Below are 55,295 nucleotides of genomic sequence, written 5' to 3'. Positions count from 1 at the left end.
AAAGCAGAAATCGGACTTTTACAAGATAAAATAAACAACTATAAATATTATTTAGTATGTTATTTAAATATTTACCAAAATTAAACAGATAAGTTATTATTGCCGCTTAGATTCTATATTATAAAATTAACGTAGGTTGATCAATAAAAACAACAAAAAGAAACATAAAATGCCTAACCTGCTTTTAAAATTGAATAAAAATAATTTTGAAATCATAAAAATCTCAAAGAAAAAAATTGATAATTTAAAAAACGTAATCAAGGATAATGAAATAATCATTAGGCCACCAAGAAACACAATTGTAATTTATAAAATGTTGAAGAATGTTTATCACAAAAAGTTTTCGAGTAAAAAGTAAGTTTTGTGTTTTTTTTCAACAAAAGTTTATATATATATAAACAATCGTAAGAAATAACAATCAAGTTCTCTATCGATAAATATTAAAAATTTTTAAAAATATAAATGATTTTTATAAATATTTAATAGCTCTTTATAATAACTTATAGATTTACTAACAAAATAAATTGTAAAAACAGTTAAATTAAACCAGTTCTTCGTGATTTATTAATGCATTTTTAATTTTATTTTAGATTCTGAACAATGAAGTATTATTTTTACAGTGATGTTTCCATGTATTGAAACCTTAAAGGTTACTTCAATCATTATAAAATATGTATACAGTTATATACTTGTTTTATTTACTTCATAAATTATAAATATTTAAAATGTAATGTAATTTATAAATAAAACAATGTTATTCTATTTATGAAATGACGTAATATTTTATTAATATTATTAATTATCATTAATACATACTCGTATGTTAAATATGATATAAAAAATTATAATTGTTTCATTTTAATGGTGATTAATTATAAAATACCTACATACTTATGAATTCAATGTTTTTTTTTTTATTTCTATGATCATTATGGAAAGGACGTAGAATATAACACATCATGCATTCCGAATATTAGAGATAAATTTTTTATATGTACAGCATAACTTTTAATTATTATTGAATAAACAGTGAAACTTATTAATAAGTAATCAAAAAATAATTACAAAACTAAACTTTTCTCGGTCGAATAATTGTTATAATTGCGATAATTAAATAAGTTTCAAAGACTTCTAAAATCGGAGATAGTTAATTTTTTTTAAAAACATACATTGCAATATTTAAGACAATATAATATTATGTGAAAATCAGTACAATTGTTTTTACGAATAACAATAATTGCCGAAGTTCATGAAATTTAAACTTCTGATATAATACTCGTATTATACTTACATATTATTATTACGTTTTAATAATAACGTATTACGTATTTTATTTTATTTTATTCCTTTAAAATATAAACTAGTATTCTAAAAGTCATAAATATATTTCATATCCACCAAAATTTACCGAATAAGCAGTTTTTTTCTGTGCACTAAAAAAGTATGTGTTCTAAGTTTCGAATAAAAAATTTTGACTTTTTCACAAAGTCCCATAGAATTTACTCGGAAAACAGCGAAATTAAAATATACCAAAAAAGTATATGATGTATAATACCATTCAAATAATTAAATTTAAATAGGTTTTGAAGTATAGTTTTATGAGATATTTATTTTTAACGCATTATACATATTATTGATAATAATTAATATTAATATGCACTGCATATTATGCAGTGTATATTTATTATTTTTTGTTTATTGTAAGCATTTTCCAAATAACTTTAAAGTTATTATATAATAAATTACGTACCTGTTTAATGTATTGATGTATTGTAAAAAGTAGTTTATGTTTAAAACTTATTTAAAAAGTTAATGGAATTCTTTTATCCAAGTAATCTATAACTCTGCAATAAATTCAAACACAATCAGTTTGTTTCTATTCGATAACGATTTTGAATGCTAAGCCATAGACTTATTCTTCTTCTAATAATAATTTTATCTAAAACTATTACTAAAAAAATAGAAATAACTATGTTAAAATAAATTAATACAATAGATAAGTGAGAAACTACAGTCTACAGTAATTTTGAAATAATTAGGCACTTACCAGCAGTTTAGTTATAACAGTTATAATAATTGTATACCTTTTTTATATACATATTTTATTAGATAATTTTTATTTATATTCTAATTTATTTTTGATTTATGATGTTTAACTTTAGAAATTATTCAAAAAAATATTTTAATCCAAGTTTGTATTACTATATGTTAAAATGTAATTGGTATATTTACTATTGCAAAATTAAGACCCCAATTAAATAAATAAAATGTATTCTATAAACAATCAAAATTAAGATTAATATTAATATTAATTAATATTACCATAAAATTAATGTTTCACACGTTAAGTTATATGTGTGTTGTTTACTTATTATCTAAATTCCTAACCAATATAAAAATATTTAGGGTTAGAAATCACTTATCCCTCCCCCCCATAGCAACGCCAGTGCATAAAGTAATAACTAATAATACTCTATGGGCTGAATAGATATGTGGTTATTCACCATTTATGAAACATGTTTATAAAAATATCACGATGAATATGAATATAAATATCACTTCACTATTCACTATAAATGAAGAAAAATACCTCAAATTTTAGTAATGTATTAAAACAAACTATTTAGTGAAAAAAATACTAGTAATATTCTCTCAACAAACAAATTTAATAAATATCAATATAATGTAATATGCTTTTTGTTTAATACAACACAAAGTTACAAAATATAGATACTAATAATATAATATGTACGTTTTTATTAAAATTTTAAAATCTGTTCAAAATTATAAAATTGTTCATATTACTTAGTTACAAATAACATATCCTGTTATTATACAAAGCAACTTAAAATAAAGAATTATAATTTATCCTATAATGCAGGAAAATAGGATATCCGATGTGTTGTCAATATGTGTATTGACCTCAGAATGGTATTATACACACGATCAGGCCCGTATTTAAAAATGTGGTGGCCCCGGGCATAAAATTTATGCCCCTACCCCAAAAATAATAAATAATAATAATATAACACTTATTATTTCGTCTATAATCGAGATTCTTTAATATTAAAATACAACTTATAAATGAAAATCTTTTAATATTCCTTTTTTTTTTTTTTTAATTAACAAATTATATATAATAAAAATACAATTTTTTTTTTTAATTTACAAATTATTACATAATCAAACATACTATTTTACTGCCCTTGTGACTTGACGCCCCCGGGAATGTGTCTACCCATGCCCCTCTAAATACGGGCCTATACACAATGAAGTGAAACTGTAATAGCTAGCATATTTTGTTTTTCAAAATGTTCATCAATGATTAACTTTATTCTTCTGGATAGTGCATAATGATGACCGGCCCAATAAGACATAAGTATAAATCTACCCTTCGCTCCTTAACCAACCAGTAGCGCAACTCCGTATTATACCACAGGTAAAATATTTTCATGACTCGTCACAATAAATTTTTATTAATAAATATACAATATTGTTATTTGGTGAAATACATCTAATATAATTTATACTATGTACATTTTATAAGTATATATTATACAATAAATAAAAGAACTTTTTATTTGATGTTATGATAATGATATTATGATAATATAATTTATACATAGCTGATAAGAATTATTTATAAATATAATATTTATAACATTAACAATACTATAAAGATTAATATATTATAATACTTATAATTTATAACTAGGGAACGGATTTAAATTAAGTAAAAAATTAAAAATATTAAAATATATATTTGTTTATTACTTCATATTTATTTATTTATAATATTGAAATATTGAAATTGAAAATAAAATATAATTCACTATAATTTATAAATAATACATAATACAAAAATAAAAATGTTTATTTTGAATCATCTGAATATTCTTCATGGGAGAAACAATTAGAAACGTCATATAATTTGAGATTTTCAAATTTTAAATTACGGTGTTTCGATCTTAGTATTGCTTTATGACGGTTAAATTACTTCAACACATCAACGGAAGTGACAGGTGCATATTTCATACATGTTAATTCTTTTGGACTGTACTCTGTTTATAAATTGTTTTTTGGAGTTTTGTTTAATAGTATTTCTCTATCGACTTTACAGCCTTAAATCCTGGGGTTTTTCCAATATGTTTTGTAATTTAGAGTTTGTTAAAACTTCAATTTCTCCAGGAACGCGTTCTAATTACTTAATGGCATTATTTACTATTTCTAGGCTCTCAGTTAATGCTTTTTAGAAGTTTCTTCTTTGAAATAGTATCAACTAAAAATCCAAAATTAGTGGAAATAAGTGCTAAATTGTTTTGAGAGTTTTTTGAAATTTGTACCTACTTTCTAGATAAGATATTGTACAGATTGATTTTTATTATTTTTATTATTTAGATGAGACTTAATCATATATTTTCGTCCATTGTAAAATAGATTACGTATATTTATTAGTAAAATATTTAATTATTATTTATTTATTTGTAAAATATTTAAAAATATTTAAAATAAAATTAGCATCAGTTCATTCATTATTAAATTTTTTATTTAATACTGTGGTAATTAGTCTCATGAATATATTTTCCTGGAATCTTGTATATTTTTCACAGACAGTTGTAATTATTTATGGTTTGTACTTTTGTAGTTAATTTTAGCTGTTATATTATCATAATAAGTTTTTGCCCGAAAATTTAGTTTTAGTTTTTCTATTATAAAACATAATTTATTTTTTGCCGAATATTTTAGAATAAATTCCATTTAATTTAAGCAACATCAGTTAAAATACGAAACCATCACTCTTAGACTTAAATTTTAGGATATTTTTTAAAACCACCTGTGGGTACCCAGAGTACTGTGGGATTTTTTCCTCTTAAAAACCGGCAATAAGCCACCTAGATATGTCGATGAGGTAATGCTTTGGGTGGCAGGTCGCCATAATTTGTTCTTTAAATGTAACAATTTTTTTGATTCAAATACGAGACAGCACTTGCGGTTATCCCTTATAGAGGTATAGAAAAAAAAAATATTGCCTTTCCCAGTCTCGCATGTAGTTCAGACTGATTTGTTATTAGTTTTGTGCATTATAACTTTAAATATGTATTAGAATAGCATGTATAAACAGTCGATTTATTGTTCAAGTAGTCAAATTAACAAATTTGGAGTATGAAAATCATGGTGGAAATAAATTTCATATTGGTAAGCACTTGCATATAAAATGGTTTATGCGCATATTTTTATTCGAGTACATGTTATATAATGTTATATTACATTATATATAACGTAATATATAGTGTATATATATATATATTGTTACATACTATAACACGTGATAGGTTGTTATAATTTTTTTCCCTTTAATTTAAAAATCGTAATGTTTACAATAATTGGTGAACCATTGTAAATCTATAGCTATTTATAAGACAATAATTATAAGGTAACAAAAATTATATACTTTTTTAAATACAAAATAGAAACGACCAAAATGTTGTAGGTAAATTGTCATCCACAATTGATATTTCTAACGCAACTTAATTTTAATTTGGTAGTTTGAGCTCCGATTCTCTAACCGTACCTATTTACATGTTTTAAAATTCAATTATTTTTAAAAAATCTAATAAAAACATTGTTCGAAAATAGAAATAGTTACAAATTATTCTCTACGATACAAACATCAGATTAAACACATCGTTATCGAAACATCGCGAGAAATGAAAATCAAATATTGTTCAGCATAAATATCTAACATTTATTATCATCGTATTCACCCTGAAAAAAACAAATTCTACTTAACAAAACGCTGAAAATTTTGCCTGTTACAAACAATAGTCATCTACAGTAATATTTTAAATATCAAACATGCGTTATTTTTTTTTTTTTTTTATTAAATAAAAATGGCGGGTAATCCTATACAGGAATATTCACTGTTCTTTGTAACGATTCATCGCAGACGTCCAATGTTCCGTTGAAACTACGAATCTCAGAAATATTACATGAAACGATCGCACACATGCAAAAATCGGGTAATATTAATTTAATATCGTACAATAGATTATGGTTTGCAATCGGTTCATCGGTCGTTTGCGACGGTGCGGCGAGCGAAAGTGATTTGGATCGCAAGCGTAGCGAAGACGTAGTGCAGTAAAGGCGCGGCGGCGGTGACGGTTTTCACGGAACTGACTGCGTCGGGTGACCGGCCCGTGGACCCGGCGGCCGTGAGAAGGGCGAACGCGGTTGCACCACAATGGCTTTTGAATATCTTCATGTCGGCGGGCCCGTGGCCGTCGGAACCAATGTCGACGAAGTCGCGGAACGCGGACGACACGATCCACAGGTAACCGTCAGGGTCAAACGCGAAGCTGGATATCCACTGGAGTCGGTCATCCTGCGCGTACAGCTGCTTGACGTCGAACCCACCGCGCAACGTGTCCCATGACACGATGGCGCGCGGCATGCCCATGTACAGGCGGCCCACGCTGTCCAATATCATCGCGGTCACGGTGTCCGCCTTTGGGCCCAGGTCGTTGGCGTAATGGCTCACGTCGTAGGTGTCGGCCAGCAGTCGCGTGGCCGGCACGTCGAACACGCTCAGTGGTATGGCGAACACGTTGTCCAGCTCCACGGTGGTGAAGTACAGCATGTTATCGATGGGCGAGATGGCCAACAGCGCCTCGTTGTAACCGTTGGCCGCAGCGTCCGCGGGCCGCAGCCGCTTGCACCGGAACTTGCGGTACACGCCGGACCGTAGTCCGTACACCAGGAACCCGGGGTTGTCGGCGCTCACGTCGGCTACGACAGCTGTCAGCGTCTTTAGGTCCACCGAGAGGCCGCTGAGCACGGTCCGGCCGGCCGTGTGCATGGAGCTCGGCACCACAGCGGATCGCAGCACCGCGCCGCTGCTGATGTTCACCACCAATAGTTTAGGGTCGCACGTGTAGTCCGGCGCGTCCGCGGTCCGCTGCAGGTCGTACACCTCGCCCGCGTCCAGCGTCCATAACTGGCCCAGGTGGTCGATCTCGATGTCCTTGGCGTTCTGCACACCGAAACAGTCGCCCACATCCTGCATCCTGATCGTCGGGAACGGCTTCAACGTGGTGCCGCCGTCCGGCTCACGGTGGCTCTTGCACAGCGTGGCCGGTACGCCCCTCTTGAACCGGGGCACGGCCACGTACATCGCGCCGTCCCAGATCCTCATCCTGTGCACTAGGTTATTGCCGGGCACATAGTCCTCCATCGCCGCGGTCGCGTTTCTCTCGTCGTGTTCGCGGCGGCCCGTCCATAGGTTGATGTTGCTACCCCATTCGTACACCACGTTCAGCTCGCCGGCGCACGCTGCCACGCACACGCCGAACGCCACCAGTCGCAGTTGGCCGATCATGGTCTCCGTGACAAAATGACCGGCACACGCCGCCACTCGGAACACGAAAATGTACAACACAATAATATGTTACGCGTGTCGTGCGCTGACAAGGCGTTTGCGACGACCTGAAGCTGTAGTCGCAATTGGTTCGGTAGTATTAGTAGTGCGAGCGTAAATTATGCAAATCTATTCGATTCGATACGTGTTTTCTTAATGTGTGTGTGCGTGTTTGTTGCTTTTGCATCGGTTATTATTAATTGTGTGTTCGGTTTTGGGAAAGAAGTCTTAAGAATATCTTCAAAAACAAACGCTCTCCGAATAATAGTTGATTACCGTTCGAGGACGGGCGTAATATACGAATGACGTCATTGTAGCTACACTATGTGCGTTCATATATCGTTATTATAATATTAAATCGTCGTATTTGCATAATAATGTCCGGTAATTATACGATTTAGTGATCGTCAATGAGAGTATTGACACGTATCGTGCTCTTGTGTCTATATATTATGTCTGTATACTAAATAGGTATGCAATTTACCAAATTCCAAGGAAAATATTTTTTTTTTCTTGGCGAAAAAGTAAATTTACAATCCATACTTAATTATATGTACAATAAGAAAATTATTTGAATTTATTAGATCTAAACATTACATGGGTACTTTTTTGAGGAAACTACTCATTAGTAGCACCTTTGAATTTGTTAATATATTGGTATATAATAAACTTGTGTATGTATATTTTAATATGTGTTTTTTTTTCACTGGTTCAGGAAGTCTCTTGATCGATTTCTTTTTAGTTTTTTTGGTGGGATTTACAGGAATCGTCACGGAGGATATTTGAGAAATAATTGAATTTTTGTTATTTGTCAGTTTTTTGTAGTATTGATTAGCAAGTTTTTTGGAAGTTTGAATATTTAATTTTTTATGTATGTTTTGATTAATGACGTACCGTGAACGTCCTAGTAATTAATCGTGAAAAAATTGACTGAAAGGCTTTAAATGGTCTTATGTTTAATGGTTTCACTTACCCCATATTTGTATGCCATACGACCAAATGGGAGTTATATAAATGGCTTTATAGATAAATATTTTAGTTTTGAGACTGAATTTTGATTTTTAAAATTGGATGGAAGAGGAAGTAAATTTCCCTGGCCCCACAATTTAAAAAAACCAATATTTTTTTATGCCATTTATTTTACCATAATTTATACCAATTTGTACCAATTATTTCAGAATTTGTTCCAATGAATTTCCCAGGGAAAAATAAATTTCTCTCTACGGATGTCAGGGAAACGTTTCCATAGCACACATGGGAGAAATTGAAGATTTACCGTGACAAAAATATACTTAAAATTAAAATAATATTTTAATATATTATATTTATTTAATTCTAGTGATAAATATGTAATAATGTATAGGTATACTTGTATATTTACAAAAGAAAATTAATAAAACAAGTAAATTCTGTTCATTGTGCTAAACATAATAAAGTGATACAGTATTTATTTATATAAAAAGTTATTTCGAATTAGAATATGTGTTGAATTAATTAATTAGGCATTTATTAAATCAGTATTTTTGTTTATTCTTGATTTTATGCGAATATGATTTTCCCAAAAAAATGTTATAATTTTTATTACACGCTTTATGCTTTTCTTCAGAAAGTAGTCCTATTGGTAGAAGTGCAAGTATAAAGTAATATAGTAATATAGTTTTTTAATCAAATTCGAAAATGTAAAAAAATACTAAAAATGTTGTATATCATAAAGCATTAGAATAATAAACACTCTTTATGAAATATTTTTTTTATTAATTATACCAATTCGAATTTAATATTCATAATTAAGAAAGGACAACGTCTATCGGGTCAGTTAGTTTATTCATAATATATTATTTGTGGAATCTGTCTTGACAAAAGTCAAATGCAAAGGAACCAGAGAAAATAAAAACAAATTTGCATCAGCATAAAATGCAAAATTATGAGCAAGAAATAGAATAATATTCTATAATTATTATATATTATATCCATCCACAGACGGTTAGTCTTGTCAACTGTTAGATGATAATCCTGACTGCTGGTCCTGCCAAATTCAGGCCGTAGTGGTCTCATACATTTAAGTAGAGAAACGCTAAAACTAACAATGAAAATACATAAGATTATAATGCAATGAAACCGAAACCCTTGCTAGTTTATTAAAATTGCAACAATCTTTATGGGTGGGTAACGTCGTAGTATATGTGGCGAGTCCACGTTGTAAAGTTTGAGCGATTTAATGGATACATTAGGTATAGGTAAAATATATGAGTTGGAAATCATACCCTCAATACTTACACGAAAATCACAATGATCTTCCACTTTTACTAGCGGATAAAATTCCTCCTGGTTTAAAAGTTAAAAAGCTGATGGCTACACTTAAAAAAAATAATAACTATATCTGAATAAATATGACTATGTATAAAGGTTAGATCACGTAGAATGTATTTTTGTGAACGATGAGGAAGAAGTCAAATTTGATCCACATAGAGAAAATATCTCGATTAGATATTACAAATATACAAGATACAAACGATAAAATTCAACAAATTATGTTTCATCAGACAAGATGACAAGCGAGTAAAACAAATGATAGAATAAATACTTATGCCACGGACATTACCGTATAAAAATAATGGCTTCCAAAGTTGAAGTGTCATTAGTTATTCTTGTAAATAAATACATTTTATTTTATTATTGCGTATTTTAAATTTGTAAATATTTTTTATATCATATGATTTTATACTTAACTATTATAAAATTACGACTTATTTTAAAATATTCTATAAATTGTTTAAAATATAAATAACGTGTGTTGTTTTATATGCTGTGACTGTCTTTGTTATATATTTATTATATTTTAGTTATACTTAATATACTGTTATTCTACTAATTTTAAATATTAAAAGTGTTCAACATTTATAAATGGTCAGTAACTGTATGTTTATATTCATATTTTTACATTATTTATCATATAAAACACGAAGTGAAATAAAAAATAATGAATTAATGATAATAAAACTATATAATAAAAATATAATAGTAAATATAAAACATTAAGTTTACTAAATTTAAAAATAATATGTCACTTATCGATTTTAATTTTAAATTTAAAAATTATGATTAGTATTTGAATTCTGAAGATGATTACCTACTTTGAAATTGTGGATGATAAAATTGGGCGGTACTCCTTTCACCCAAAAATGACCTTCCTATTTTTGCCCACGTTCTCTTTTCGACCAAAAATGAAAAACAGTTTCCTCTTTTCACCCAAAAATAATTGTATTCTTTTCGCCCATGGTTTCACGTTTTACATTTTGGAAACCACTGTCTCAAAATTAATAATTAATAATTTACATTTCCAAATGTAAAACGTGAAACCATGGGCAAAAAGAATACAATTATTTTTGGGCGAAAAGAGGAAACTGTTTTTTCATTTTTGGTCTAAAAGAGGACGTGGGCAATAAGAGGAAGGTCATTTTTGAGCGAAAAGAGTTCCGCCCATAAAATTTTACTTACGGATTATGCAGAGTATTGGTATTTTATATTCGTATACAGTTTACATTGATACAAAGATTTTATATTTGTATCCCAAATAACTGCATAATATCTTTATCATATTTTGTATATATATTATACATTTTATAAATCTTGTACGTATATAATTTAATCAGTACTTTTATTTATTTTTTATTTTTATTGATGTGTAGCTTATGAGCTTGTAATATTTTTAATTACCTTCACGCTTCCAGTAAATGTAGGAAAACACTTAATCATAGTTATTGTTTTTGTTATCAAAGTTTTTGCGACAATTTAAATAATAGTTAGGCAAACTTTTTGCGTTGTTATTGACGTTTTTATTATACATTATTAAGTTACACAAGTAAATAATTTCGAATAGTATTGTAGTATGAAATTAAATCCACAACGAGTATCAAAATTTGTTACTAAGTTGAGTATTTAATTTGTTGTTTAATAATATTTACGTACACACACGCAGAACAATTAGACAATTAGACAAATCGTTGCCATTTATTCAAGCTTCACGAACGGATGGGTATTTTAATAGGTCTATATATCGAGTTCTTTAGGCATTCTTAAAGATCAACGTTCACTGTATGCATTCCTCACGTTTTTTATGTGAGGCAACCAACGATCGTAAAATTCTTAAACAAATTAACGTGAATAATTTATTTAGTATGCTCATTTTTCAAAAATAATGGACACCTTATGGTAAAACGGTTGTAAAATATATTTGTATACATTTCCAACGAAATATCAAAACAAAATCAGCGACTTGCAATCAGACCAATATTTATAGTTATTTTTCATAAGTTTCGAGAAAAGTACTCAGACAGTATTTAGTTATACTCATTTATTAATGTATTTTATTTACTTTAATTTCGGTTGTATTTGTTTTGTATTTAATTATTTATAATTATGTTTTGGAAATTAGAATTATTAAAATATTTTTTATACCAATAAAACTGTAAACCATATATATTTGATACTAAAATTAATAATAAATAAAAAACCAATTCATAGTCATTTTACACTTAATTTTAAAGATTTTAAAATTTATTTGAAAATTAAAAATAAATTCTTCAAAAGATTTCTTCAAACTGATATATTTTAATAAATTAACTAATTATATAAAAAACTACTGTATAATTTTATGTTTAGTAAATCAATTTATAGTTGTTTGGGAGAACTAAAGTGTTAATTTTATATAGGTTAGGTTAAATCACGAACATAATCCCATACATAAATATAAAAATACATAATATAATAATAAATATAACATACAATAATTTGTTTAAATATAATTTTTTAAAAATGGGTTTATTGAAGTTAAAATAAAGAGTCATAGTGTATAAATTAACGAGATAGTTACAATTGTATGAAATAATTATAATGTGTACGAATACCTTTATAATTTATTAAATATATTAATACATGGTCACATTCTGTCTATTATTTTCATAATTTATAGTAGACCAAATGGTACAATAATAATATTAATAATAAATATTTCCTTTTTTTTTCTTTACTTAAACTGTTATATTTTTAAAATAACTATCTTATTAGTTGAATATCGATTTTTTTTTTTTTTGGTTACAATGTATATTTTTTACTTGTCAAATAATAGTATATAAGTGATAGAATATGATTACTCAGAATATTTAATAGTTATTATTGTTGTTTAAATATGCTCTATACCCATGGTTCCTTTATTATTTAAACAATTTTATCATTGAAATTATTTGGTAATTTTTCAATACATTTTTGAGGATACTTTTATCGAATTTATTCTAAATAATCGTGTATTAGAAACAAAAAACATTGAATATAAATTATTTCTTCCAGTTTACCACATGATAAGGGTTGACGGCATGGAAACCAGCGCTCCACGGACCTCGCGAAAATCAATACCCAAGTCCTTACCCCGGTAAAATTCACTAATACAGAGTGGAACTCCCAACCAAACTGTACGTTATGGCTCGCGCAATTTAGTCCATCGTCATGTAGGCGAGGATTCATTTGTCGTGCTCGATTACCTTTGTCCGACGGCTAAATGATTCAACTCGTGATTAACATTTTTGTATTGCTGAACAATGTTCCGTTTTCATTTCAAGAAGACGACAATGTATTACATATCGGAGGTATATTTCCGATCGGTGGCAAAGGAGGTTGGCAAGGGGGTCAAGCCTGCGAGCCCGCTGTCAGGCTGGCATTGGAAGACGTGAACAAGAATAGTGTTCTGTCCGGGTATCAATTGAAGTTGCATTGGAACGACAGTGAGGTGAATATTGAGTAGTTTAACATTGCCGAATCTCAATAAAAGTAGTGGTAACTCACTTAACAGACGTTATTGAAATACGTATATAATAGCCTCGCTGAAAAAATAATAATAACTGTAAAATGATTTATTTTAAAAAATATTAAAAATAATTGTATGTATTTATTAAATGAAAATACTATTTTAATTTTTACCATAACAATGTTTAATGTTTTTACTATTACAGAAACAGTAAAATTAAATTAAATAATAATATTTAAAGATAAATTATTATATACATTAATAATTAATATATTAATATATAGAATACATTTTATTTCGTACTTCAGCACAACTCTTTTTTAAATAAAATCATCTCACTATCATATTTTAAAGAGTACCTTTCAATATTATTATGATTCATATATTTTAAGATTTATTCTTTGATCAGAAAATGAATGAAATTTATTTGTGCATTAATGTTTTTTTTTAGATACACGTTGGTTAATAAAATAAAATTGTTATATTTGCTTATTTTGTGTAGTGTGATCCAGGATTGGGCGCATCGGTCATGTATGATTTATTGTATAACAAACCTCAAAAGCTCATGTTATTAGCTGGATGTAGTACTGTATGTACAACTGTTGCTGAAGCGGCAAAAATGTGGAATTTAGTTGTTGTAAGTATACATATTTAATAAATATTATATTTTTGAAGGCGTAGGAGAAGAAGCTTACTATATTATACATAGTGAAATAATTATATATTCATATAAGATTCATTTAAATATGTCAAATATTTTTATATATAATTCGTGATATAGTTCTTATATAATAATATAATAAGTATAGTTAATAATTTGTTTAATTTAAAATAATCAATGAAAATATATTAAATTTATAATAGTTATTTTAAATGTACGTATGGTTTAAATCTGGAACTGGAACTGTATCGAAAATAATCGATTTTGTAACCGAAACTCTGAAACGGTGTGCCGGGATTACCGACACCCGGATCTTTATATAAATGTACACGAATTGGATATATGGTCGACAGCAGACTTGAAAAAAAAAAAACGCCGAAATATGCAAAAAAAATGCAAAATAAAATCTGAAATTTTGAAACCCTCGTTACATGAAACGAATTATGTTTTTAGAAAGCATTGTGTATGATCAACCAAAAAAATATGCACTTAAATATGCACTGCATTGAAATCCGGGCCCTACTAATCAGATATCGACGCTCTATTCTCATTCGTCGAATTTTTATCTGTCCACCCAATGATGTAAAACGACACTATTCCTCAGCTGTATTGGTTGCCTTCGTGCCATTTTACATCGTCACTATGTTGTTCTTGGTGGCCCTGAAAAGGGCCGTTTTCGTCTGAGCGCGTGCTCCGTTACAACTCTTTGAATATTGGGAACCGGAACCTCACTGAAACTCTTTTTTAAATTAATTTTCAGAACTGAAATGTCGCTGAAACCCTTATCAGAATATTTTTAAAAACCAGAACCAATACTTTATTGTAATGGTTTTTTACGGTTAATTCAGTTTTTTTTAATAATTTCATCATTATTTTATGTTATTAGTAGGTAATAAAAAATAACTTTATGTACATATATTAGTATTATTAAAATTAATAACATTCAAAAATAATAATTCAATACTCTTAGAATTCAGACGTCTGAGTATAAAATATTTCTACGTAACTACTGATAATAATGTCATAGGATATTCTAGTTACTACGAAAACTAAAATGTCCTATATATTATTTCGAGTCATTCGAAAACATCAAAAATACATTTGTATTACAAATAATTTTAAAAATGTCTTAAAAATTATTATTTATTTATTATTATTCAATTATAATTTATTTTCATTTTTTATATTGATTTTATTAATAAGTCATCAATTAAAATCATTTTAACTGTTTGCATTATTATTAAGTATTATCATTTTTATTATAATTTTAATTGTTCTTACATAAGTATAATACCAAATTTCAAACTAATTTTTCATTTTTTAAGAATCGAAAAGAAACCAAAATCTTAATTTTTATTAATTTAAAAACCGAAACCTAAATTTTAGTTTTTTTATGCACTGGCATTGAAACCTGAACCAATATTTCTTTTCTTTTGTAGGATCCGAATTGGAACTGTAAAATTCATCTAGGTTCCAGTATTTGGTTTAAATATTTATATTCACTGTACTGAAATGGATAGAAATATTAAATATTTATTTTATTTAAATTTGAATAACTCCAAATGTACATTTATTCGTTTATTCAATTCTGCCGTCGTAAAAAAAAATTCTTTTAATTAAAAAGTTGGGGTTTATAATGTTAAGAAAATTGCCCATGTTTGTAATTTAAGAATTACTTTATTAGAGAATTTAAGCTTCACTAAACATATTAATCTAATACATAGTAAAGGTATTCAAAGACAAATTATACCTACCTACTAATCACAAATATTTTCTTTAAATAATAATTTATTTTACGAAGTTTGTTTCTATTTTTTTCTCCTTAAATATATAAATCCATTGCTAATAATTGCTAATAATAATAATTATTATCTATATTTTTTATATTTTATACATATCTTTTTAACTTACTCTTAAATATATTTTACTTAATTTTATGCACGCTGTATTTTTTATTGTTCTAAATTTATGTATTTATATATTTCATGACTATAGCACGGATGTTTTAGTAGTAAAAAAATAACAATGATTAGAGTATAGCACTAAAAAGTATTGAATATTGTACTTAAAAAATTAAAAATTGTATTAAAAAAAAAACTTTTCTTTATAATTTATAAACTTTATTTTTTTTGTAAAATGTTTTAACTTAAAAAATAAGAAAATAAAAATCGATAGGGTTTTAAAAATAATGAAATTTTCGTAACGCCTTAAAATATATTAATGTCTATATATAATAAATAATTTAAACAATACACACCAATATATCTTAATATTATACTTAAAGTCATTTAAAAATGTTATAGATATTGCATGTAAAATAGTTAAAATCGTAATAAAAATGATTAAACTCAACAAAATTGCAATTAAAATGAAAAAATTGCGAAAAAATGTGCTTAAAATTTTTAGATTTTAATTCGTACCGACACTCAACGCATTTAGAATTTAAAATAAATTGGAGCTGTAGAAGAAAAGTTGCAAATACAACAACATCCGTGGAATATTTATTACCCTTCGAGGATGTTACTTAATAAATTAATCAATAAATAAAGTGATCAATGCATACATCACTGAATGTATACGAAAAATATTACTGTTTTTAGTTGTGCTACGGTGCTAGTTCACCAGCACTGTCGGATCGGAATCGTTTTCCCACATTATTCAGAACTCATCCTTCGGCCACCGTGCACAGTCCTACCAGAATCACTCTGATGAAAAAATTTGGATGGTACAGAATTGCAATTCTTCAGCAAACGGAGGAAGTGTTTATTTCTGTATGATTATATTTTACTTTTTGATAATACTACTATGATAGTAGGCTTGGAGTTTTATACTAATGTTTTAATTGTAGACAGTGGAGGACATTGAGTTGCGTTGCAAACAAAACGGCATCGAAATAATTACTAGGCAAAGTTTTGTAAGCGATCCAGCCGATGCGGTTAAAAATTTACGAAGACAAGACGCCAGGATTATTGTTGGTTTGTTTTACGTTGTCGCTGCTAGAAAAGTTTTGTGTGAGATGTATAAACAACAATTATATGGAAAATCCTACGTGTGGTTTTTTATTGGTAAGTTCTTCGGTTATCAGTTTGAATATTAAAATTTTTATGATTTATAACAATATCTGAAAGTAATATCTTAATTTATAAATTTGCTATTTCTAAATCATGTGTAAATATTTGCACATAAATATTTAGGTTGGTACGAAGACAATTGGTTTGAGTTGAACTTGGATAAGGAAGGGATCGAATGTACAAGAGAACAAATGAGAATTGCAGCTGAAGGTCATATTACTACCGAAGCTCTGATGTGGAATCAAAATATTAATCAAAAAACTGTTTCTGGAATGGTAATATTATTTATATTAAACACTAATTGAGTTTATACGTTTACAAACTCATCGAATAATCATTCGACATAAATTTAGCAGGAAAAATAGATTTAAGTTTTAAAATTATATAAAATTTCGATTATTTATACAATTTTTATTGTTATTTGATTTAATCTATTTCACACCATCAAATAAATCATTTTCTAATATAAAATTTTTTAGTTAATTGGTAAATATTAAATTAAATTAAATGGTAAATATATCTAACAAATTTAATACATTCAATGCTGTAGTATAACTAATGATAATCATTAAATTATGATTAATAATTAATAACTATCTATATATATATATTTATATATATACTCGTATATGAACCCATGAAAGTCTCAGTTGTATATTTACGCAAATTCATTATTTGTAAAAAAAACTTTAAATTAAAAATACGATGTATTTTTGCATTTAATAAAAATTTCTAAGTCAGTTTAGATATATAGATAGGTAAATTATATTGTTGTATTAGTCTTCTAAACTGCAGTTTCCATGGAAACCAAAGTACTAATGCTCTCAAATAAATAATTTTTAGAAAAAGAGAACGGGCAGATAAGTTTATATTTATAAAAATAGTTGGTATAGTAATAGAACCAAATTCCTTAATAAAGTAAGTTGGATTTTTAATTTTTTAAATTTTTTAAAAATAATAATGGATTTAAAATGAAGGACAAAAATAAGTGCCTAAGAGTAACAACTAAATAACTAATAATAAATACCGTTTAATGGAAATTCGTTGAAATATCCGATTTTTTCATAATTAATTTATTAATTAATTTTAAATATTAATAATTATTCTAACGCTTATAAGACATATTTGCTACGATACCGTAAAAAAATGTTTTTCTACAAAGAAAATTGTTTGAAAAATCTTGTATCCATTTATAAAGCTTAATTATAAAAATTAAATTTTATATGTATTTTTAACTATAAATTGTCGTTTATTCGAAATTTAAATTTTAATTTCTTATTAATTTTTTTTTTCAAAATTGCATAGTTATTTTTTCATTAATCTATTTAATAGATATGTATTAAAATAGTTATCCCTAAACAGATATGTATGAGAAAATTTGTATTTTATTATATCAAACCAAAATTATTTTATCGACATTTATGAAAATTAATTTTTAAACTATTCAATTATCTATAGTTAATCAAAGAAAATATGTTGAAAATTAAAATCAGCTATAGAAAAGAATAATATATTTATATGTATTTAATGCACATGTGAAGTCTCTACTATTATTATTTTTTGAGCTACAATGAAGATTATAATTCGATTTATTCAAAAATCGGTATGCCATAAACTTAATCGTTTTTTTTTATAAATTTTAATTAGTTTTTCCTTATTGAGAATACTGTTAGATAACTCATTAAATATAACCCTAAAAATTACCAACTAGAAAAAATTTCTTATACGAAACCTTAGGATTGAAAAAATTCTTCTGGTTAAAATTCTGTACACAGAAAAACTTACATCATAGTAAAATCAATACATTCCTTGCTTCACACAGAAATTAAAAATTTTAATAAACATTGTGTTAAAATATAAGCATTTTTATTGTAAATTTTATATTTTATCGTGTTGTTTACTTAAATTAAAAGTAATTTAGTACGTAAGTCAAATATACTATAGTATTATTTTTTTATAATTAGCAAAATTACAATTTGTAATTTCTCATTGCAAATTAGCTTAAGATTTAGAACACAATTACATTAAACTTTGTCTGTAAAATATAAGTTTTAATAATATTTTATTAATTTATTTTATTTAAGACCTCCGAAGATTTCCGTCAAAGACTTGAAAATGTTTTGAGATCTGAAGGTTATGCAATTGATCGGCATCGTTATCCTGAAGGTTATCAAGAAGCACCGCTAGCTTATGACGCCGTCTGGGCTGTAGCTTTAGGTATGAAATCATAAAAATAAAATTACGTTGTTATTGAACTATATGTGAGTGTGTTTTGATATAATAGCTTTTAATAAAACGATGAGTATTTTGGAAAAACAAGGAAAATCAATTACTAGTTTTAATTACAACAATAAAGAAATTGCAGATCACATTTATTCAGCCATTAATTCCACTCAATTTCTCGGGATATCTGTAAGTTTTTTTACGAAAAAAAAAACGAAAAGAAAAATAATAAAATGTATATATATTTTAGGGGTGGGTGGCTTTTAGTTCACAAGGTGATCGAATAGCACTGACGCAAATCGAACAAGTCATCGATGGAAAATACGTTAAACTTGGTTACTATGACACACAGTCGGATAACTTAACGTGGTTTGATAAAGAGAGATGGATAGGTTTGTGTTATTATTAAGTAAAGTGATTTTTTTTACAATCAATTAATTTAAAAATTAAAAATTTGACCTTTATAATATATTATATTAATTATATAGGATTAATTTTAATATGAAATTTACAATTATTAGGAGGAAAAATTCCTCAAGATCGAACCGTGATTCGACGTGTGTTGCGTACATTGTCCATACCGTTACTAATATGTATGTGGGTTATCACGACTATTGGAATACTCGTAGCTGTTAGCCTCATAATATTCAATGTTCTTAACCATCACAGAAGGTATGTATCTAAATACGTCATTATCGTACACACTATAACTGACTGTACGCTGATCGATGAACGACTTATAATTTCCCAGGGTCATCGCACAATCATATCCAGCTTGTAACACCATCATGTTGTCTGGCTGTGTGCTGAGTTTGAGCAGCATTTACTTATTTGGCTTGGACGGTCAAATCATATCATCAGCCGTTTTCCCGAACATATGCCAAATAAAAACGTGGGTGTTGTCGATTGGATTCACACTGGGTTATGGAGCTATGTACAGCAAGGTGTGGAGAGTGCACAGGTTGCACACGAGTCAAAAGAAAAATGCAATCAGGGTGAGTTAATTTTTAGTACCTATGTAATGCGTACATGCATTGTATACCCTATGTGTGAAGTATAACATTCATTTGACTGTGGTTGCAGAAAGCACTGCAGCCGTGGAAAATGTACTCGATCGTAATATTTTTACTCGGCGTCGATGTAGCGATTTTATTTCTTTGGCAGTGTATGGATCCATTGAAGCGGGACATACAAGTTTTTCCTATGGAAAACCCATTAAATAGCAACGATGACATTAAAATACGACCAGAACTCGAGCACTGCAAGAGTGTAAATCATAACTTCTGGCTTAGTAAGTTATTATGCATCTCTTAGTATTTTTGTGTATGCAATAATTTTCAATATTAATGTTAAATAAATATTTAAAACATTTTTAACGTTGTATAGTATATAGGTTATTATTATTTTTTTTTAATTGATCCGCTATATATTGTGTTTAAGAAAACTATAATTTTTTTATACATTTTAAATAAATATTTAATCCACCGAAAGAGTTTTTTGATTAAATTTATACTAGCATTGCTCAAACCTAAAAATAAATATGCTCTCATTGTGCATTTAAGGATATAATTTTTTACGACTTAAAAAAACAACTATATAATTATTATTTATACATTGTATAAATTGATACCACTATTCATGTAAATCGAAAATTTGTAATATGAGGTGAGATTGTTCGCCTTCAGATAATCATTAATGGAAATTTACTCATACTTAACTCAATCACAGAACTACATGAGGGAAGGGGGAAGGTACTAGATCACATCAACTATTTATACTACTATGATTTTGTCTTTTTATAAATGATTGCTGTTTCTGTATTAAGTAATGATTGTATATTATCTACTATGGAATAAGTAGTAAATTATTTTTTCTGTAAATTATTAAAAAATGTATTTTAGATGATTTGAAACTTATAATCCATATATATACGAGTATATATATATATATATATATATATACGGTATCATAAATTTAATTTTTGATGAGATGTACTACTGAAGTTTTGATAGTTAGAAGTTATATGAAAATATATGTTATAAGAAATAGTGCATGTAATTTTTAATAATGATATGTTATAACATTAATTTAATTTCTTTAACAAAATGTTCAAATTTGTACAGGGTAATATTTTATGTTTTAGGTTTAACATTAAGTTATAAAGGATTGCTCTTACTTTTCGGACTTTTTGTCTCATACGAAACTAGAAGCGTGAAACTAAGACAGATAAACGATTCGCGGTATGTCGGAATGTCAATTTATAATGTGGTCGTTACATGCTTAATAACTGCACCTGTGATTATGGTGACGGCATCACAGCAAGATGCTAGTTTCGCTTTCGTAGCGTTATCAGTTATTTTTTGTTGTTTCCTTTCAATGGCCCTCATATTTGTACCAAAAGTAAGGAACAATGATGATTTCATCTTGACAGATAATCATGAGTAAATTTTAGGTAATCGAAGTGATTAGGGATCCACATGACAAACCGGAATCTAAGTACAATCCTGACGCGGGGATGTCAAAAGAAGATGAAGATAAGTATAAGAGACTTATAGATGAAAATAAACAGCTTGCTGCTAAAATAAAAGAGGTATACCAAATTATAGATAATTTTGATTAAACGACAACTAGAAAAATTTAAAAACACAAATTAATAAATATTTTGAAAAATAAAACTGTGCAAAATTTTTTTTTCTCGAATAGAGCCTAAATTATTTTTGATAATAGTTTGAAATTATTACATTGTGTAATTTCATAAAGACGTAATTAATTTACATATTTATAATCAAATATTCGTTTTTATTTTTTTTAGAAAGAAGATCGGTTAAAACAACTAAAGTCTGACTTAGCCAGCTTAAGGGGCGATACAGATAAGACTGAATTAAAATGGAACGACGAGTCACAGCTTACCGAGCATTCGTTCTTATCGCAGTCGGTAAATAAAGATACTTTAATTGTAGCTGATTTCATAACTGGCGAAGGTACATCAGACTCAGCGTTCATTGCTGGTACGGCCACTTCTTATTCTAGAGCTAGTGCTTCAGACATGGAATTTTCTGAGTCTTACTTATAAATTCAAAGATAATTTATGATAAATATGCTTCAAAACAATCGACCAACAAACAATTTAATCATTTTACTCCATACAGGGTGACTCAAGAAACTGTTTCTTTGTGAAATAATCTTAGAAAAGATGAACTATACAATCATAACATTTTAATAAAATGGTACTTTTACAATACAATATATATAAAATAAATTATATTAAAGTGTTTCTTAATTTTATTTATGTTTTTCATCATATTCGAGTATTTCAATTCATATTAAAAAAAAAAACTTAAAAAAATGTAATATTTATCATATTTACGATTTATAACTAATTAATGTTAGGATGCATTATATTAATAATTATTGAGATTGATTTTCTGTACAATAAGACTATTAAAATTAATTGAAAATAATTTTTCAAACCCGTCTTGATAATTAATTTTAAAAGCTAATCAAAAGATATTTTAAGTAAATTACTTTTCAATGAGTAGATTAGTAGGTTATTCGATTATGTTTTTAATTTAAATAATAACTTCTTCAGGAATCATTACTGATTACGATTTCGGTATTTTTATTTTTACAGAATTTAAAATATCTTATAATAATTGATCAATAACTATAGTAAACTTTCAATTTATTAATCTAAAAATCCCAATATTTTAATATTAATTGTACTTAAAATCCATATAATACAGATTTAATGAACTAATACTATATAAAATATATTTATTCCTTAAACATATAATTCATTTTTTTTTAAATGTTTAATTTCTATTATTTTTTAATCTTAAAATAATTTTAACCTTATCTAACCTGTACTTTTATCGGCACAGGTGGTTACAGGTATATTGTTTTTTTTTTTTAATGCGAACGAGGACATTTTTTTTTATCAAATCTCATTTGATATCGGTTATACATGGATATAATAATCATGGGCTTTACATTGGTCAAACGTTTGAAGTGGTTGTACTAGGTTCATTTATAGATTGCCAGTGAACAGCAATTATTTTTGTTGTCTTTTATTGATATGTTTTTCTTTTGCATATATTACTATTAATACTGACATCTATATAATAGTCGTCTTCAATGATTTACATTATTATTGTAAAATAAAATACAAGTCGGTTAAGCTTATAAATACATTATATATAATATATATATATGTTATTCATTATTATGAGATGTATTTTAAAGTGAATGATAAGTATATGTTTTCACGCATTGGTGCATCAATTTATATAATTATTTAATCGAAATTCATCGAAAATCAATATTCGTGGAAGTTTAACTTCAATACATTTTAAATAATATTTTCACATATTGTGTGTTTATTATACAAAACATATCGGTTTAATTTCATTAAATGTTACCATATTTAAAAATTAAATGGTTTGTTGTCCACTAGATATAATATATATAAAAAAAAACTTTGTTACAAATATTAGTCAACTGTAGTATTGGAATGTGAATATTAAAAAAAAAAAAATCAAATCTTAAAATTATAATGGGTTTATTATTTTTTGTTTTTAAAAATGCTGTTTTGCGTAGCTATCAAGAATTGACGAGAACAGTCAAATGTAACCTATGGAATGAGGAACAGGACACCATCGTTAACGCATTATTTGACTCTACGCTTAGATGAAAACGAATTTTACGAAATTAAAACACACATACACCATCTGTTGTAAAAGTTATTACATTTTGGCTCATATAATGTTTTTGTTTTCACATTAATATTTTTACTTAATTATTAATCGAGAACATTTAATCTGTATTTAGTGGGATAATGTATCGTGTTAAGTGTTAATAATTTATTAAATATTTTGTTTTTTGATAAATGAGAATTTTCTTATATCGGAAGGTATGATTTTTTTTAGTAAACGGATGTAATTTTTTTGACTAATGTATGCATGTTCAGGTGGGCTCAAAGATGTAGAAATGGTAGAATAAGGTGGGATTCTTATTGATGAGTATCTTCACTTATTAATTGTTTTTTTTTACTATATCGTAGTAGGTATAATCAGATTCTATATTTAAACATTCCTATTCATTATTTTAGTATCATATTATGGTATTACGGTATGTTATTAAGTTTTCACAATAAAATAATACATTTATATTTAATTTTTCTAAAAATCGTATTTTATGGTATTTAAAACTTTATAAGAAATACATTTGGTCTATGGTTTATGGGTCCAATACTCCACACGATATTTGAAAACTATATATATAAAATTTGATTATTTATCGTTATATACTTTTATATATTTACTGTATTAATCCTATAATTTCCTACTTCGTACGAACTTAATAATTTCATTATTTTTACTATTATTATTATTATTAATTTTTTTTTTTTTTTAACAAAGATTTATTTTTTAGGAACTACTACGTTAAACGTTATATTCTATCAACGTTGTGCCAGTAAAATATCAATAGTTGGCAAGTAAGTACTCTACTGGCATACATCATAATATAATAGGTATATTCGTATATTATCGTAATATAAAAAAACAATCTATCTTCTCATCGATAAATTTTGCAATACGGTTACTTAATATTTACTATAATATTATAACTATGTACTATTCTAGAAAAAAAATCTCCATGTTGTTATACTGTTATTTCTTCGTCGGAATGTCGTTGGAGTTTTTTAATTTTAAAATAACTATAGTGTACATAGTTAATTGTTAGTAACTATTTATATAATATATTATATATATTTATTATACATAGTATGCTCACGTGGTGTCGTATGTAATGTATATGTCTTCCATTCATTTACGTTACATTAAACTCAATTAAAACTTTAAACTTTAGCCGCTGGTCTAAAGCTTATGGAGCAGATACTCGAATAATCTTGTATTTTAAGCAACTCATATAATGCTTTACGTTTTAATTGAAATTATGCATCATATTAGTGAAATTATTGATAATATACCGTTTAATGTGCTCAAGCCAGACAGTAAAATAAAATATTATGCTAACCGTATGCTTTCATATGTAGGAGCTGAAAAGGCACATTTTCTTTGTTAGAATTAAACATAATATATTTTAGGCTTCATCACAGCCCGCATTTATATCTGCAATTTAATATATAAACTACAAAAGGAAATCAACATTTTTTAAATAAATCTACTCATAACAGTGATTCAAGCAATACCTAGAAGTTTACATACAATTTTAGTGTTAATTTTCAATTTTTTTAATGTATGAAATTTGAAGTTTAGTAATTTTAATATTGGATTTAATATTTAGTATTAGATGAAAAATACATTTGGGTAGTTATTTATTGTCAGTAGTTGAAATAAATATGTCATTTTATCATAAAGGATATAAATTTAATATTAAAATATTCGTGTAAATATCGTAGTATAAATAGTTTACAATATTATCAAATAATTATCGGAAATCTATAAAATTTACTTTTATATTAAAGCACTTAATTAATATAGCACGATAGTTAATATATTTTAAATTGGAAATAGAAACATATATTTTTTAAATAAAGTCTTATCGATAACAGACATTAGTAATTAATCAGAGCAATATAAATAGTAGCAGCTACTAAGTAGAAAGTTCAGGTGAAAATGTTTATTTTAATTAGTCAAATGTACATTTTTTTGATTAAATATCCGTTTTCAGTGGTAAACTGGTATTTACACATACTACAGTGTTTGGCACTTGTGTTATAAGGAAAATATGATAGTTTTGATGTTTAAAATATAAAATAATTTTTTGCAATCGCAAAATTCAGAATTGATTGCGCTGTTTAAAATCATCTATTTTATCATTATAGTTTGAATGAAAAATTTCTTAGGTCATATACACATTGTTATTAGTAACATATTACATTGAGAAGAGTGTTCTGTAATTTGAAAGCAATGATGAATCATCGCTTTCGATAAACAAAATGTCTAATGAAGTTTGATTTAAGCTATACGTCATATTATAATATGCATTTAAGTATTCGTATAAAAAAAATGTTAATTCTTAATTTTAAGACATTTCTATAAAATTAGGATATTATTAAACTTCATTGATAACACTCAAAAATATCAATTGAGGTATTCGTACATAATACTGTAATTCGTGGTTGTTATAGTAATTTTTTAAAAAAAATTAATTATTAAAAGAAATCCATAAGGCAGTTTACTTAATCACAACAACAAATACACGAATGATCATAAAAGTAATATCATCTGTATTTATATATATATATATATATATATATATATCATTGTATTTAATTCATTTTTCCTTATAAATAAGGAAATATTATTTTATAAGTTTTTATTAGATAGTAAAAAATGAAAAATGTTTAAAAATAAATCAGAATGAACCAAACCTTTATATTTATTTTTTGATAATATTAAGAATTGTTTATGGTTATTTTTGCTATAGAGTTTTAAAACATTAAAAATAAAATTTCTAAATTTTTTAATTGGTAGTTAAAATTAAAACATCATTATTCATGAAAACAACAAATTTAGCTAAAATTAAAATTTTAAATTTAGACGTATTTAATATGAAATTTAACTTACATTTTTTATTAAATATAAATGGAATACTATAAGAGCAACTTGTATTTCAAATTTCCAATTTAATTTAAAAATAAAAACTGTAACTTGTAAAAAAATAATTATCTAGTAAATTTAAATGTTTAGAACTCATAATATTACATGAGACTTTAATTTTCTAAATAAAAATTATACTAAGAGTTAAATTATTTGTAAAATTGTATACACCGTAACACATTTTAAAAGTATTTTTTTCAAAATTTCAACCCGTCTTTTAAAAATAATCTATAGGTATATTATCAACTGAATGATATTTTTATTTGATCTAGAGGCAACTATATCTACAATTTTTAGATATTTTTTTCAGCTTCTATGTTCTTTACCAAACATTTTAATATAATATTATACATAAATATATATTTAATACATTTTTCAATCTCACTCGGGATCTACAACTGAGCCAATAAAAAATATAAAAATAGTTTTAGATAATTTATATTTACATTCATAATAAAATAATTACTAAAAATACATATCAACTTATTATGACATTATAATATACGAGTATGAAAGTATGTGATTACTGTCAATTATTGTAATATATTATAATTGTGTACATAAATAAAACATAATACAAATTAATTAGTTAGTATTTTCTTTGATCGTTCGTGATTTTTCTCTTCTTTAATGTTATCGTTTAAATTTTACGGAAAAATTAATGTTCACAAAAATTTAGGGCTGTGATAATAATTTAGATTACAAAAATATATTCGTATAATCTATGATACCTAATTTATGTTAGGCTGATGTATGAATATCGGTATAACCTAGGTAGGACTTTTAATTAGCAAGTGTTACCGACTAAGATCGATAAATTCTTAGACGTAAAAACTGAAATCCTAAATGATGATTTTAAACCTTTTTAAAACTATTGTTAGGGTCGTATATTAGGAAAAACATACAAAAACGATAGAATTTCAAATTTTATAATTTTTTTTTTTTTATAGATGATTATATTATAATTAATTATTGTTATTAATACATAATATAGAATATAATAAATATATAATGTAAAAATATTTTGTATCTAAAACTAGTGATAAGAATTAATATTTTATTATATTATACTAATTGATTGAACCTTATGGATATAATTTATAATAATACCTAATAAATATATGCATATAATATATTTTGGTTTCCAGGGGAGAAAAGTAAAAAGGGTATGCGTATTTTATGAGAATGAATTACAAAATATAATTTTTTTTTGTTATGAGATTAGCACGTGGAGAATATCATGCATAATACTGATGATATATTCAAGTACAAAATAAGAAAGTTTTACTGGAGCAACATGTTTGCATATTATTATATTATTTTAAAATATTCGACCGTTATGACTAGCAGATGTTACTACCAAATAGAATATCATTATAATTATTATAAGATCTAAGTTGGTGTTATAAACTCCGCCGGAATAATATCGTATTCGAATTTCGTTAAATTCTGAATAAATCACTGTAGACATAACTACTCTTCTCGTAACTGCTACAACATAATTTTTTGTTTGTGTTATAAATATAAAATAATATTCAAATTTAATAAATTGTATTCATCCGTAGTTCACGTACAAGAAAGAAAAAAAAAAAGAAATTTTTATGACGACAAATCGAACACCACACCAGACGACTCGTACACATCTCAATTGATGGTCTTAAGGTCCGCACATATTTGGGTACTCGACCAATGTTAAGTACACGGTTTGTGCACTTCAAAGGCAAACGTATTAGGTCTCACGAAATGAATGCCGCACAGAAGCGAATGTGTGTAGATTATACGAATATTACGATATGTACATATGTATACGCATAGAATTCCAGTAGTACTAATGCCATCAATATTAGCGGTGGTTTGATGATAAATTTGCCGCGGTTAAATTGTATTTATGAACCGATCAGCGTTAAACAATAATCTAAATCTAAATTTACGAAACGTTGTTTGCAAATGTATTAATAATAATACTAATAACAGTAATAGTATATTGAATAATCATAAATCAATAATGTTTACTCGTTCGATTCGATTGCATTACTGGACGGAAACATTTCTTTGTCATTTGTATTGATTAGAATAATAATAAATGTTATGTATCGTTTCAGATGAGAGTTTTGTCGGCGAATTGGAATTCGCTAAAGCGTACGTATAGATAGGATATTAATATTAAATGTTTAATTTTATCAGACGTTACTTATCGCATTTTCGGAGATGAATTATACAGGATTAACAACAAAATTAAATGTGTAATGATTAATAAAAAAGTTAAAGAAGGTATAATACGGAATTAAATTAAAATTTTTGGTACTACTTGATGTATACATAATCATTTATCACTGAACGTAATGAGTATACAGTGTAAAGCTGCAACGCGTTTATATCACATGAAATTGTATCAGTGCGTGTGAGTAATTTGTAAACGAACAATAATGGAATACGTATAATATACAGTGAATATAATTTTTCGAGTATATTTTTAGACGATAAGGTGTCAGCGAAAATGTGTAATGCATTACGTATGTATCAAATTAATATCAATAAGTATCGGTTTATATTATACAGCTATAATATTAATTAATAACAACTATACAATATATATCGGTAAACATATAATCAGTTCCGGATTTAAAGGAGGTGCGATGCACCGGGGTCTTAGGCTGATATTTTATTTAGGCTTCTCAGTTGCAGGTCTTGGATTTTGTTAGCTATATACATTTACTATATTATAATTATATAATTTATTATTAAATATTGGTTAAGTATTCAACTAATTTTTATAAAAGTGTGAACCAAAACATACAATTGTTTCTTGGATATTGTTTTATTTTTTAACTCATTCGCGATCATGTTGTTTTAATTATTTCATCGCATATTGAAAAAATACATCAGACTTAGGTCAGTTTTTTTATTTTCAGACTAAAATTTGATACACCCAAGACTAAAATCCAGCACATCGTATAATATTCGTACGCCGAGCGATCTGCTTCATCCATCGCTGTAGTGTAGCGTTCGCGCGATTAAATAATAATATTGTATTGTTCATCCCGTCTCTGCAGATGTGCATCTCATCTGAGAGCGTAACGATTTTGCGCCGCTGCGGAAACGAATACGACATTACATACGTTGGCACGCGTAAAAAATAACACTGCAGTAGCGATTAAAAAAAAACCAAAGTATGCATAACGTATTGTTGTTAATAGAGGGTTAAAGAACAATTGAAATCGCACAAGTGTGTAAACTCTAAACACCGGCGCGCATTATTGCTCTCGCGTTAAAAACGAGCACAAATCATCTGCATCGGCAGCTACATGGACAATAAAATTTATAGTGTAATGTAGTACAGGTCCGTTACGTATTTGTAAATTTATATTTTCTATTCCTAGTCGATGTGTGTCTATTCCTAGTGTTTTGTTATTATTTGAAAATAACATATTATAATACCCAGATAAAATTTTTTAGTCGGGTAAGATACATAAACATACATACATACACCCATATATATATTATATATACATTTTATTTTTTGCATGTCGTCATCATATTTTTGAAATTATATTACAAGCCTTTTAGTCCAGATATACTACTATCCAAACGTTTTAAAAATAACTGGAACAATTTAGATTATTTTAAAATATACTCTACATTTGAAAATTTTCACAAAAATTTAAAAAACCTAGCAGACGATTATTTTATAAAAAAAAACGTGGGGTTAGACTTATGGAAGAATACCACAAGAAATTAACTAAAAATGAAGATCAAGAACAATTTTTACTACAAGTATAAAATAATTATATGATACCTACTCGTATAAGATTAATGATAATTAAAACATATTAAACTTTTTCAGGTTGTTCAAGATTATCACAAACAATTTCCAGGGTTTAGCCGTGAAATTTTAAATAAAAAATATGAATAAACTTTTCTTAGACTTCTTCGAGAAAACGATAAATATTCTGATCAATATGTTTTTATGCTTAAAATTTGATAAAATAAACACAAAAAACCAAAAATCAATCCCCCTTATTGTCAAACTTCAACCATTTTAAGGCACGTGATAAGGTGAATTTATCACACTCAAAATTTATCATAATTATTTTAGAACGTACCGTATAAAATTCCAACTCCGTTAATTTAAATATTTGGTATATTTTTTTGACCTCTTTAAGGACCTACCTGATATATATTTCCTTATTGTGTATATGTACATGAATAAGGGTGTGTGTAGTATTTAACGAATTGTCGTACATGATTTATACTGTATTATTATTATTATTATAGTTATAAAGTCGTCTGTTGCAGAAACTCGCGTGTACATACTATACGTGTATATTGTATATAAAATATTATATATAAATATATCGCGAGGAATCCGCCTTACGTCCAAAACGCGCGCGCAGTTGTTTATTATGCAAATTGTGGCCAGTGAACAATGGCCGCTCACAATATCGGTTTGGGAGAATTAATACTACTGCCGCTGCTGTTGGTTGAAGATGCTGCTGGTGGTGGAGTAGAAGGAGTACAACCACGACCATTGTTGTTGTCCGTCCTGCCGAACGACGAGAGTATAATTATAATAATAATGTAGTCTTCACGTATTATACGTTATATGTATATACATTTCAGCATGTAAATTTTCGTCGTTTGGAGCTTCGGAAACGGGTCCAAACACAACGTCCGACCGGGGTTTATCACCTTAAAATTTAATACCCTTTCTTCTCACTATCTATTTCTCTCTCTTTATTTTTCTCTCTCTCTCTCTTTCTCTCTTTATCTTTCTCACTCTCTCACTCTCTCTTTTTCTTGTTCCTTTTAGCGTCGTTGTCGTCGCCGTCGTCGTCGTCGTCGTCGTCATATGATTTATTTGCGCCGTCGACCGCGTGAGCTGCTCCGCGTGATATATACAGTGTGTGCTTGTATACAAATACTCCGGCCGTCGGGACACAAAGCCGGAAGGACGGAAATCACGAACTCGGACTTTGCACAACACCGTCGCATATCCGAGTGTGCGTTCTATAAATCATCTCGCGTGTGTTGTGCCCGGAACGGCTTTTGAGAAAATTAATAATAATCAGTGTAAAGCACTAGTGGTGGTGGTGGTGGTGGTGGTGATGGTGAGAGAAAAAAAGTGAATTCCGTCGCTTTGTCCGGAAAATGTATAACGCAAAATCTGCAAACTCGTCGCTAACACATCTGTGTTTGTACGTAAACAATTAACCGAAAGGTAAACATAGGTTAACGTGTATAGTTTTTTATATTATTTTATTTTAAAACAATTCCAGTAAAACGCGCGTATGTACTTATAGCGTTCATAAATAATTAAAATTAAAACGCGTACGCAAAACAATGTTGTTAACAGAGTGCCGCGCAAAGGAGTGTAGAACATCACAGTTCATGTACTGCGAATGGCAGATTTCTTTCATTGAAACGCGCGCGATTTATTAATCGGCACGGTAATTGTTTCCTGAACAGTAGAAAAACAACACATAATGTGTTTGTTATTTATGTGTATCGTGTAAATACATGCATATTTTGATTGTATATTTATTACAATATATTATATTATATGTATATATTTATTTATACGTATTTATAATAAATTATAATGAGAAACGTAAATTTCCGTGTTAATCAGACTGACGGTAATTTAATTAAATATATTATAGCTTTAGGCATTTCAGATAATCCATCCATCGGAAACACGCACGCTTTAAAATGCATCGTTTAGTAAGGATTTATTAAAGGGTTCAAAAACTTTTCTGCGACCAAACCCTAAACACGAAATTGTATTTATTCGTCGTAACCAATCGCAACCTTAATATTTTCATTCGTAATTTGCATTAAACATACAAACGTGATATCGTAGTACTTAAGTAAGTAGTTTTTTCAAACCTAATGACAAAACTAAATTATCTCTACATCGCTGTTTCGAATGTTTTGAATTCGATAAATAAATACGAATTGTTATGATTTTCAATTGTTTTTATCTAACAACTGCGAGACATAATATATCGGTCGAAATATTTCCATTTAGTCTAAGCCATCTCGCATGACGAGATACAACAAGGCTTAGAGGCGCCGTTAATTCAAAAGTATGTAGAATAAGTTCAACAAATGATCAGAAAATTGTAAAAAAATATAATAATCAGATAAATTAATTAATTTTTTCAAATTTCGAACCATCGTGGTACTTGATCAAATTTATTCTTGAAGCATTATACTCATGATACATTATTTTTTCCCAAATAATATTAAATGAGTTTTATTTAAACATTATAATATTCATTAATGGCAAATGAATTATGTCGAGAATTAAGACCGTTATGATTTTGTAAGCAAAACGATAGAACTAAATAGATCATTGATTTATTTGTCAGAACGAAAGGAAACGTTAACAGGTTTTGAAAAGATCACACCACGTATCCGAGAAACCATGCACGTAATAAAGTATTAATCGAATAAGAAAATTATTTTCTGTATATTTATTGTCTATGTCCATCACATCTGATTGATAAATATTGGAAGAGTTTTTAGAGAAATTATATGCGTTTGTGTTTTATATTCTACAATATTAACAGGTTTTTTTTCTTTCTCTAGCTGAAACATCAAGTCTGTTTATCGTCCATAAAAAGCATGGAAAGCATTGTTTGTCGTTGTGTATACGCTAGCAGCATAACTTTAACATTTTTCTCATAACGTATACATAACTTTTATTCGCGAGCGAAAAAAATAAAATATAAATACAAGCAATTCGAGTTCTATTACGTTCCATGCATTATTCGAACACATAACATGCGCATAGAAACACATTTAGATACGTGCGTGTATACAGGTACACAAGTACGCGTATGGTATGCAATATCGTTATTATGGGAAAAAATTTAGGTAGTAATAATTTATCGTCAACACCACGTGTTTGGAACGTTGAAAAGTATAGTATCGTTAGGAAGTTCGTTAATATCGGACAAGGTTTGTATTATATATATATATATATGTGTATATAAAATAATAATAAATCAGCGTGTTGAATAGTTGTAGTAGATATTATATTGTGTCCTAGAAATGTAATAAAACGCTCTAGTCGAAATGCATATTATTCGACCCGACTGCAGCCAGTGGTTAACTATAGTGGGACCGGAAGGCGTTTGGTGGATCGCTTATCTCCCAATGGTTATTATTTTATTTTATCGTTGCGTACGAGTGCAATCAGAGGCGGATTTTCCATCAGGCAACTGCCTAGGGTGGCAAATTCTGTAGTGTTCTATTAAAAAACATCAAACGTATGAAAAGAAAAAAAATTGGAATTTGAATTTCTTTATACTTACGAAAAATAATTGTATAATAATGTGTACATTTTGTTAATATGTTGTCGTCGGAATTTCGGGGAAAAATAAACACCCACACTGCTACACTGTATTACTAATTCGATTGAATGTTATTAATACTATGCTTTTATTATGAAAATCTGTTTTTATAAAAAAAATTAGTGGACATCAATTGACATTTTTTCAAAGTAGACTGATTAATAATCTAAAAATTCAAATGAATGTACCTAACATACGTCAATATATTTAATATTTTGATTAGGTATTTTGGAAGGGATAATATAACTTCTTCGTCTATTATAGGGGCGGAAAATTGTTGGTGTCTACAGCCGTAAAAAAGATAAATCCGTCTCCGAATATAATATACTTCTTTACCGTCTATATGGTTAAATTAATAAAAATAACTTATACTTTCGCTGTTGCGTTTTGGTACTCCAGCGTCATAAAAACCGTTACCATTTAAAAATAATAAATTCGATCAAATCTTTATTTCTGTTCACTTTTGTACTCTACATCTATAAGGGATTATATTCATATTGTATAATCTTTGAGTGCAGTAATGAGTTCTTATTCCAATTCAAATCCGATTCACTTGCCCAAGCTCCCCACCCAAAGGTGACTGATGTTACTATCATCGATTTCCGCATCGTCCTCTCGACGGATCGATACGCGGTTGAAAGTAATAATCGACCAATTGAGGATTCCTGTAAGTCGTACATCTGAAATAACGATAACGTACAATAAAAGGAATTTTCGGCAAAGAATCACATGTTGTCCACGACCTATATAGGTTTATGTATACCAATTATAGCAATGATTGCCTGCACTTTATTATCACTCGAGATAGATGCTTGAGGTTGATCTTGTCACTACCTAGATCTGTAATACCTTTGTAAAACTTAATGCGTGATAATAAATACGATTTTACGCAGCTTTTGTTGTTTCAGTCGATCCTAGGGAACCGTATATTGGCCGAGAGGTAGTACTATTGTACTACCATCCAATTTGCAGAGAGGCGATGTCCTCACGAAATACCCACATCAAGACGACTCGGTAAAATGTAATACACGCATATGGGCGCATATATTTTCGTTTAATTTCGTTTCGTTTTAATGGATTTTTCAGCGGCGGACTCTTTCGTAATGGTAATATACACAGTAACGCGATTAAAAATGCCTCTGGTGCTCGCGCGTTATTACGGATCGTCGAATGTGCACGCATCATCGATCCGTACCACTAAGGATTGGAATTCGATCGGGACGAATCGATTATCGATTATCTATGCCGCTCTACTATCACCGTACTTTCTCAGATAATATCCGTACCATACCACTGGCGTCCAACCCTTTCGCGGGCTATCGGGTGCACAGGGACACGCAGCGCGTCACGTTTTTCGACTACAACCGTGAACCGCACCGCTGTTTACACCGCAACGCGCACACCGTATAGGCCGTATAACGTTATGATAAATATTCGCGCGCACAGGGCAGGGTAATATATTATTCGCTCTTGTTCAAACAAACTGCGGACGCTTAGCTGGTATTTTAATTGGCCGCGTTAATTAATACGACAGGATTTCTTATACACGGCGATGTTCCATCCCGCGTAATCGCCACCAGCAACCAGGATGCTGAGGATTGCGAAGGAAATACGCTCGTTTGTACGTGTGTGTGTATGTGTGGTATTCACCCTAGTTAATGATCACCTACATCGGCTTTTTCGGTACTTACGTCGTCGGTCGCGCGTCTCTTTTTGCTCAGCCGCCACCGCCAGCACCTGCGTATAGTTTTTGACGTTATATTTTGAATAATGCGGTAATTATATTATTATACCACCGCCGGAGTCTGCAAAAGTGCTCTGAAGAAAATTTACTTTTACGATCTTCTCGTGTACGGGTTTACGTGCGCAGAGTACCGCTTAGGAAAGTACCTATATATTATAGTACGCGTTATGTACAGCGCGCTCACGTGTATATGTCGTGAACATTATTTGTGTTATTATATGCGAACGTGCACGGCACATACACAAATAATACATCCGAATCGCACACTCCGCATTATAATATTGTATTATTATTTACGCGGACGACTATAATATGGTAGCGTGCACTCGCCCATATGTCTGCATTACACGCGCTCATGTATGAGCTAGGGGTAGAAATTCAATTTGGTCACACCGCAATGGTTTAATACTCAAGGATCATCGGATCATCTGTTTTAAGAACCGCGATTGTCGATATTGAATAATGCTCATCGGTCGGTACCTTTCACTTCGTCATCTCTAGAGTTAAGATTTTTTCGGTGTATAAAACTTTGAAAATAGAATTGAAAGTGAAACAAAAAAAAGAACTGAAATCCTAAAAAAAGCAGCTTATTTATTTTTAAAACCTTCTAAAAAAAAAAAAAAACGGGGGAGACGTTTTAGTCGTGTGTGATACCAGGACGAATGAAAATAATATTGCTGTACATCCTTATTGATCTTCTAAACTTGAAACTGATGTACCATGGCTAACAGAAAAGCAATTCTCAGTAATAAAAATAGGGTCGATCAGCTTATATTTCTATAGACGTTTCATAATGTTTATATACTAGTAGAATAAAATTTAATAAAAGAGTAGGTACGTTTATGTTTTAATCGAAAATTTCAAATGCCCTTAATCGCACGAATATTATTAAAACATTTCAAAAATGATAAAATTTCTATAAAACACTAATATAAGTTAGTAAATAGAAAATAAATAATTAGTAAATGTTTTTAGTTGATACGATTTATATTTATAGAATAACAACTCAATCTCTAACATAAAATGTATATCAAAAATTTGTTAAAATACTTAATTTTGTCAAAATTAAAAACAGAACGTGAATACATTAAACTTATATTCTCTAAACATTTTTTTTAATGAAAATGCTCAGTTATTATATAAAAATAATACGAGTTTTAAAGAAGTGAATTTTCTATATTTAAAAGAAATAACACATTTAATCAGGTTGATGTAATTGTAGACCTCGAACAGCATTCTATGTATTTGAGAGCCAAAAAAGTTCTCCTTTACCATTTACAAGCACAATAAACAAGCATATTCTCCAAACCAAATCTAAATTGGGAAAAAAATCATAGTAATTATTTAAATGTTTTCATAAAAGATAAAATGTTAGACCCTTCAGTTAAAAGCATATACTAAAAATGGTAACATTCATTACTGGACATTTCGTTTCTTCCGATGTCAAAAGCATGGACGGTGATAATAATAATAATAATATTCATTAAGATTTTAACGATAACTCGGTGGTAGTCATTTGTCCGAACGGAAGTAATACATTTTATCTGAGGCGTCATTGTCAGCGCCGTCATCCCTAACAAGACTTAGAACTCAACCGAACAGAGGCTTCGGCGTTAATCCGCCCTTGAGTATTTGCTTTTTATTGTCGTTTTATTTCAACGCGAACTGGACGAGTTTGTTTTTTCTTCGCGGATACTTTTACGGGCGTACGTTGTTAACGGTGCGAAACACATGGTACGTTTAGCGTGTCGCGAAACGGACATCCGACGACACGGGTCCATCGCCATGATTCTCGTGAAGACGGTTGTGCGCGGTGTTTACGGAAAACGGAAAAACTAATAACGGTCTACCCATAGATTGAAATCGGGGGGAGGGGATAGCTTCCCGAATATTTTAATAGCCCCCTCAAAATTAAAACTTTGTTAGAAATGTTATTCGTTGTTTTTATAATTATCTGTTCGTTTTTTTGAAAATCGTAAAATAAGAAATAATAAAAATCTATTTACAATAGCATTAACAATACCAATTAGTTCGGCTACTCGCGAAAGAAGTTTCATTCCAATGAAAAAAAATAAAACTTTTCTAAGGACATCGTTGGTTCATGATAGGTTCAGCGATCTTTCAATACTATATATTAAAAAAAATACATCGAAAAATATAAAAAGCGATGATATTTTGAATATCTTTGCTGATACAAATAGATATTTGTCATTAAAATAAAATATTAATTATTTTTAAATATACGTTGTTTAGTATCTTTTTTTTAATACAATTTAAACATATCTATATTTTTAATAGTAATCAGTTTTACTTGTGCATGGTAAAGGGGTTATTAATGTGGGTTATTTTACATTGAATTATTGTAGCCCCCCCAAAAATTCAACCAAATGTCCGCCTACGGATTGGTGGATAAGAGGTTATTACTCGTTGGTGTACGTTCGGTTTACTATCGTGGCCGCATCAACGGGCGAGGCGACGGCGCGTAGTTAATCACGTGTCTTGTTCGTTTCGTAGCATCGGTCGACACAGATCTTACGGTTTTCATCTTATCACGACGTAACGGGGAGCGTTCAAGTACTATGTCGGCAGACCGGTGTGAGGACGGGGGTTCGAGGAATCTGACGATACGCATACCTTACGCGGGGGAAGGGGGAGGGTTAGATCTTGATGTCAGTATCATATCTATGGAAATTCAAAATAACGCTCGAAAAATTCCCCATTTTATTATTTGTATTATATTTGTTTTGATAGTCGAAGAAATTAATTTTATCAATGAGATCAAATAGTTCAGAGGGATGTCTACAAGAAACGTTGACGTAATATAGGAAAGGGGGAGTAGTCACTGCGTAGCGTACGTTGACAAGGGGGGCGATGGAGCTCAAAATGGTAAAAAATGTGCTGACGTATAACTTGAATGCTCCCACAGTTCTACGTGTCGCGATACAAAACCGGTACGAATCTGGTTCGGTCCGGCCAAATCCGTGCAAATCGTTTTCGTAATCCCGTCGTTCGCGTTTAATGCATGGAAAAAAAGCGCTACGAACTCGGACCAAGTGGAACTATTCGTCGTCGTTGCTTTTACGTTTCGATTTTCTTTTCACCCGATTGTCTAGCGCCATTCGGTACGTTCCATTTCCAGGCCAACGCGGAGATTTTGTTTGGTCGTAGTGATGCAGCGAATAAATCGCTCGTCGGTGTCGTCACGACCGATACACAATTGATATGCGACAGCGTTAACGTAATTTCTCATCGTTCGACCACGCCGTGATTTGAAATGCAGCTGTTTGTTGTTTTTAGGTTGGACTAATAAATCATTTAGAATTAGTAAATTATTAAATTAATCCTTTAAAAGAGGTTTAATGTTTCTTTTTTTATTTTTGAGTTGATTTTTTCTTTATTATTAATAAAAAAAATTTAAAAATGTAATTTAGATGAAATATATAGGTATATATGTGTTTAAAAATTTGAAAATATTTGAAAATTCTATATCTATTTTATATGTTTCATAAGTTCATTTCAAATTGAGTTCATCACGCGATATTTGATTTAAAAGAACATAGCAATATAAACAAAAAAAGCAATATAAAATTTCGTTCATTTTATTCTATGTAGTAGAAATTAAATTTATAGACGACATTGTTTCATTTTTGATCAATAGAAAATAAAGAAAATATTTTTACTAAAGTTACTGCATGATAATGTGTAGATTCAATCGAACGACTTCAGTTCCTTTTTCGCCTCTTATATTGTAAAACCTATATTTAGTTTAACTTACGTACCCAAGACGACAAAAAATCGACCATCCGTCTGACACGATTGAACTTCAACTTCGACTTGACATCACACCTTCAATCGACTCATATGTAACAGATCACGGTAAGTGTTCACAACTATATTTTTAATTCTTTCTCAAAGTGTATTCGTAATATTATACAGGTACAATTTTAATAAGTATTCGTTCAAGTGTAATTTTTCCGTTATCTTTGTGTAAACAAACGAACTATTAAGCTTCATAAAAATAGAAATGATTGTTTAATCGTATAATCACACCGTATTGTTGTGCAACATTTGCCGATTATATTTACTTAACATTTTATTCCTATATGGAATGTTAATCATAAATGTCAGAAAAAATTGCATGGGATTTTCATGTGTATTCGAACTCTGGAAACGGACTAGATCGCATTGATTAGCCTTCACCTATGCATGAGATAATCTACTGATGACGTATATTCCTGCAGCGAACTGTACCCCGTGGTGTGATTGTGCCCGAGTCTTTCCAAGCAAGTACATTCATTTATACAATATTTTTCGAAAATGTAAGCGAGCCTCATCAGATCGGGGTTCTTTGTACCGTCATAATCAAATTTTTCATCTATAAATAGGTTTTATGAAAGTTATATTGTTGACTGTGTTCTTTAATTTTTTTTTTAAATTTTTTTTTGTATCAATCGAGCGCGTTGAGATAACATAAAATACGAGCGAGTTTGCAATTAAGATGTATTGATTACACGTTTAGTATTCTTAATAGGTTCTACTCGTACACCTACTCTTAGTTCGTAAAATTATAATAAATTAGATATACGTAGGTTGTTTTAATAATATGTAAAGTTTATACATACATATTATATAGACGCGAAGCAATTTTTCAAATGTTATAACCTTGTCTCCAGAGTCCACATGTGCATTTTGAAAATTTTATTTTTTCAATATAAATTTGAAATCTATACAATAAAACACTCTATACTCGAAATGTTTTAAAATAAAGACACGTTTGATCAGTGATGTGTTTATAAAACTATATTTTTATAAATTATTCAATTTTTTCAGATAACCTTATTGCATAGTAGATCAATTCCAAAGTTTCACACCAACAACTTTTTTTTCTGCTTCATATTCTGAAGCAATATGTAATTGTGAAATGTTGATAGAAAAATATAGGATACCGAAGTGGTTAATAATAATTCATAAGTATTTTAAGTCGAGAGGAGTAATATTTTACAGAAGCCCCATTACCACTTAAATTTGTTCGTCATAATAATACTTAAAGTAATTATAAATAATAAATTAACTTATTGATTCGATATTCGATTTTTATACTTTTTTTTATATTTTTTAGAAGAATACATTCTATTTCGGGGCTGAAACAAATATACACATTTTAAAAAACGAACACGATATAAAATTAAAATTTTACTTGTTTCCGTAAACACTGGGGGTAAATGAAAAATGAAAATATGTTTTGTTAAAAAAATGCATAAATTATCACTACTAGTTCGTGTAACGATAAAAAAAAATCACACCGTAAACAGATTAAAGCCATGGAAGGAAATAACCGTCTGATTTTGTGTAGTGAATACATACGTTATGCGTAGATTCTTCGTCATAAGTTTTTCATTCAAAGTCTTCAAGTCTAGAAATAAGGTTATGTGTCTTGATAAGCACGCTTTTTCTGAAGTTTTTTTTTGTGTTTCCAGTTTATCAGTTTATCGCTTGTATTGTAGTATTACATACCATATTATATAGAAGGCGTTAATATCAGATTTTTGGTTTCCGTGCTTTTGCCGCCACTGCATCTATGAACTGCGAACAACTTTCAAATACACCGTTTACTATCTGACTACCGCCATACTTTTCGCAGTATAAAATGAAAAAAACCATGTGCGGGTTATTGAATACACGCTAAAACGTGTATTGTTTGGAATAATATACGGTTGGTTATGTGTTAATGTACCTGGATATCTTGTTTAATCGTTGTATAGGTAGTAAGTGGACATTTGGTGTTTTTTTCTCTTCTCACCCTCGTACATTTTTGAGAACGTAGGAATTTACGAATTTAACAATACCCGACAAACTTGAGACCAAAAATATCGAGATAAATCAAAAATAAAAAAACTATGATAATCCACTTAATTTGTGTGAAATTTGATCGGACGAACGTGACTAGTCGAAGGGTCAACTAGTCATAATTGTAAAACGTATACGATCCAATGCTTCGCTGGGCCAACAAAGGTTTAACAATACGTTCTGTTATCGTATTACCTTTTTTATCTTGTAAATTACACATTTTGGCAAATGGGTTTTTTTTAAAAAAAGAAAAATATTTTTAAATAATACAAATATAGATATGCTTGGAACTTGAGAGGTTTGCTTTTTTTTTTTTTTTTTGTTATAAATGAAAATACATATTCATACAGAACTATTCAACTACATTTCAAACATTTTTATTGGGATTTCAAAATTATCTAGGATGCTGACAAATGTAATGTTGTAATCTAATAATATGAATTAATTAAACAAAAACATTTTATTCTCGTCCATAAAACTCTAACAACACATCGTTATGGTACACATAGTGATTTGGTGAACATCAATATAAACTGATGACAAAAATAATATAATTGTGTGTGGTGACGGCCATGATCATAATCCAACTGTATGCATTATTGGTGTGTCTACACGTCGTTTACTCTGGTTAATTATTTTGATAAAATCCGGCGTTTGACTTATTATTAATTAAACGCTACGAAAAAAAACTACTGCGGTACACTATACGCATGGACAGTTAGTATAACTCGATGTACAGTAATAATAAAAATAATATTATAATAACTTCTTACGCTTTCAAAACTATTCAAATTGAAACTATATCGTTACGATGATAATATCAATCCAATGGAACAAAGTCGTCCGTGGTTTTTAATTAAAAATACTAACGGTGATAAATATTATAATGTACATTATATTGAACCGATTGTAATACAGTAGACGTTCGCGTCGCTCAAGTCGCGGCGGAACAAACAGCGCGCGTCAAAACACCGTACGTTACGTAACAGTATGATTGGCCAACGTGCCTTGTGCGGTGTTATTTTTGGAGGATCAGAAAACGGAAAACAAAAGGTTCTTGAGTCCACTGCGAATATTATTGTCGTATATTATATGTCCCGCGCAAATGTTTCCGTGGTTTTTTTATTGCAATCGCGATACCGTCTCGGCTAATGTATAGTTTTCACCCGGAAACACGTCGCGTTCGTCCGGCCAGCGGTGAACGGGAAATCAGTGGAATAATTGCGTTACACGCGGGGTGACTACGGTGTACGAGAAAAAAAAAATCAGAAGCGCGAGGTCCGCAAAAAGTACGCTTCTCGGCGATACCACTGCGCTCAATACAATACCCCTTTTCGGAAACAACCCCTCCGGTCGGCGACGCGTCTCCATTTTTCACCAGGTCGCGGTCGGAACGGAATATTTCCGCTTTCCCGAAACTATCTCCGACCGTTGGTGCGTACCAGTTTGCGCATCCGTCCGCGCGCCTAGAAAACAACAGTCGCTTCCGCCGACCAAGCATTAGCTTCGGACGAACGTATACTACTTGCACGAGAAACGATGTACGACCGGTTTCGTTGCATTCGTTGTTTTTCGATTAATACAGTCGCGCACGGGAAACAGCCGAAAAGCTAATCCTACCTTTTTTTTTTTTGGTTAAACCGAGACCCGGACGGTTGCTATGTTTACATTTTTTCCGTCAGATGACCCATCTGAATTAAACTGTCCGAACTGCATCCAGGTCGAGTAAACGTGATATTTCTGCCCTTAAAACAGATTTTATTTTATTGTATTTTTGACGAATAATTATTTGAACCTGGGTATATTTTTAAGGTATTAGAAAATCTTTTTTGCATACTTCGACGAAATTGTTCCAACAACAAGAACGTATGTTTTTTTTCTGCGTATTTATATTTTATATGTATAAAAAAAATTATTCCTCATTAAAAATTAGTTTATTTTTTGAAGATTTCTATGGAACCAAATGCATTTCGACCATTGCCTGTTTAGACGGTTCGTGCAATTTGACTATTACATTTTTTTTTTAACCCAAGTTACGGTAAAAAGTAATATGACCACTCTACCAATAAACGATTACTTTACACGCTTGCATGCTAACGTCATTGAATGATTTCATATTCTTACTTGCATGCTTGCACGTCTGGATTGGGGGAAATGTTTTACAATGAGTTACGAGTATAATGGAAAGCATTTTAATGTAGAAAAACTTTTTACTCGTCGTAACTTTACTATTGTTTGTTTAACCATATTATGCTCATACAAATAATGAATATTGTTGTACGGCGTATACATACGAGCGGACATAATACCCGGAACGTTTGTGCTTTTGTAAAACAACTTTTTCCCGTCTTCGAACAGTTTTCTTAGATATGAATACGATTCGGTGGTTCTTTGATTCAATACGATTGAAAATCATCCGTACATGAAACAACCGTTAAAGTGCATACGCGGTCTTAAAAATTATTTTATGAATTATTTGTTACTTACACCTTGTCGAATGTCGTATTATATTGATTTTGTCACATATTATTTATTTGAATACATAATTAATCTGTTTGCATTCGGAATACTCAGATCTAACGAAAATGGGGTCAGTAACGTTTACAGGACATCTAAAAATTGTATAATCCGATGTAATTAGTCATCTATTGCTTTTATCTATTGTTTCAATAAAATCTTCTATATTTCTCCAGAACCGTGTTTGAGTTCCGGTTTTTAATATATCCATGTAACTAACTGTATAGCTATACAGACAAAAACCGAGACTCAAAATTTGGATCAAACTGTACCAATGCTCATTCTAGTTCAATTGCAATCCGTTAAAAGTATTAATTATATTCGTAAACATTCATTTGTACAAGTATTCGAAACTAAATACATTTCGTAGAACGATCGAGGATCATTTAGGAATTCTGAAAACATTAGAAATATAATTTTGTTTATTGGTTTTATTTAAAGTTGTATTAACGTGGACTTATTTACGTTAGTCAATTTTGTTAAATGTCCTCATTTGTGAAAAAAAGCAATCAAACTATAAACACTGACGATAATTTAACTTATTGTAACATGTCATTATACAATAGGTATTTTTTATTTCAAATAATTTTTTATTAGGATAAAAAAAAGCAAAATATCTAGGTCGAGTGAAATACAGGGATAAGTGAATAGCATTGCTGTATTGTTATTTTAAATTTTAGACTAGTTTTGATGGTTGATATAGTAATAGAATCAAATTTCTTAATAAAGTAGGTTGAACTTTTAAAGTTATAACTTTTTCAAAGAATAAAAGGCATTTAAAGTTAGGGAAAATCAAAAATTTAATGGCCTAAAAATGTCATTATAATATATCAAAAAGGCTTTAAAATGATTAAAATTTTCTTTAAATTAAATTAAAATGTCTGTGTTTAATTAATAATAAATATGTATAATAAACTTTGTATTACATTTTTAAGATTTTAGTCACCAATATTATTTTTTCGAAATTATTTTTCTTACCTACCTATTTGGTACCTTAATTCTTTCCAATTTTCAAGTACAGTAGGATCATAAGACGGATCTGTCTATAAAGTATTTTTTTCTACTGATACATTTTTTGATGGTACCTACTGTTTTATTTTCATTTGCTTTTGATGTGTTTTTATTTAGATCTTTAATCTCTAATGTTAGTTGAATTTTGTTTTATCATTTTTAATTATAACTATTGATGTTCTGGTACTGTTTGTTTCTTTATCACTTGATGACTTTTCATATTAAACTGTTTGTTTATCTGCTAAAATATTTATTGAGCCAAGTTTGGAATTAATATGTTTTTTTTTAAGAATTTGTCAAGTCTAAGTGGTAATGGCTGATGTTTAAATATAATTTTCGAATTATTGAATAAACTTTTTGAAGTACAACTAGTTTTCGTTAAATTTCCATACTTGAGCATTAGAATCATTTGGGTAAGCTGACTAAAATGGTATCAATTTATAAAAATCTAAGAATCGTTTTTTCAATTGTTGAACATAACTGTATGTTATCGCGATCCCCTGTACTGTTAGATTCTTCATTTGAACTTTATGAAGATTATTATTATCTATGTAATTTATTGTTACAGGTTCTTCTGGTTAATTTGCACTGTCTTTGTGGTTGTCGCTGTCCATAATTTTCTGATCATATTCAGTTGTATAAATAGCAATCAATGGTTTCAAGTACATTTTTGTTATTTTACATTTTTCATATGAGTTATTAAAATTATTTACTTCAGTTTCATTTAAAAAAACAGTAAAAATCATTATTAATAAGTATTTGATATCAATAAAGTTAATAAAAAATAATAATGTGGACAGTTATTATCAAATACATAAGAAGACAACAATTATTTCTACAAATGGAAGTAGCTGGGGCACATTTCATTCCCTAACTTTCAAAGTTCTATTCCTCAGAAAGAAGTTGAGTACAACAATGGGATTGAAAACACAAGCCAGTAAAACGAAGCACAATTAAATTATGAAAATTTGGTTTTGAATTTCCACAATGGGCGGACTAAGCATACCCCTAGCCCCCCCCTTTAAAATTTGGATAGATTAGAAAGGGATCGAGCAAGAACGACGGGATTGAAAGCACAGACCAGCACAAACGAAGCACCCACGAATGGCATATTTTCGGTTTTGAATTTTTAAAGTGGAGAACCAAAAATATTGAGTTAAATTTGTACTATCTTTAAAGTTGAGGAAGATATTTGAAAATTTTAAACCTCAAAACTTTTTTTTTTACTGATTTTTAATAAATTTGCATATAATATAATTTTTTATTTTTTTTTATTTTTTTAGAGTTTAGAGGCGGCTAAAATATGTAGCTCTGATGCGTATATTTTCCAAATACACCCCTGAATAGAACTCAAATCATAGTTAAACCAATTAATTCTTCATTTCACTCAGAATCTAATAGAGAAAAAGGTATAAAAGGAGGGAAAGTTTAAATATAAATTCTCACAACACGTTATCTTAATAATAGACGAAGATTAATGACGTACAATTGTACTAAAAATATTCCATTTTGAGCAGGGAGTATAGATTACTGATCAACCCGTAACGGCGGTGATCTTAAAAATATCATATCGATATCGACAACAAAGCGTTTTCTGTGGACTGAACAATTTTTCAGCAGAATAGATAAGGTATTTTATAAGTGGATCTCTCGATTGACACTTATGAATGAGGAATAAAAAGTGTCTGGTGACAATCAGACAGAGGTTTGTAAAATATACACAATCGAAATATCCATACCAGAAACAATATGTAAATACCCGTGTTTTTCTAAAAATGTCAAGGTTTTTTATTATAAAACATACTCATACTGTAGCATATATGATAATATAGAGTACTTCAATTTTTCATTAATTTTCCATTGTACCTTCATTGTTCGTCATATTTTCAATAATTAATAAATAATTAAGGTATGTTTTAATATAAATTCATTACGTATTTATGTCCATCCATCTACTTCAAAGAGTATATATAAAAAAAGTGTATACAAAATTACACTTTTACAATATTTTTAGTAAAAAATAATATGTCATAATACCGTTTGTAAAATAAATAAAAGGGAAAAATAGCAACATAATATTATGACACAAGAATTAGTAACAACGAAAAAATTTCCATGCACACGTAAATAATAATAGGCGTAGAAATAATTTCAAGTGACTCCTTGCTTTATTCGAAAACCGTTTATCATAAACGAAATACATGTACTGGGCTCGTAAATTTGACTGTGACATCCTATGGACTCGTTATTCCGAATCATCCTCGACTTACCGAACTTATTATACCCTGTCGGACGATAACCGTTTGTTTTGGTCATTATACCGTTATAATCGAAACGCGTCGAGAAAAAAAAACCAGCTAATAAAGTGGACGATATACGAGTATGAATATATGACAATTCTAATAGATTTTTTGCCCTACGTGCATTAATTTTTGTCCAACCGAATAGATGTGATGATTAAAATCCAAGTCTATATAAATCTTATCAATTTTTCTCAATATTATTATCTTAATAAATTAATGAGTACAGTGTTTGCTCGTAAAATAATTTTTATTACAGATCTAAATTAAAACTATTAAATTTCAGTGGTATGCCTGCCGATGAAGGGTCATAAAGGATCTATGGCGTAATTGAACTTTCCTGTCACTTGATCCTGTTATCGACAGTAGACATCATGTGAACTTGTGAATGTTATGCCATAGGCAGAGCACGCAAATGTGTATGTGTGTATGAATAAAATGTAAATGATCAATCGAACGAAATAAACTATTAGTATGTGCACACGGAAAAAAATTAAAATAGGCACAACGATCCCGAACAGTGGCCTCCAGTTTCGCCTTCCTCGGTCCGAATCAATCACTTTAAATTAATTATACTTTCCAAATCGAGCCACTGTGTTCGAGATGCGTGCGTATATAGGTATGCGGTGTGTGCGGACACGCGCGACGAATGTTCGATTCTGAAAAAAAGGCGGCTAATCGTCGTGTTCGAAAAACAATTTCATTCGACAGTCCAGATTTGGGTGTCGTAATGGAAGCCAATACGTTTTGTAACATCTAATTGAAATAACTGTTTTTTACTGTTGACATTTTCCACGATAAGCGTAAGAGGGTAACGTTGATATTTCCACGGCGGACTTTTTTTTACAAACGTGAATGACATCCACCTAAAGGTGGATGTAGTCCTTTAATTAGAGAAAGAGCAAATTTTTCTTAATATGTATCACATAAAAAACATAAAATATAATAATACCAGATTGTTAAATTGTACGATTATTGTTACATACTGTTGTACTATATTTTTAATACAATAGTAATTATATACTATTGTACATGTCCACAAGGAACAAAGATTTTTAAAAAAATAAAAAAATACATTATTTCGTAATATTTCTTTTGATTGTTTTGGCTATAGTTTTTTGTTTACATCAGCATTGATAGTTTATTTCAGATTTCGTATTCGTTACTCGTTACAGGTAATTTAAGGTTAACATAGTGTTTATGTCCCGACCCTTATGGCATCCCTGCCACCGTTATACTTCGGTGTCTCGGAACATTATTACGGTCGACAAACGACGTTTACCCGATTTCCAGAATAATTTTTTGTTTGGTCCGCAATAAGGGTTATAAATGTTATAAACTATAAATGCGCACTGACGTTTCACGTTTTCACGTTTCAAATCGAACCTGCTAAGCACGCATGTATATGGTATGTGTATACATACGCATACCCGAAAATCCTATTTCAATAACCACCGTATTACATCGTTATCGATTTGTGTGAACGTATACGGACGAGAACATATGAAAATCTACGATAGAGGATATTATCATTTTTTTTTATGTCGTAACGTGCAGCAGTTTTTTTATTGTACCTATACACGCGCACGGTTATTACGGACTGAATTCCACCGTGGCTGCAATAACAGCAGGATATTATAATAATATGGAGTCTAGACAAACTCGAGTTGGCACTTTTGAACACCGGGGTGATACGATTATTTAAAGCTTCCCCACATAATAAATATAATAGGTTAGTTATTGACAAGACGGTACTGTTTACTTTGCCAAACATTGGCCGCACCACACCTATACAAGCGGCCGGCCACCACGTTTTAATCAACCCGTCAGAGTCAACATTATTCCGATTATTATTAACGACCGATGTTCGCCATGGAGACCTTTTCGAAATATACGTTTGTAATTACAATTGAATACATGTAAAATCACTTGCATTTTATGACATCATTATACCAGTGTTTGGAGAGAACGTCGTTCATGTATTCACGTGTTTACGTTCATATTTTGTGAACGACACGCGAACGTCACTCGATTTTTTCGAATAGAACATGATCGTGGACGACGTTTATATTTTTAATGAATTTGGAGATTTTTTAGGGCATTCAAATTTATTTATCATTTTAACGATATACGAGTAAATAATAAATTTTGACAGTAATATGTTTAAGTATGGGTTTTAAACATAAAGTAAAATATACCTAACACGTTTTGCAAAGGTCCAATTTATATCGAATGCTACTTGCATTAGGTAGGTGAGTCGTAAATATAAAATATAAAAATTAAATTAATGCGTTCATATTTTCAAAGAACTTGAACATGAAAGTGTTCATTTTCAAAATAAATGAATGTGAACCAGTTAAATTTTTAAGTGAACTTACCGAAAACAACATAACAATATACACAATACTCGTCACTATTTGTTGTATAATTATATATACTAGTTGTATATATATATATATATATATTATATATATAAGTATAGAAATAATAAATTTATGTCGGTGTTTCTTTCATTTTCCGTCAAAGTTTGCGGAAAATCGTTGAAAATTATATTTGATAAAGATAAAAGCGTAGTTTCCCCCATCACTTCCAACGTTTCACTTGAGGATTTAAACTTAAGCTAACGTTTGTACAATATGGAATTAAATATTTACGTTTTATCAAAGTATTGAAGGATGAAATTGGTGAGCTTTTAATTGTTTATTTACATGCAGTACATGAAAATGTTGTAGGTACGAAAATTAAATAAAATATATATGTTACATTTTCGTATGGAATGTTGACTATTGTCAAGAAAATAACTTTCTATATAATTTTAAATTCACTATAATGCCTTGAAAAACGGGAACAAAAAACAACTTAATCCAAGTTATATTTTTGTTTTATTATTATTTTATTTTAAGATATATCTTAATGCTCGAAGAAAACAATTTTCATTTCGCCCCGAGCTAAACGGGAATCACTCATGCGAAATTAAATCTGTTTAAAGAAATGGCGAAGAACAGCTCGTTTGGATGAAACTCTACACAATTTTATAATTCTTAAAAGTTCAGTGGTTTTTCCGAAACATTGTTTTTGTCATGCTCCTTCCATCGAGTATAAAACTAAATTGACCACTGTCGTTGCCGTGCTTTTCAAACGCATAAACGAATAAATAAACGTATAATTAATTAGCAGACTCAAAGATAATGAACACGTATTAGTGCATTATCACACACTGCGGCGCAGGAATCGTTTGAACACATGATTCGTTTAAAAATGAACTATTGAAACGCGTTTATTTCATTGAATAAAATTTGTTTTATGTTGGAAAAATAAAAATAAAATACTTCCCTAAAATATTTCAAACGCTTATTATTATGATAACCACGCTAGTGAATAATATGCGATAAAAGTTGTTCTTCAAACCTTCAAAGTATTAATACCGATGCAAATAGAAACAAAACTAATTTGTACTTGTTCGGTCATAAGCAGAAAGCTATTGTTACCACGGTGCGGGTGAAAATCAAATTTATCTCGGCGAAATCCGTGTATTCCGTTCGATTAGTTTCCCACAACGGATAGGAATATAAATTCGGCGTATTTGCGTTAACGTACTATATTAAGCACATAAGACGAAAACTTCAAGGTGGTAGGAACTAATGATTATAATACTACTACGCGACATACGGTTTCCATTCTGTCGGCAATGCGTCGCGTCGTGGGGTTTTACGATTTTTGAAAACAAAATATTTACGCGTGCACACATGGGGCTCAAAAGATTTTCATTTTTTTTTTCATTCAATCACATTATATAAATACCGCTTTCTTATTGCGTGCACGCACGCATATTTTCGCGATCGCGTTGAAAACATTAAGTATTATTTTCTCGGCTCGTCTCCGCACGTAGGTTATTATTATCATAGCCGTATATACTCGAACATATTCGACAGGGAACGAGGAAGAGCGTGAAAAATCGTGAACTCGCACAATTATACCGTTACCAAAGAACTGGATGGATAGGTATTGGGGTGGTGGTGACGATGATTCAACTCCGTTATTCCTATACATGCTCACGCGTCTATATGGTGTAGAAAATATAGTAGTAGACACAGGTAGTTTTAAATATTAAACCTGGATCGAGACTCGTCTTTTATCCGGTGTAGAAGAAGGGTGGTTGGAACGACGAACACGCGTGTCTGTGGAAAATATGCGCGTGACCCGACTACGCGCGGACCGACAGTTATTTATTTTGTTAAGAACGGGGCGGAATCGCAAGAGTTGGGAGTGGCGACGACAGGGTCGACGACGACTATACGACTACGACTTTATGCCTTGCAACCACTGCTACAATGATGACGACGACGAGACGAGGTGAAACGGTTTTAATGGATGGACGGTGAATATAAAGCAGGGTCCTTGGACGGTGCATGCGTGTACGCGCCATGTGCCCGTGACGTGTAGGACAACAGGGAGAGAGAGAGAGAGAGAGAGACGATGGCTATGACCACGTAAAGGGATGATGAACGGCAGGGTGAAGGCGAAAATAAAGAAAAGCCCGTCCGCATTGTACTGGTGTGTGACAACACGTTCGCGCACCGTTCGTCCATCTGATCCGGGACGATGAGAGCGACCCACGACTCGAACGGTTGGGTGTGGTCAGGTGTGGTTAGGTGCGGCTACGCGTGGTGGTGGTCGGCTAAAGCAGCTACGTGATGACCCGGATCTCTCTTCACAGCCGTCCACCCGAATTCTCATCCTCACCATCGCCCGCGCGTTTCACGTTCACCCGCCGCCGGTATTATAATTTATTGACGGTGTTCACCGCCGTCGCCGTGTCGATCGTCCGTCCGTTACGTGAAGTATTCGGTGGACGCGGTCGCTGTGTGGACAGGGAACGGCGTTCGATTATCGCGAGTGACCACCACCGGGGAAATACGTTTACTGCCGTAGATGCGCCCCTCCCCGCTCCACTCGCGTGTGATGAAATCGCTGCGACACTATGGCATTGCTTTCCGACGGCTCGCGAGAACATTGCATAGTTGTCGTACCGATCGTGCGCGCCTAAAGCGCATTATGTGTACCGCGAGCGGTTCCTACCGCGCCGATCCGATCGCGACCGAGAATTATTCATAATCGGTTGGCAAGGCCCGTTCGTATTCCGTTGTCGTTACCAGTACCGCGGTATAATATGCGTGTAAAACAAGAAAGTCAACGAGCACCCCTATTAAATCGCACAGGCGACGAATTCGACCGGATCGTTGAACCGCCAGAATCGTGCACGACGTAGTGAGAGTCGTAAAAATCACCCGACACACGTGGCCCCGTGGAAGCAGTGTGAAAACAATTATTTTAATGAAAATTTATTACATTTTATTATATCTTCTACCCGTATAAAATATAAACATATGTAATGTGTGCATTTATTATTCAAAACTATATTTTAAAATAAAATTTTAAGTGAAATGATTTTAAAAATCACGTTTTTTATCCACACTAAAAATTACAAAACCTTCAGACTAAAAATACAACGATTTCAGGAACTGCGAACCAATCTTTACGACCATTTATGACCCCCCCACCCCCTCAAATGATGTTACTGTGTATATATGTTTTGTGGCGCCGAACTTATAAAATTTTACTCTGGGCAAATAAAAATACAACGGCCTCAAGTATCCCAGCGGCCATAAGCCTACATTTTTACTATGTAAAGAAAAATATGTTCTCAAATTACAAGTATTAAGCATAATTTATACTAGCCCAGATACGTACCAACAGACACTGTACCATGCCGTATCGCAAAATATTTGATTATGTATTTTAATTTAGGCAATTCATATTCGAACTTTTCCGTTCCGTTCATATACGTGCCGATCCGACAGAGTCGGGAGCGGATTCACAGTTGAAGAACTGTGGGTCAGGCTATTTCAGGTTACTTATAAGGTCTGAAACTGAATTATAAGTGTAAAAAAAACGTACAATGGTAATATAATATGTATTTTAAAGTTTATTCATAGTTATCATTGAAAAAATTAACATTTATTATATTTTGTGGAGTCTTACCTGAGGTGCTGCATAATAGTGATTTACTGTACTATACAATTAAATAGACGTTATTTAGGATAAGGAGTGAAAACTAGAGCATTCGACCCAGTATTAACTTCAGTAAATTCACTTAAAAAATATGAGAAGTCTTCAAGAGGCCAATTTTGTCGACAACTATTAACTGTGGGTCAGCTGACTGACCTCCTGAACCCATCTCTAGATCCACTCCTGGAAAAAGTCCGTCCGGCATTCCTCGTGAGAATAATCGTGAGGTCAGAATATTACAAAGTTCAAACCATAGATCGACTGATCTAAGTATAGGGTTCGGTGCCACTGTATAAGTTTGTAGCATATCGTGTTTAAATATGTATGCAACGAACCGGAGGTCCGGTGTATATAAAATATAAAACATTATTATGTGTTTTAAATAAATATAAAATTTATATTAAATTAAAATTATTAATAATAATATTAATTAAAATTGAGCTCATTAGTACTGTACTTGATTGAAATTAAGTAGGTATTTATTTTGGGAAAATAATAAGTCTAAATTATTAAAACGATTTGGTGCACTTTTTTTTTTTTTTAATTTGTTCTTGACAAACTGTACTATAACCAAGGCTAGCCAAGTTAATGATTTTTTTTTTTAACTCAGTTAAGTTGATTTGCACCAATAACAAAAAGTTAAAAGTTATTTTTTTTAAAGGTTAACTTAGTTAAGTTAAAAGTTAATACACAGTTCTTTTAACTTTTTATTAAGTCAAAAAAAAGTTAATTATTTTATACAACGCTAAATTAATTTTTTACAAGCCCAAAACTAATTTATAGACTATAACTATAGTGTTTATTATATTTTATAAAAATACCTTATTTCCATATAGTTTATTGTATTTCATTGAAGTTTTCATTTTTAAAAAAAAGAACAGTAGTTACTTATCTTATAACTTTATAAATAATAAGTTATAAATAATAATTAATAACTAAAAGGCTAAAAATAATGAATTAATATTATTTATGTGTGTGCGTTTGCAATAGAGTATTATTAGTATTACTGATTGTTCAATAATCACAAAATATTTTATTAAATAGATACTTAAGTATTTAATACTTAGTAATATACTAAAATATTAAAATCAGTTTAATAGCTTAAATTTATATAATTCAATAATTATATATTTATAGTTTATACCCATTATGTACAAAATAACTTAAAATTATATAAGAAATTAAAATATAATAAATTGTAATAGTTGGATAATATTTTAACATATATATTTATTCTTATAGATATACTTTATTAATTTATTAATTTTTAACATAAAACCTTTTATTAAAAAATATTTTCTGATATATGTATACAGGGTGTTCCTTTAGAGTACAGAGTGATTGGAAAAATATATAATATTTAATTTTCAACAATTTACGGTAAATAATTTTTACATAAAAACTAAATAGACTGAAATGGTGAAATATAAAAAAATTAAAAACAAAATTAATTAACTTAACTTATTTTTTAGAATGAAAAAATTAATTCGTTAATTTCACGTTATTTAAGAAATAAATTTAATAAGTTAAGTTTCAATAGTTAAGTTAATAAAAATCCAAAAGTAACTAGTTAAGTTAAAAAGTTAAAATATAATTTTTTTAAAAACTTTTTAACTCATTAATGACCAGTCTTGACTATAACATGTACTAGTAGG

The 55,295-nt window shown here is 29.7% G+C and overlaps 2 protein-coding genes across 8 annotated transcripts; one reads left to right on the top strand and one right to left on the bottom strand.

Moving 5' to 3' along the window:
• Positions 1-5,348: 5,348 nt before the first annotated feature.
• LOC112682797 (major royal jelly protein 4-like) lies at positions 5,349-7,491 on the bottom strand. The gene has a single exon (XM_025553529.1). The coding sequence runs from the start codon at positions 7,373-7,375 to the stop codon at positions 6,068-6,070; it is 1,308 nt and encodes a 435-aa protein (XP_025409314.1). The 5' UTR covers positions 7,376-7,491; the 3' UTR covers positions 5,349-6,067.
• Positions 7,492-12,832: 5,341 nt separating this feature from the next.
• On the top strand, positions 12,833-28,915 carry LOC112682799 (gamma-aminobutyric acid type B receptor subunit 1). 7 transcript variants are annotated; one of them, XM_025553535.1, is made up of 16 exons: positions 12,833-13,196; positions 13,717-13,851; positions 16,476-16,646; positions 16,724-16,940; positions 17,070-17,221; positions 19,031-19,163; positions 19,231-19,358; positions 19,420-19,561; positions 19,691-19,841; positions 19,921-20,164; positions 20,253-20,460; positions 21,313-21,569; positions 21,622-21,759; positions 21,982-22,177; positions 24,600-24,663; positions 28,897-28,915. In XM_025553535.1, the coding sequence occupies exons 1-16, from the start codon at positions 12,969-12,971 to the stop codon at positions 28,898-28,900; spliced, it is 2,568 nt and encodes an 855-aa protein (XP_025409320.1). In that variant the 5' UTR covers positions 12,833-12,968; the 3' UTR covers positions 28,901-28,915. The 7 variants fall into 7 exon arrangements, with proteins under 7 accessions (XP_025409320.1, XP_025409318.1, XP_025409319.1 ...); XM_025553533.1 differs by lacking the exon at positions 28,897-28,915 and adding an exon at positions 28,360-28,414; XM_025553534.1 differs by lacking the exon at positions 28,897-28,915 and adding an exon at positions 27,943-27,970.
• The last annotated feature ends 26,380 nt before the right edge of the window (positions 28,916-55,295 follow it).

This window comes from Sipha flava, unplaced genomic scaffold (genome assembly GCF_003268045.1).
Source record: "Sipha flava isolate LNK unplaced genomic scaffold, YSA_version1 211_pilon_pilon, whole genome shotgun sequence".
NCBI lineage: Eukaryota > Metazoa > Arthropoda > Insecta > Hemiptera > Aphididae > Sipha > Sipha flava.
Note: the sequence above shows the minus strand (reverse complement) of the source record. Positions and strands in the feature narration are given on the sequence as shown.

Coding starts and splice junctions, on each gene's coding strand:
- LOC112682797 (XM_025553529.1), bottom strand. CDS start 7,375: ATGATCGGCCAACTGCGACTGGTGGCGTTCGGCGTGTGCGTGGCAGCG.
- LOC112682799 (XM_025553532.1), top strand. CDS start 12,969: ATGATTCAACTCGTGATTAACATTTTTGTATTGCTGAACAATGTTCCG. Junction 19,359..19,419: donor CTCAATTTCTCGGGATATCT/GTAAGTTTTTTT, acceptor TATATATTTTAG/GGGTGGGTGGCTTTTAGTTC. Junction 22,178..24,599: donor AGACTCAGCGTTCATTGCTG/GTACGGCCACTT, acceptor TTTATTTTTTAG/GAACTACTACGTTAAACGTT.